Source organism: Lycium ferocissimum, chromosome 4 (assembly GCF_029784015.1).
Source record: "Lycium ferocissimum isolate CSIRO_LF1 chromosome 4, AGI_CSIRO_Lferr_CH_V1, whole genome shotgun sequence".
NCBI classification, from domain to species: domain Eukaryota; kingdom Viridiplantae; phylum Streptophyta; class Magnoliopsida; order Solanales; family Solanaceae; genus Lycium; species Lycium ferocissimum.
Genome location: NC_081345.1, coordinates 39,512,188 through 39,572,203, shown reverse-complemented (window position 1 = coordinate 39,572,203; position 60,016 = coordinate 39,512,188). Strand labels below are relative to the sequence as shown.

General features: G+C 36.0%; 7 protein-coding genes and 1 long non-coding RNA gene across 12 annotated transcripts; 5 read left to right on the top strand and 3 right to left on the bottom strand.

The window, feature by feature from the left end:
- Window positions 1-292: 292 nt before the first annotated feature.
- Window positions 293-5,701, bottom strand: LOC132052850 (uncharacterized). 5 transcript variants are annotated; one of them, XR_009414035.1, is made up of 4 exons: window positions 5,612-5,701; window positions 4,474-4,530; window positions 2,676-2,792; window positions 293-2,443 (listed from the first exon to the last, which is right to left on the bottom strand). It is a non-coding gene; the product is annotated as an uncharacterized LOC132052850 (long non-coding RNA). The 5 variants fall into 5 exon arrangements; XR_009414037.1 differs by having other exon boundaries at window positions 5,625-5,673; XR_009414033.1 differs by lacking the exon at window positions 2,676-2,792.
- Window positions 5,702-20,026: 14,325 nt separating this feature from the next.
- Window positions 20,027-23,539, top strand: LOC132052848 (cytochrome P450 71A9-like). Its single transcript, XM_059444549.1, has 3 exons — window positions 20,027-20,448; window positions 21,076-21,608; window positions 22,816-23,539. Exons 1-3 carry the CDS (start codon window positions 20,085-20,087, stop codon window positions 23,425-23,427), a joined length of 1,509 nt encoding a protein of 502 aa, XP_059300532.1. The 5' UTR covers window positions 20,027-20,084; the 3' UTR covers window positions 23,428-23,539.
- Window positions 23,540-25,153: 1,614 nt separating this feature from the next.
- On the top strand, window positions 25,154-28,375 carry LOC132052849 (glucan endo-1,3-beta-glucosidase-like). The gene is made up of 4 exons (XM_059444550.1): window positions 25,154-25,714; window positions 26,342-26,920; window positions 27,714-27,984; window positions 28,113-28,375. The coding sequence occupies exons 1-4, from the start codon at window positions 25,271-25,273 to the stop codon at window positions 28,139-28,141; spliced, it is 1,323 nt and encodes a 440-aa protein (XP_059300533.1). The 5' UTR covers window positions 25,154-25,270; the 3' UTR covers window positions 28,142-28,375.
- A 6,293-nt stretch (window positions 28,376-34,668) lies between these two features.
- Window positions 34,669-36,971, top strand: LOC132054040 (uncharacterized). The gene is made up of 4 exons (XM_059446119.1): window positions 34,669-34,777; window positions 34,878-35,006; window positions 35,102-36,030; window positions 36,117-36,971. The coding sequence occupies exons 1-4, from the start codon at window positions 34,669-34,671 to the stop codon at window positions 36,969-36,971; spliced, it is 2,022 nt and encodes a 673-aa protein (XP_059302102.1).
- A 4,421-nt stretch (window positions 36,972-41,392) lies between these two features.
- LOC132054039 (uncharacterized) lies at window positions 41,393-41,782 on the bottom strand. The gene has a single exon (XM_059446118.1). It carries the CDS (start codon window positions 41,780-41,782, stop codon window positions 41,393-41,395), a length of 390 nt encoding a protein of 129 aa, XP_059302101.1.
- A 30-nt stretch (window positions 41,783-41,812) lies between these two features.
- Window positions 41,813-43,274, bottom strand: LOC132054038 (uncharacterized). The gene is made up of 2 exons (XM_059446117.1): window positions 42,842-43,274; window positions 41,813-42,771 (listed from the first exon to the last, which is right to left on the bottom strand). The coding sequence occupies exons 1-2, from the start codon at window positions 43,272-43,274 to the stop codon at window positions 41,813-41,815; spliced, it is 1,392 nt and encodes a 463-aa protein (XP_059302100.1).
- A 3,743-nt stretch (window positions 43,275-47,017) lies between these two features.
- Window positions 47,018-50,963, top strand: LOC132052847 (cytochrome P450 71A9-like). Its single transcript, XM_059444548.1, has 3 exons — window positions 47,018-47,457; window positions 48,033-48,562; window positions 50,235-50,963. The coding sequence occupies exons 1-3, from the start codon at window positions 47,094-47,096 to the stop codon at window positions 50,847-50,849; spliced, it is 1,509 nt and encodes a 502-aa protein (XP_059300531.1). The 5' UTR covers window positions 47,018-47,093; the 3' UTR covers window positions 50,850-50,963.
- A 2,441-nt stretch (window positions 50,964-53,404) lies between these two features.
- LOC132052846 (eukaryotic translation initiation factor 3 subunit C-like) lies at window positions 53,405-59,555 on the top strand. Its single transcript, XM_059444547.1, has 3 exons — window positions 53,405-53,458; window positions 54,179-55,984; window positions 58,413-59,555. Exons 1-3 carry the CDS (start codon window positions 53,435-53,437, stop codon window positions 59,343-59,345), a joined length of 2,763 nt encoding a protein of 920 aa, XP_059300530.1. The 5' UTR covers window positions 53,405-53,434; the 3' UTR covers window positions 59,346-59,555.
- The last annotated feature ends 461 nt before the right edge of the window (window positions 59,556-60,016 follow it).

Below are 60,016 nucleotides of genomic sequence, written 5' to 3'. Positions count from 1 at the left end.
TTTAAATTTTTAATGAACTATCACTAAACACAACTGTATGGTGCAGTGCACTCCTCAAAGCTAAAGTTTTCTATATGAATAGAGAAAATAAGATACCCAAATGCCAATCTTTGGGGTATTAGACGATTAAACTGTTAAGAAATACCACATACACAGGGAGACATTCATGTATGTAGCAGGGCATTCTTGGAAACTATTAATTAAAGCAAAATGAAATAGCTTTTACCATCTTCAAAGAAAAAGAAGTTCAACACACTTTATGTTCATTGTTCATGACCATGAGATTCACACCAATACCAACTTCCTCAATCTTCCTCGTTAATCAAATGGAAAATGCTCTTGCATATTACATGTTAGTTGCTGAATATAACGTCTTACAACTCTCCTTAGCCAATACATAAATAATAATGTGATAAGTAAGATTAACCTCTACTTTTCTCTGTTACAGTTCTAGCAACAACAAACTACTATAGTATAACATTATAGCAGTAGACATCAAGATATCAGTGTAATACTCAAATTGCCTTGTATCTAACTGCTAATGTTTGAGTGCTTCTAAGGAAGTTCTAATTTTACAGGCTTGAATCTTGAGACCTTATCATCAAACATTTCTACCAATTTGTTGCTTGGTTGTAACTTGTACGTCACGATGTATTACACTTGCTCTAATTCCTTCATGTAGATTTTTTATCCCTGGCTGCCAAGGCAAATGATTGGAAAGTATCATCTGACGTTCTGTCTATTAATGATAAAGGAAAACCTACCTGTTAACAGTGTCATTGGCTATCATCGTCCTCAGCCGCCAAGATCCCATCTACCTTCCCACCATAAGATGCATTTTCAGGAATGTCAATTTTCAGAAGCCAGTACTAAATTGTATGTCTGAAGTTTGGTACTCACCAAAAATATAGTGAAACAAAGAAACAGTCGAAACATATAACACAGAATCTTTTTTTGAAGCACCTTATGACTTTATTAAAAAACGGAACCTGCAATCTTTTATATTCACTATATAAAGAATATTTGGATGTTGGACCTTCTCGGTTGTTAGCTTCCTTATTCACGAAATGTATCTTTCCTTCTCAGTTGTTATACGCAATATCTATTCCGTTGACATGGAAATTAAGAACAACAAACGTAAATTCTTTGATATCTAAGCTCCATACATATAAAGCAGGGGCAAAGTACGTAAAGGTTGTTTAAGATTAACACAAGACAGTTAAAATGACTCGAACAAAAAAATACCCTGCAACAAAGTTCACCCAACATGATGAGGCTCACTTACAACTTTCGTAGTTCTTTATATTTTTAGAGTCACAGATTTATGTAAGCATATGAATTTTTAGCAAGAAGCTGAAACTAACCGAAAAATAATAGTGATGGATGAGACTTAATGGGGTCTTTTACAAATAAGCTCTCATGGAAATGGAGTTTTTGGGGAAAATGCTCCTTTCTAGAAGCAGAATAGTTAAAATCCAAACATCAAAGATCTTAACTCCTTTATAGAGACCCCCGGACCACTTTTCCAGCCTCAGAAGCGTTGCACTATTTAAATTTCACTTTCTTATATACAACTAAGTAATATTTTGTTGCAGAGCTACTTAAGATACAAGAAACTCAATAATTTAGGAACTTAATCCAGCTTGCAACCCTGAATTACAATTCAAAACAAATTGTCATAGTTCAATGAGCAATTACGGATTGGAGAGTGACCGGTCGAAACAATTTGCATCCTAGTCGGATCAAATCGCTTTCAAGGCAGTGACTCGCCACAACACAGTGTTTGATTAGAAGTTGTTACTCTTTCAGTTTGTTCATTGTAAATATTGTAAGACTTGTCCACAATGTTAATATGTATTTGTGCTGCTTATTAGGGATAGAGAGATGGAATCAAGCTTTATGCAAAACATAATAGAAAAGAGAGAAATGCAAAGACCCTCCATGCACAAACAGACAAAGAAAAGTGAAAAAGGTAAAAGAAGACAGAAAAGGCAATATCTATGAATATAAAAGTTCATATCTGCACAAATCAATCTGTGTATCTTCATTCTAAGGAATTGGGCCAAAATATAAAATCAATACTGAAAAAACCATTACCACACGTACCTTTACTATGTGAGCACATTGACTTTCTCCTGGACACTGGTTTTACCAGCTGCCGCAGATGAAGAAGAAAATCTGAACTGGGAGACAATGAAAATAACACTGCAACCATCTCAAAAATGACCATTACCATCAAAATAAACTTCAAACACCATACAAAAATAAATCAAACACATTTTGTGCATATGTAAGTAATACTTACTTGGGCATACATAAACAGGCCCATCATCATTCTCAAAATACCCAGTTGAAGAACAATACTATTTCGTATCCATTCAGTCAAATATGGTGCTTCTACCATCCAAGCTCTATTTTATCATAGAAATCTGCTACCCAGGCACTGTCACATAGGCAGATGTGGCAAAAGGAAAAGAATAAAACGATGAAACTGAGAAAATTAGAAAGATAGGAAAAAAATCCAACAAATGGTTGCCAGTGGTGTGAAAAAGGCAGTAGGTGAAACACAAACGGACGGACTGGAAGATGAAAATTTAAGAAGAAAATAGCTAGCGATTTATTCAATAAAGTAGAAAGCTTTGGGAAAATCCAAATTAGAGAATTTAGAACTATACCATGATATGTTTCTTTATGGTTAATTGCTCAAGTCACACCCTCAGATTTAGCTCAGAACAGCTATGAAATTGCAAAATTAGAATGTATGAAGAGAACTCAACAATGGGCTGAAGCTTCTGGAAAAGAGAGAAAATGAGAGATCTAAGTCTGGAACGATCTACAGGTCCACTTAATAACACAATGACTAAAATGCCCTCGGATTGAACTTTATTGACACGGGGAGAAATTATGATTTTACCCCTGGTCGAAACCAAGGCTCTTCCTTTTTTATTAGATGGTATTAAATCATTTATGAAATGATACATCTTCCCTTGAACTCGAAATGTGTAAATACCTTTGTACCTTCTTGCTAACTTTTTGTCATAAGTTATTCCAAGAGATGTGAATGCGAAAATGTTATTATATGTTCTTATATAAGTTCGAAAATGTTCAGACTCATCACCTTTTCCTAGATACAAATTTCTTAATTCTGTTGGCACTTCGTGTGAAATGAGATGAACAGCGCCATTGTTACAGCAAAATGCGGGCGTTTCATACTCAAATCTTTTCGTGCCACAAAATTCACACTTGGGAACCGCCTTTAATGTAGCATAATTCACTAATGGCTGAACACTTTCTAAGCTTCTAATTTCTCCAAAATTACAACCTGTATATTCAAGCTACACCTTAACGATATGTTAAACTTATTGAAGACACACATGTTGTCATTCATATTAAAATGTTTAACTAAACTTATTTTTTCTTAGTTTTTATCTTACCTGCTTGTGTAAAAAGCAACGGGTCTCCCGTAGTATATGCATTGGTTGATTCAGTAGTACTCGAGCTGGTAATAGGATGTCTACTTCTCGACTTAGCTTTGTTTGCTCGTACCCGCGCGAGGAGGGCCTCTTTTTTATCAGATTGCATCATTTTGTATAGTTCTCGTCACCTAGCCTTTTTGTCAGCATGTACGTTTTCAGGATTTTGGTTCATTTTAGTATTTGTGCTTGATATTTTCACTACACTTTCTATTCCCTGAAGGTGAGATAAAAATTACATCTTTACTTTGTCTTTCTAATTACTTGTTCCTATCGTAAAAGTGAAACAAAAATGGGGGAAGAAAAAAAAAACAGCAGCCAACCACAGACATGAAAATATAGTGTCTATTTAGTTATTTATGTCTATCGCATCTCATCAAAGTAGAGAATTGAGATAACCAATTTCATGAACTTCTAACATCCATATTCCGACCCCACAAAACATACAAATGCTAACATAGTAGTTGCAAAATAATCAAAATTGCTTAATCATATCAGTGAGCTTCTGATAGAATTCTAACAATTGATGTCGTATTTGATCTTTGCACATCACTATCTAATTTGTGGAAGGAATTATTGCAGTGAACAGAATTAGCAATTTAGTTACTGGGGAAGAACTTCAAGATGGAAAATGAACGGAAGACCCTACAAGGCTATGGAACTGAACAGGGCTGTAGGATGCGAGAAGGTGAAAAGTCGAATTTGCCCTTAACTTTTTGAAACCATCAAAAGGTGAAGTCAATTCACAAAATATGAAATTTGAGTTGTTACCAGAACTCAGTGAATCCCGTTTATGCATATCAAAATTGTGAAATTTGATTTCAATTACAATGCCACGTAGCAAATCACTTGTCTACTAAAATCAATTAGCATAAAGGAATAACAATTAATTCAACATTAAGTGACATGAAAAGCTCAAAAATGAAGCCGAACACGACAACATATATCAAACAATCACAAAGCCGATGAAATAAAGAAGGGAAAAAGAAAGTGAAAGTACCTCTTAAATACTTCTGCATAAGGTGAGTGTTTCTCTTGTTATTTGTTCCAAGATGTCCTGGAAGTAGCAAAATTTTCAATATTAAACCATGCTTTGTACTTATTCAAATTCTCCACTAAATTGTAAATATCATTTAACAGATCATAGTAACATGTTATTTGCACTTTTGAATTGCTTCTAAACAGATCAAGGAGAAGGATACGATAGTAGGGCAGGAAGGTGAATGGCCCCAGCAAAATCAAGTTCCTACTTCAACATCTTTCCTCTTACAACCACATCCATGCTTAAATATGGGGTAATTGTTTTCCTCTATAACAAGATAAACAAAATCTTAGATTTAAAAACTGGTGAAGATTAAGGACCCGTAGAATTATTCACTTTTTTCCAGAATATTTTTTCATTTTTTTCAAAAATTAGTGTTTGGCCATGAAATTAGAATATAACTTGAAATTGTATTTGAAATTTGAAAAGCGAAAACTTATTTTTCAACTTTTCACTTTTTTTCATAACCAAAACAAATATATTTCAACAAAAAATACTAAAATTATAGCCAAACACAACTCCAAGTCCAACTCCAAAATTCCAAAAAAAGTGGAAAAAAATTGGTTTCTATGGCTGAACGCCTATAAATTGGTGTAGAGAAAGTATAAGAAACCATTTTTGTCATATTCTCAAGTTAAATAAGTGAAAGATGATCCAGCAATGATAAATTGCTTTAACGGTTTGATTCTGCCAACAACTTCCTTATTTGTAAAGAATATATGTTGAAGTTTTCAAAGAAGAGTTACTCATATCAGCGGGGTAATCGACACGCAAGCAAAACTCTAAAAATAGAGAAGCCTGCAATCCGGTGATTGAGAAGACCTACAATTTCTCAATTCTGTAACAAAATAACTATGGTACAAAGGAAAAGCATAAGCAGCACATCGAGAAAGAGAAAAGAGAAGTAGACAGAAGTATTATTATAGTTAAAATACAACAAAGGAAACTATGGGCAAGACCCAGCTGAAATAAATAATTGAACAAAGAGAGTAAGAAGAAAACAAAAACCTATCCGAAACAAATGAACTTGTACCAACAAGTTTAAGTGGTGAACAGGGGAAAATTAAAGTAGGAATCTATAGGAAATTGAACTCACCGGATAAGGAAACAAAGCCAGTAGAAAACTGATCGGTTGAAGATTGGTAAAGGGGAGAAGATGGTAGAAGATGGCAGAATGTGATCTATTTTTATTAATTGGGCCCTGGCAAAATTATAATTTTACCCTTGGTCGAAACCAAAGGCTCTTCTAAAATATAGTAATATACTAGCGGTCTACATACTTTGACTAACACTTTAGATTATAGTGCGTATGTGTATATAGTTGTCTTTGAATGGTGATATATATATATATATATATATATTATGTTCAAAGCACAATTAATATAACATTGTAGTTTGTCTTTCCGTATCTAAAATTTTATTATATTAATGGTTACTACGAATACAAAATCGGCAAATTTATTAATATTTTTTAAAAGAGAAGACTTGTTTAAAAAGAAATTATTTTCGTCTCTTTGAGATAAAACAATAGCAATATTTAAGCATCAGTTGATACTTTTAATTTTAATTCGATTAATTTAAAAGTGTAAAATACTTATTATTTTTTATCAAATTTTGATTTGGATAATTCTAATTTAAATTATTAAATTAATTTTACATGTTTAAAACAAAACAAAGTAGAAATTGATTTTCTATTTAAACGAAGAAATACTATTTTTTAATTTTTGGTAAATATTCTCGGTTTTAGCTCATTTTACTTGTCATGTTGTCTTTTGCATGGTTTTTTAAGAAAACGTCGATTAGAATTATGATTTGACTAATTTACCTTATTCATTATTTGATTTCCATTTGATATATATTTTTCTACGACATTAATCTCTTTCACATTTATTGGAGTAAGAATAAAAATAAAAAAGTAATTAAATTCTATCTTATTTTAAAATATAAATATTTTAAGTATATTTATTTTAGTAAACATAACAAATAAATGACATGGCGGAATAGCAAATACAACAGTTTAATAGCTAGATTAGATCTCAGGCTAATATAAAAAAAAATAAAAAATTGTATGGTTTGACTACCTAACCTTTTGAAGAAAAACAATTTCATTTCTGCTCCATTAATGAATTGATACGCACGTGTGAAGATACGAATCCATCATTATTGACTCAATGAGATACTTTGGAAATTACATGAATATTGTTTGATTTTTTAATATGGGGTGCATTTTTTTTGGACATTATTAATTTGCACTATTTTTATGCATATATATATATATATATATATATATATATATATATATATATATATATATATATATATATATATATACACACACACACACTATGTTCAAAATACGATTAATATAACATTGTAGTTTGTCTCAGTATCTAAAACTTTATTATATTAGTGTTTACTACGAATACAAAGTCGCACTTTTTTTTTACTTTATTTTTTTTTAATATGGGGTTAACTTTTTTATATTGCTTGATTTTGTTAATATGGGGTCCACTTTTTTATCGTGAGTTTGGAGATGGTGGGTTCTACTTTTTTACTTTTTTTTTTTATATATATATTGCTTGATGTTGTTTAGTATGGGGTCCACCCTTTATGGGGTGCTTTTTTTTGGACATTATTAGTTTGTACTATTTTTATGCATATAATATATATACGTATATTATTATGTTCAAAACACGATTAATATAACATTGTAGTTTGTGCTTTCATATCTAAAACTTTATTATATTAGTGTTTCTTTACGAATAAAAAAAGTACGCACTTCTTTTTTTAATATTATATTTTTTTTAATATGGGGTTCGATTTTTTTTTAATATTGCTTGATTTCGTTAATATGGGGTCCACTTTATTTTTTTCCATGAGTTTGGAGATGGTGAGTTCCATTTTTTTTTCTTTGCTCGGTGTTATTTAGTATAGGGCCCACCCTTTTTTTTTTAAGGGACAACGGACGATGAAGCATGAGTCTAAACCCGTGCTTTATATAGTTTCTTCCTTTTTTTATTTTCATTTTTTATATTGCTTGGTGTTATTTAGTATGGGGCCCCTTTTAGACATTATTAGTTTGCACTATTTTTATGCGAGATATATATATATATATATAGACTATGTTCAAAATACGATTAATATAACATTGTAGTTTGTCTTCGTATCTAAATCTTTATTATATTAGTGTTTGCTACGAATACGCATCGTGTTTAATATGGGGCCCATATTTTTTTTAACGATGTTTGTTTTTTAAATATGGGATTCACTTTTTTTTTTATTGCTTGATTTTGTTAATATGGGGTCCACTTTTTTTCCTCTGATTTTGGATGTGGTGAGTTCCACTTTTTTTTAATATCGATGTTGTTTAATATGGGGGCAATTTTTTTTTTTTAAGGGCTTGATTAATATGGGGCCCAAAATTTTTTTTTTTTTTTTTGGTTTTTTTTTTTTTTTTGTAGGGGTTGATTAATATGGGGCCCTAAAATTTTTTTTTTTTTTTTTATGGGGGGTCCACAGACGGACGACGAAGGTGCCACTTACTGGCTCTTCTAAAGGATAGAAATAATGAATCAAAACCACTTAATTACTTTCACGTTGTATATTCCAAACTCTCTTGGATTTTACTTCAAGATGTTCAGTCATATTTGCAACTCTCAATTTTATTGCTTAGACAACTTTCCCCTAACGAATTAGTTTTTGCGATTAAGTTAGTCCCAAAATTTATTTTTTCAATATGGTATCAGAGCTAGACTATCTAATTCATTATTTGTAATATTGATCCCCTCGTCTTATATTGCTCACGCTCCAAATGTCAGCGTGCGGGGAGTTAATTTTGGAGTCTCAAATGATGGTATAACAGGTCATTGGTCTTGAGCAATCTTCCCTCATGGGTTTAATTAATGTTTCTTGTTGATCTGCATTGGACATTCTAACATGTGATTATGTTACTCCCTCCGGTCTAAAATAAGTGTTCACTTAGCATTTTGCAAACCACTTAAGAAAATACTACCTAGGAAAAATAGGCATCTTGACTAAACTACCCTTAATTAAATACTACCCATTAATTTAGGTTCATAGATTACTTAAAATTTCAGTTATCTAAAGCAAGGGTAAATTAGATAGAAAATAATTAGTTCCTTCTTGATTTATATAAGTTGACACTAGAATAAAAAGGTTATAGCGAACACTTATTATAAATAGGAGAGAGTAAGCAATAAGCATCAGATTCTATAATAAGAGTGTTTGATTTTGAACAAATTAAATGCCATCGGAAGTCCATATATGTCATATAATTCTTGAACATTGCATTGGCAATTGATGGCTAAACTTTCATTACTTAACTACCCTTTCATCTCATTTTAATTATTTGCTTCAACTCATTTCACACACATTAAGAAAAACATAAATACAAAGGATAGATTATTAAGTTACCCTTCTTTAATAAAAGTAGATTTATTGTTTTCTCTTACTTACCATTCATGCTTTTTAAATACTCATTCTGTCCTATTTTAACTGTCGCTTTAGATTAAAATAATTATCCCAATATAGGTCTCACTTTAGATATTCAAGACCAAAATTGACAATTATTTCCACATGTACCCTTAACATTGAGGAGGTAGTCCTCTTTAATATTGCTCAATTCTAAAAAAAATTTTAATAAATAGGAGTAACTTAGTAAATTATATCTTGTATTTATTGTTTTTCTTAATGCGTGAATAACAACTAAAGCGATTGTTAAAATGTGACGAAGAGACTATTAAACATACAGGTGGAACTAATTACCAACTTTAGTCTTGAATTTTTAAAGTGATGATATTTTTTGAACTAAAGTGACGATTAAAATGGGACAGATCGAGTAATTATTATGATAAATAATATACATAGTTTTTATTCCATGGGATATTACTCCCGCTATCTTAAATTATTTGTCATTTTTCGCTTCTCGAGATTAAATTATGTGAACTTCGATTAATATTTTAAAACATATTTTTATCATGTTGACATAAGAACGAGCTGAAACTTAGTGCTTTTGGTTATCTATATTTTAATTTTAAGATATTAAGTTGATCTAATTCAATTAACATAATAAATTGGTCAAATTTATTCTCAAAAAAGGAAACGCAAAACTAACTTTGAGACCGAATGAATGATTTATTTTTCATTAAATCGAATTAATCATCAAATTCAATCTACTTTCCATGAGTCAAAATAATTTTTTATTTTTCTCCAAAGTTCAATCTGCTTTTTGTTTTTTCCCAAAGTATTAGTAGCACTGAAATTGCAGGAATTAGGACTACGTACCACCTCCCAGATTATTAGTCCCTTTTTGCGTTGCGTTGCGTTGCGTTGCAAAGAATCCAATTTGCAGCACCAGCTTTTGTCCTACTCATCACACAAACAACACTTCATTAAAAATTCAAAATACACTCATTCTGTTTCCCTCTTCTTGAATTTCTCGTTCAATTCTTCTGTAACTCCCTCAAGGTTTTACTAACAGCGGCGTTTGGGTTGCCAAATAAATATTTACGCATTTAACCATCATATATGATCCATGTGCTCTCACTAACTTATCACATACCGTTTGTTTGGATCGTTGATATCTAAGGACATCCAAATTGAAAGGAAAAATATGAGAGAGTGGTTTTGTGTAGTGTTTGAGTAGAGATGATAGCTAAATATGAGAGGATGGTATTGGTACCGTTACTTTTTTGCTTGTGTTTAAATAATCACTTAAATGGCTCTATTTAAACGTGTAAGTGATCAACTACTTTTGTTTTCCTTTCTAGATTTTAATTTTAGTCCTTTTTGAAACTTTTATTTAAGTTGTTATTACATACTTTTAAAATTACGAAGACTGAGGATCGCAGTAGCACTATTACGATTATTACTGGCATATTGAGAAGAGCTAGTATTATAATACCCGCGCGATGCGCGAATGATATTAAAAAATTATCGTATTAAGAAGAATAAACTGACAGCCTCGTTCCTAAACTTGTCCCATTTTTCCATTTAGACACTTTAACTAAATCTTGTTTCTCTTAAACACATCTTGTTTCTCTTAAACACTTTATCTTATTAGAAACAGTGCCTATTAAACCCTTCAAAGTAGCCAACCGCAAAATCTGAAAACGTGAAGTATAGGTGCAGATGACATGGAAAAAAGACATGTCAGCAAAAAATAAAAATAAAAAGAAGAAAGAAAAACATGGGTCTTCGAGATGCAAACCCACAGTGATTTCGTACAAATTTTGGGGTAATTTCAGAAGACCCAACTAACAAATAAATGAATTGCAAGAGGATAGATCAACCTTGAAGAAGAATTAATTATGAGATCCCAATTATCAAAAATAGTTTTTGTTTCCAATTCTCCAATTAAGTTGTTGATCTTCTTATAAAGTTGAATTTTTAGTGTATTTAACTTTAGTTAGTTCTGTTCAAGTTTCAATTTGGTTGGAATGCAAAAATATATTGAAACTGGACCCATGTGGCTTCCCCAATTCAAACTTATTTGTGAATTAAATTTCCTACTTTTGTCTTTTCTTTTTTTCTTTTCTTTTTTATTTTATTTTTATTTCTATATTTCTGAATCTGATATATGCTGAATAAAAATGGTGATGGTGGAGTTGGGTGATGGGCTCCATGCTTGACGGACGATAACCTTTTGGTGGTTTAAAAATAGTGGAGATGGGCAAGGGGATGGCAATGGAGAGATGATAGCAAACTGAAGAGAGAGTGGGGAGATAGGACCAAGGAGAAAAAGAACGAAAAAAATTCTACTGCACTTCACGCTCTCAAACCTACACTCATGGTGACATTTTAGCAGCTTCTGTCTAATTGACATATTTTTAATCAAGTTAAAGTGTTCAATAGGAATAAGGGCTTACAGGTATAAATGGAAAAAAATGAGTTTAAGGTACATATATGTATTCACCTATATAATATATATTTGAGCACCTAATAAAATTTCAGTCATATCATCCCACATAATTTTCTATTAGGTCTTAAAAAATTACGCACCAACAATAACAAAAAAATAGAAGAAAATGACGAACTCTAGCTATAATTATAACAAATCATACACATATATAATAAGACTCTTTCAGTCCTTCTATTGCATAAACCGGATGATTAATCTATAGTTAAAAAAAAAAAAAAAAAAAAAAAAAAGGGTTTATTTGGCATAACCTTTAGTATGGCTAAGTAAGTAACTTAAATTTTGCGTAGTGAAGTGCTTATTATTTTGGAGAAGAAAATAACAATTTTGTATACCTTTATCAATGTAGATATGAAGAACTTAGCCTTAATAACTTTTTAATGTTCTATTATACTAATAATGGATGAAGTAGGTCTTTATATGAATTTCTTATAAAATCTATCATTAATTTGAATAATTATTTTGTGCAGTTAGCAATTTTCAGTTGCATCTCTATCCCCCTCTTAAGTCTTAGTACTACAAGTTGCAGTTTTCAACAATAACATGGCAAATATATATATGAACTCACTATTACTCTATTAGCCATCAAATTGACAAATGTTTCCATACTAATTGGCCCATTTTTCTCTACTATATCAGGATCACACCAATAATCATCATCATTTGCAACTTCATCTTGCTACGAAACAGAGCTCTAGACTTTAAAGCAAGCATGAATTGCAACAATTTGCAATCATTCAAAATCTTGTCGAGCCCTAATCAGCTTAAAATTGAACAGCAGTATTTACCACAATGTGGTATCATAAATAACACCCAACATGGATGCATTAGCATTTCAAAAAAAAAAAAAAAAAAAGCAATATTTCATATTTCATAATCGTCACCATAGTTCCACGGTAAAATCTGTAACCCCATTTTCCAAACCAAGATTGTCCATACGCAACACCATGAAGCAATCTCTAATCCATAATAACTCCCTTCTTTGACACATCATTCACTGAAATTTCGCTGTCAAAATAACAATAATAAGATAAATGATTCTATAGTTGCGGCTAAAAAAAGCATATACACACAATACCGCTTCCTCTTTTAAGAAAGTTGTGATAATTTAACTTTGTTTACTTAGATTCACTACTAAAATAACAGGGAATTTGGACCAAAAATTTCGACCACACGAGGTCGAAAAAGCCTTTATTTCGACCAAACGCGTAGGTCGCTAACACGTAGGTCCAATTTTTTTTTCGACCACACGTGGTCAAAACCAAATTCTACCAAAATTAAGAAAGAAACTGTTTTCGACCACATGTGGTCAAAATTATTATTTTATAATTAAACTATATTTAATTTTTTCGACTACATGTGGTCGAAAACATTATTTATCTTTAAATATTATTTAAATATTTCTACAAAGTGTGGTCGAAATCTGAAAAATTTAAATATAAAAAGATATTTATTTACACAATTTAAAACGACCACATGTGGTCGAAATTGTAAATTCGGACCAGAATTTCAACTACATGTGGTCGAAATCTGACAACAATTACGAAACTTTAAAATAACTTTTCTTATTTTAGGACGACATTTCTCACAAAAAAACTATGAAAATGATTAAGAATAATCACTATGACATTACCAAGTTTTGAAGATTGAAGGATGATCCCAGAGATCCATGAAGTCACTTCCAGCTAGCAAACTTGAAAACTCATTTACGTCGGCCATATAGCCATTGTAATGAATCAAACCATGCAAAACATGAGTACGAATTTCAAGATTCGTTTCCCAATGGCTTTTTCCCAGTTCTCATTTGCCGGTATTAGGAAATGGAACCTTCCTTTCGACACATAATGGTGACCCCATCCTTCAACAACACAAAAACAATTCTTCCTAAATAATAAACGAACATAAATATTATGAAAAAATTCATAACCAATTTGCAGAGAAAAGATTGAGTCTTCATAAATGCTAGCAAATTCTTGAAGGAACATCCGAATGTTGTCTCTAAAGGACCCAGAAAAACCGTCAATGGAGTCTCCAATATATGGAGGGATGGCTGGGCAGAAAGTTGCAGGATTTAGTTTAAAAAGAAGCATACCCATGAATAACTACTTGATTCCTATAATTTCTCCCCATAACTGCGCGAACATCCCCATAATTTGTAAAGCAGTTTTTTTAGTTTTTTTTTTTAATTATTTATTTATTTGCTGATTATTTGTTTAAAAATTTCTTCAAACGTTGTATTTTTTTTTAACCATATATAGTGCAGTTTTCAGTTTGCGTAGTGTTAGTGTGAATTTATATATATATATATATATATATATATATATATATATATATATATATATATATATTTGGCAGTTTTTGGTGAATTTCCGTATGTAGTGCAATTGAAACACACGTTTATTGTGTTTTCAATTTATATAAACTCTAATTCCTAAATTTTAGCAACATTATCTTGAGCACTTGTCCTAAAATAATTTTCACATTTTTTTTATTAATATGTTAACTTTTTGCTCGTTGCATTTTATTTATTTATTTATTAATAATTTTATTAAGTGTTTTATTTATTGTTTTGCTTTTTTAAAATTGAGATTTTTCTGATGATGATACTTGTCATCACATCATGCTTTTGCCTCTCCTATTATATATAGATAGATTAATCAACATACGTTGCCTTCTTTGCTATACTATATTTGCAATACTAAGAAGATTAAGGAGATCAAATATTGTTAGGGTGAATTGAAGTATAATTTTGTTAAGGATTTCATTAATCAAGTTTATATATTATTTTGGTGGGAATACACATATAAGTACGAGTAATTTCTGTGTTTAAAATCATTTATGTCGTTACCAAATCTAAAATACGGAAAGTCAAGAGGAAGAGGCGGACACTTGTCCTGACCGTTAAATCCGTTGTTATAATTATGGTATTTTTTATCGTTTAATTGTTAGGTAGAAATTTTACTAGATTGTGTCGTTTAATTGTCGGGTAGAAACTTTACTAGATTGTGTCGTTTAATTGTCGGATAGAAACTTTAGTAGATTGTGTCGTTTATCGAATAATTTATTTTAACAAAGGTGACAATTGTAATAATATATAAACCATTGATAACACTTTTCTGTTTTTTTAATTATTATGTTTATCCGTTTAAGGGATTTTAAAGATTGCATTATCTCTAAGATTGAAAAGGATAATAAAAGTAGACATTGCATTTTTTAAAAAAAAATTTGGCTATAACGCTATGTTTAGTTTTAGATATATTACAAACTTAAGTTGTTTCAATTTGCAATGTGCGGAAAGAAAATTTAAGGGATAACAAGAAGGGAAAAAGAAATAAAGGACTATCCATTGAAACTATTCAGACCGGATGGCCAATGTTTCTCCAAACCCAAAGTGTAGCTAGCGCGACTTTTTGTCCGTTGCAAAAAAAAAGGACTATTTGTGGTGACTTTAGTCGCCACTAAAGATCTTTTTTTTTTTTTTTTTGGAAGTAAAAACCACTAAAGATCAACTATGTATAGAAAATGTATCATACGTATAAAAAAGTATCATTATTGTATAGGATATGTATCCCTACCGTATATCTATAGATAATGTATCATAGGTTTGTATCATTATTGTGTAATTTGTGTATAATAAATATATCATCAACGTATAATCACTAATCATACATATATTATACATTAGTTATACATTGATTATACACTAATGAAACACATATTATACATATGCCACACATGAGTATAGAAAATGTATCATTGTTGTATAATTTATGAATAAACTATATCATTCTTGTATAGAAAGTGCATCATACGTCTAGACAATGTATCATACATATACAATATATAAAGCTGTATCATTCTTGTATAGAAAGTGTATATAAACTGTATCATTCTTGCATAGAAAGTGTATATATAATTCCAGCATATGTATATAAACTGTATCATTCTTGTATAGAAAGTGTATCATACATATAAAAAATATATCATATATATACGTATAGAAACCGTATCATTATTGTATAGAATATGTATCACTACTGTATATGTATAGAAAATGTATCATACGTATAGAAACTGTATCATTATTGTATAATATGTATATAATAAATGTATAATTAACGTATAATTTATGTATAATAAATGTATAATTAACGTACAGTTTATGTTTAATTAATGTATCCTTACTAATTTTATTAGTTTATAGTTGATATATTTTAGTTTGTTAAGTTTTCGATGATGGTTACTTTAGTATATAAAATATATCATTGTTGTATAAAATATGTATCCCTACTGTATATGTATAGAAAATCTATCATAAGTATTATTATACGATATGGTTTGAGATATTTCTTGAAGGCTCAATCAACGTATAAATATAAACATATTATACATGTTTTGAAATATTTTTTGAAAGTTCAATCACTGTATAAGTATACACATATTATACATGTTTTGAAACATTTGCTGAAGGCTCAATATGAATTTTAACCTTTAGTGGAGACTTTTTTAATTGCCAATTAAAAAAAAAAAAGTTGATACGTAGTGGCGACTAAAGTCGCCACAAATAACTCTTTTTTTGTAGCGAACTTTTAGTGGCGACTAAAGTCATGGCCATAAGAAACTTTTTTATTTTTTTGTTTTTTTTTTATAAAGCGTTTGAAATTTCTTAGACAAAGCACTTGGGAATAATTTGGGCCGGCCGACCAGCTCATGGTATTAGGCTCAAATGTTGGCCGAATGTGGGATTACTTTGGCCTGTTGACCATTGTATGTCTTTTTCCCTAACAAGAGTGTAATTATTTAAAAGAGTTATTGGTGCATCCAAGTAAGATATCTCTTGGATGCAATTTACATTGTGTGTAGTGGTATGAACAAGTGCTGCAATATTTGTTGAAGCCTTACATTCTGTAAATTAATTATTATTCCGTTTGATCCCAAAAGTTTTATATCCAATTTTGAACATAAAATATATTCTCTCCATTTATGTGGCATCTTTTTCTATTTAATTTGTCTCAAAAATGTTATTTTTCTATCATTAGAAACAGTTTCTCTTTTATCCTTAACGAACTGATTTATAGCCAAACAAATGTCTAATATTTATTTTAGACAACAAATTTCAAAAGTCTTTCTTTCTTTCATAAACCTTACGCCGACTCAAACAGTGTCACATAAATTGGAACGAAGGAATTAATAAAGTTCTCAGTCTCTCTAATAATATTCGTTTTTCCTCTTAAATATAATGATGACAACAGTAGATCAAAACCACTTAATTACTTTCACATTATCTCTTTCAAACTCTCTTGGATTTTACGTCAAGATGTTCAGTCATATTTGAAACTCTCAATTTCGTTGCTTGGTCTCCCTATATGGTCTTGGGCAATTCTTCCCTTATGAGCTAGTCTTTGGAATTGAGTTAGACCCAAAATTTATTTCTTTATTATAGTATCGACCTATACCAATTCATTGTTTCTAATATTGATGCCCCTAGTCTTATATTGCTCACGCTTCAAATGCCCAATTAGCATGTTGGGGTTTTGAAGTCCCACATCGATGGAATAAGAGGTCCTTGGTCTTGAGTTATACTCCCCTTGTGAGTTTAATTAGTGCATCTTGTTGATGTCTATTAGAAAATCTAACATGGGATTATGTTAATAAGCATCAAACTATCTGAATCTTGTTTAAATTCTGTAATACAAGTGTTAAACTTTGAAGATAGTAAATGACATCGGAAGTCCATATATTTTTGAAAGAGCGCAATGTAATGTCATATAATTCTTGAACATTGCATTGGCAATCGATGGGTAAACTTTCATTAATTGACTACACCTCTGTCTCATTTTAACTGTTGCTTTATCTCATTTCATGCTCATTAAAAATATAATACATGTCAGAGATAATTTACTAAGTTATTCTTCTTTAATAAAAGTAGATTTATTTTTTTCTCTTAAATACCGTGCAATCCTTCTTTAATTAAAGTAGATTGATTATTTTCTCTTAAATAGCGCGCATTCTTCTTTAATACTCACTCCGTCCCATTTTGATTATAACTTTAGCTTACAAAAATTGTCTCGTTATAAGTGTCACTTTAAAAATTCAAGATCAAAGTTGGCAATTGTTTTCAACTATACCCTTAACATTAAGAAAGTAGTCCTCTTTAATATTGTTTCACTCTAAAAAGAAACGTTTAATAAATAGGGGTAAACTTAGTAAAATAAATCTTTTATTTATTGTTTTTTTTTAATGAGTGAAAAAGAACTAAAGCGATAGTTAAAATGAGACTGAGAAAGTATTAAGGATATAATTGGAAACAGTAACAAACTTTAGTCATGAATTTTTAAAGTGACAACTATTTTGGGACAAATTTTTTGAGCTAAAGTGACAATTAAAATGGACAGATGGAGTAATTATTTTGATAAATAAAATACGTAGTTGTAATTCCATAGGATATTACTCCCTCTATCTCAAATTATCTCTATTGATTTTCAGAACTTCTCGAGATTTAGATTATGTGAATTTTGATCAATATTTTAAGTTGTAATTTTCATCATATTGACATAAAAAGAGCTGCCCCTTGGTGCTTTTTTAATGATTATCTAAATTTTAATTTCGAAATATTGAGTTGATCTAATTCAATTTAACTTCAAATATTAGTAAAATTAATTATGAAAAATGAAAAAGCTAAACTTACGTTGTGACGGAATGAGTGATTTATTTTTCACTAAAATCGAATTACTCAGCAATCAAGAGATCATGGAAATTCAAGCTCCTTTTCCTATAATCCAAATTAAATTCTATTTTTCTCAAGTTCAATTGGCCTTTTTGTTTTTACCCAAAGTATCTGCACTGAGGCCTATTGCTAAATACTTTCAAGTGTAGGCCTATTGCTAGTTTAAGCCAATTAAGCTACAAGTCCTGTTGGGGGAGCGGGGGGGGGGGGGGGGGGGGGTGTTGGGGAGGGCGGTTTACCTCCTACAAATACATTAAGGCCTCATTTGTTTTCATTAAGATTAAGATATCTGAATCAATGACATACGAATGATTAAGATGTTGTCCTAGATCCTAACCTTTGAATGATTAAGATTGTTTGTTTTTTGACATCGAATGTGCATAATGAATTTATTATAAAATAATCAATATATAATTCAAATAAGAAAGTAACTAAATATTAGAAAATAAATACAAATTTAATAAAATAAAAATACTATTTGATAAAAAAATGAAACATTTATATTTGTTAGTAATGATGAAATATTTGTAGTGGTGGTGGGGTTGGGGGTTGGTAGGTGAGGGTTAGGTGGTGGTGGGAGGGTTGTGGTGGGTGGTGGGAGGGTTGTGGGGGGAGGGGTAGGGTTGGGGGTGGATGGTGGGTGCGTAGGTGGGGATGGGTTGGGGTGGTGTTGATGGTGGGTGGGGGGAGTAGGGTTAGGGGGTGGGTGGAAGGTGTGCGAGGGGGTAGGGTTGGGGTGGGTCGAGGGTGTGTAAAGGGTAGGGTTAGGGGTGGATGGATGGGTTGTAGGGTGGGAGCGGGGGTAGGCGTGGGGGTGGGGTGGGTGGTGGGTAGGTGGGGGTGAGAGGGTTGGGGTGGTGTTGGTGGTGAGTGGGGAGGGGGTAGGTGGTGGGGGGTGGGAGGTTTAGAGTGGGTACCTCTTAATGATATTAAGACTTTGTTCGGGATCTTAATGATTAAGACCTATTCGGACAAAATAAGTCTTAGATCTTAATGTAAACAAATGCATTTAATGGCCTAAGATACGAACCAGATTCGGTTCGTACGTCCATTAAGTGCAAACAAATGACGCCTAAGAGGCCTTCACAAATAGATTCAAATATTATCCAAAATGAAAATGTGTAAGCCTTGATTACCTTTGAGAACAAACAACACATTGCTCTTAATTACTATAACCATTTCATTGATTTCAAATTAAATTGTCTTTTTTTTGTGCTATAGTCATTGGTGTGTCACCAGAGTCAAAATGAACACTCACAAATGGTGAAAAAAGAGTTGCGTATCAAAAATCATTACTTTGTTGTACTCATTATCATACCGATCGAGAAAAAAGAACATGCATATGGTTAGGAGAACCACGTTATGGGAACACCCAAGTAGGAAAACTGGAAAAGTATCAAAACATGCATGTGTCCACAACACCATTCACATTTCCTGGAATATTAATTCCACCTGCAGTATTCAACCAGTCTGTAATATAAAACAATATCTTCAACAAATCTCCAGCTTCAGCTTTCCTTGTCCTTTAAGACGGCTAAATTGTTTACTAGGAGTAGTACATTTCTATTTATGGGTCTTTCTATTTTTTAAATATATTTTGAAATTTTTTTATAGAACTTTTTAATTTCAATATTTCACATGACATGTTAAAGATAATAAAATTTAAAGGATATTTTTGTACAAATTCAGTTTCTCAGATCACAAAATTCATAAGTCTCAGCTTTTTAAACTTAGTGCGGCAAAGTTAAACTAAAATATAAAATGAAATAAAGAGAGTATTCAATTTTATCTTCTCTGCAAGCTAGTCCACTTGGCCAGCCGATTCAAAGCTTCTAGCAGTTGGCCGTTGTATCCTCATCTATAATAAGAAAGCTCTCGCTACCTCTCTACAAACCTCAAACAAAAATGAGTTTCCTTGTATTCTTGAAGCTGTTAGCTTGTGTCCTTTTCTTTTTGTTCCTAATATTGTCTTTCACAAAGAGGAAAAACAAAGTAAAAAACCTCCCTCCAAGTCCTAGGAAACTGCCTATATTAGGAAACCTTCACCAAATTGGGAAATTGCCTCATCGTTCACTTCAAAAACTTTCCAATGAATATGGGGATTTCATTTTCTTGCAATTAGGTTCTGTCCCAACTGTTGTTGTTTCCTCTGCTGATGTTGCTAGAGAGATCTTTAGAACACACGATGTTGCTTTCTCTGGCCGTCCTGCCTTATATTCTGCCAGAAAACTTAGCTATAATCTTTCTGACGTGTCTTTCGCACCCTATGGTAAGTTGTTGGAGGAACAGACTTTTATTTACGTATATATCTTCAATAGGACTCACATGCGGTCATTATTCGTTTTTTCTTTTATATGCACAAACGTTTTTTAACAATGAGGGGTCGTTTGGTAGGATGAGATGGAATTATTAGTCCTATGGGATTTGAATTATCTCATATTTGGTTGGTGGGATAACTGCTTTGGTATCCCACCCAATCCCATCTATATGGGATAAAAGATGGGATAAGTTATGTCATGTGGAGGGTGAAATAAGTTATCCCATCTTATTTCATCCAATCCCGTCTACATGAGATGACTTAACCCTCCTATCAAACGACCCCTAAATGGTACTTTTAAATATTCAAGATCTCTGACTGATTTGACAGTGACAGAGCCACCTTGTCTGAAGCGGTGTCATTGAAATTCCTTCACTGAAAAATTATATTGTTTAGATATAATTTTTTTTTATGTATATATAGTAAAATTGAATCTCCTTGAATTCTTCGTGAGGTTATGTTCTTAGTTAAAATTTTGGTTTCGCCATTGTGCTCGGTTATCATGTTACCACATACCATATATTAAACTTAAATTGCTGAAGAATACATACTTTGTTTGCTTAATTATATTTTCATCAGGTGATCACTGGAGAGAGCTTCGGAAAATTTTAGTCTTGGAGTTGCTAAGTACAAAGAGAGTACAAAGTTTCGAGACAATCCGAGACATGGAAGTGAGCCGTTTGGTTCAAGAAGTTGGTTGTACTCTAAACTCGTCCGTTAACATAAGTGCGTTAACACTAACCTTGGCGAATAACGTTGTTTGTCGTGTGGCTTTTGGGAAAATAAGTGACGAAAGAGGAGATGATAATGGGGAGAAAAAGATTTATGAAATTCTTTATGAGACACAAGAATTGTTGGGTGAGTTTAATAGTGCTGATTATTTTCCTAAGATGGCATGGATTAACAAAATTAATGGGCTGGATGAAAGGCTTGAAAAGAATTTTAGAGAATTGGATAAGTTTTATGACAAAGTAATAAAAGATCATGTTAATTCAAGTAGTAGGATTAAACAAAGGGATGATGAAGATCTTGTTGATGTATTGCTTCGAATTCAGAAGGATCCACACCAAGGTGTCCCTCTCCACGATAATCACATCAAAGGCCTTCTTGCTGTAAGTTTGTCCTTTATTTCTCCTTTGTTTTTCTAATTCTAGTTTTTTTTTTCTTTTTCTTTTTTGTGTCTCTTCAATAAGAGTTTTAACTTATATACACGATAATATAAATAAATTTATATCATCAAATTACTGAAAAGATATTTAATGATAACTAGGTTACCTGTGGAAGAATGTGGATATCACAAAAAGGATAATTAAGTCCAATGGCCATTCGGTAATCTAGTATACTAGATTAGGCACAATTATTAGTTTATTACATGGTTTAGCCGTCGGTGATCCCCTATCCTCACTCCCTCGCCCACGCCCAAAACGCACACACTCCAACCCCTAACTCTAAACTTTTCCAGCCGTGACTGCTTCCGCGTTCCATAAACATAGCGCACCAGGTAACTTTTTTCTTCCTTCCCTAATCAATTTTTTTTAACTAATCGAATTCTCTTTTTATACAAGTTAATCATTGTAACTTGGATTTTTGCTCCAGAAGTATTTATTTCTGAAGTTCAATTGCATGTGTCTATCTAAATGTTTTTCTTTCGACGAAAAAGTAGTTTCATTAAAAAGGCATCAAGCAGATGCAAAAGTTACAAAAGAAGTTGAACAATTTATATAAAACTATACAGAACAGATACATTATCTATACATTACAATTTGAGTTGTTTTCATGGGCTACATCGACTGCAAACTAGATGCGTGGGCCGTATATATACATTATTTATACACTGACGATACATTTGCAAACTAGATGTTTGAGACGTATATATGGGTTATTTTCCCATCACAAAAAAGAGTATTACTTATTGAATTGGAAGAATTAATTTTTTCACTTTATAAAAGATAGTCTTCTTGGTGGGTTATCAAGAGCAAGAAAAGGAATTGGGCTCGCGTGCACAAGAGAGTTACGTCAATCCCCCTGCATATAACATAGATGTGAGGCCTGATCCAAATAACTTTTTGAAAAATTATCTTTACATCTATTTATTATTTACTCTATTATTTTATTTCGCCTTAGCTTAATTTGCCAATATAACTAACTCTGTCAAACTAGCAAGTACTATATCAATTTAGAAATAGTATGTTTCATACACCTCAAGTTAAATTCTATTCTCCGTCTTCTATTTTTCTAATAACAACATGTAAAAATACTGTGAGTGTGTTAAAAGTTCTTAAAGGTCTATATAAACTAAGCAACATTATGCATGAGCAGGATATATTCGTAGCTGGAACAGATACATCATCAACAACCATAGAATGGATCATGGCAGAACTCATATTAAATCCAAGAGTCATGAAAAAAGCTCAACAAGAAGTAAGACAAGTTGCCAAGGGAAAACAAAAGGTTGAAGAAGTTGATCTTTACAAACTCGAATACTTGAAATTAGTCATCAAAGAGACTCTTAGACTTCATATGCCAGCCCCATTACTAATGCCTCGAGTAACAATTTCTAGCTGTAAAATAATGAACTACGAACTACCAACAAATACAAGAGTCCTCATTAATGGAACAGCAATTGGGACAGATCCAAAATACTGGGAAAATCCATTAACATTTTTGCCAGAGAGATTCTTGAATAAAGAGATTGATTACAAAGGCCAAAATTTTGAGTTCTTGCCATTTGGGGCAGGTAGAAGAGGGTGTCCAGGAATTAATTTTTCTATACCACTTGTTGAGCTTGCAATTGCTAATCTCATATTTCATTATGATTGGTCACTTCCTAAAGGGATGCTAGCTAAGGATCTTGATATGGAAGAAGCTGTGGGGATTACCATGCACAAGAAAACTCCCCTTTACTTAGTAGCTTCTAATTGTAATTTGTAGTAGTGTGCAAGCAAATGTTTAGCACTAATTCTTTTTGGATTTGACTTATGTACACCACTATGAGGAACCTTTATATTATTTTGAGTAATTTAATATATATTGTAACAACTTATCTGTCTTGTTGGTTCTACTTATTTCGGAGTGTTATTATATTTTAGTAACATAATATTGTAGAAATTATTTTCAATGACTTATGTACGCCACGAATTAGCTTTTGTGATTAAGTTAGTCCCAGCATTCGTGTATTCAATATGGTATTAGAACCAGACATATCTCAATCCTTCATTTCTAATACTGTGTCCCTCGTCTTATATTACTCACGCTCCAAATGTCCAGTCTTGAGCATGCGAGGAGTTAAGTTTGGAGTCCAACATGATGGGATAAGAGGTCTTTGGTCTTGAGCAATCTTCCCCTCATGAGTTTAATTAATGCTTCTTGTTGATCTGCACTAGACAATCTAACATGGGATTAATTAAGTACTGCCCAATTAGTATAGGTTCATTGACTACTTAAAAGCTTCACTTATTTGAATAAGGGTAAATTAGGAAGAAAATAATTAATTCTTTTTTGATTTATATAGGTGGACACTTATTATAAATCGAAGAGACTATTTAATAAGCATCGGTTTATCTAAATCTTCGAGTGTTTTATTTTGCACAACTTAAATGACATCAAAAGTCCATATATTTTTTTAAAGAGCTCAATGTAGTGTCGTATAATTCTTGAACACTGCATTGCAATTGATGACTAAACTTTCACTAATTAACTACTCTACGGTCACATTTTAATCGTCAGCTTTAGCTCATTTCAGGCATATTAAGAAAATCATAAAAACAAATGATAGTTTACTAAGTTACCCTTCTTTAATAAAAGTAGATTGATTGTCTCTTAAATACCATGCATTCTTTTTTAATCCTCAGTCCGTCCTATTTTAACTGTCGTTTTTGGCTTAAATTATTTTCATCTATACCCTTAACATTAAGGAAGTAGTCATCTTTAATATTGCTCAATTCTCAAAAAAACATTTAATAAATAAAGGCAACTTAGTAAAATAAATCTTGTATTTATTGTTTTTTTATTAATTAGTGAAAAATAGCTAAAGCGACAGTTAAAATGGGACGAAGAGAGTATTAAGGATATAATTGGAAACAATAACCAACTTTAGTCTTGAATTTTTAAAGTGGCAATTTTTTGAACTAAAGCAACGGTTAAAACGGGACACATGGAGTAATTATTTTGACAAATAATATACGTAGATTTTATCATAGGAAATTACTCCTTCTATCTCAAATTATAAGTCGCTTTTTGTTTCTCGAGATTTAAATTATATGAATTTTGATCAACGTTTTAAGACGTATTTTTCATTATATTGACATGAGAGAGTTGCAATTTAGTGCTCTTATAATATCTAAATTTTAATTTTGAAATATTAAGATAAGCTAACTCTATTAAATTAACTTCGAAGAATAATTCTCAAAAAATGAAAAGCTAAACCTACGTTTCATTAAAATCGAATTAATCGGCAATCAAGAGATCACAGAAATTCAAGCCGATTTCCTATAATCCAAATTAAAAATTAGTACTTTTTCCAATAGTTCAATTGGCCGTTTTGTTTTTTTCACCAAGTACTAGCACTCAAATTGCCGAAATTACTAGGACTACATAACATCCCACGTTTTCTGCCCTTTTAGTACACCACGTTCCTTAGAATCCAATTTGAAGTACCAGCCTTTGTCTTACTCAGCACACAACTCTTCTTACCAATAACACTTCATTACAATTTACAAAATCCTCTCAATTCCCTTTCCCTCGTCTTGAATTTTTCTTTCTATTCAAGGTTTCCATGGCCATTCTTTTTTACTTTATGTTCCTCCTTTTCTGTAACGCCACCTTGGGTGACTATCACATCGGAATAAATTACGGAACCGTAGCCAACAACCTCCCACCACCCACCCAAGTCGCCACTTTCATTAAAGACCAAACCACCATTAACAAAATCAAGATCTTTGACGCAAACCCAGAAATTATCCGCGCTTTTGCTGATACCCGCGTTTGGGTTACCGTTACGGTACCTAATGGCGACATTTTATCAGTTTCTAAACCCGAGGGTGCACAATTATGGGTCGAAGAAAACGTTGTTCCGTATTATCCACACACCACAATACATCGCATTTGCATTGGAAATGAAGTTATGGCTACTGGTGATAAAAATCTCATCGCTCATTTAGTCCCTGCTATGAGAGCGATTCACAAAGCTCTGTTAATAGCCGGAATCAGTGATATTCAGGTAGGGGTGGCAAATGGGCTGTTTGACATCAATTTGAGCGGGTTATTGACCCGGCCAAAAGTTATTTGGGCTGAAATGGGTTTAAAAAATTCAACCCACCCAATTCTTGCTAGGTTTTAATTACTTTATTTATTCTTTTATAATTCTTTAATATCTAGTAAAAGGCGATAATATTTCTTATGAATCAATTTGGGCTAACTATCATCCCAAATTTTGATAGACTGAAATAGATTGGGCTGAAATGGGCTAATAAATGAGCGGGTCACGGATTAGGGGTGTGATGGTCGAGAATTAGGATACATGGTTAATAAGTAGTTGAGCGTTTTTCTTTTTCATTCTTAGTGTATTAATATTATTCTTGTATTTTCGTATTCTTAGATTTCTATTACTACTTATCATTTCTTTAGCCTCGATTGTTATATTCTTAATTTTTTAGACTATTATCTTCTTGTTGTCTATGCTTCTTACTGCTTTCCTTTTTCACCTTTCTTAAGCCAAGGGTCAGCCTCTTTGCCTTCTAAAGATAGAAGTAAAGTTTGCTACACTAAAAGGACTCACCAGTGAGATTACATTGGGTTGTTTATTGTTGTTATGATTTTATGGGCTAATTTTGTCATCTCTGTGCAGGTGTCAACACCACATTCATTGGGAATCTTAACCCGCTCAGAACCACCCAGTTCGGGTCGGTTTAGACGAGTTTACGACCGGGTAATATTTGCCCCGATGCTGGAATTCCACCGTGAAACTAAATCACCTTTCATGATTTGTCCATACCCGTTTTTCGGGTTTAATGATAAAACTCTAGATTATGCTCTATTTAAACCCAATAATGGGGTTTATGACAAAGTTACTGGAATGAATTATACAAACATGTTTGATGCACAACTTGATGCTGTGTATTCAGCTATGAAGTTTTTGGGTTATGATGACGTGGATATTGTTGTAGCGGAAACGGGTTGGCCTTCTTCGGGTGACCCGAATCAACCCGGTGTTAGTTTGGAGAATGCTGTTTCGTATAATGTGAATCTTGTGAAGCATGTGAATTCTGGGGTGGGAACTCCATTGATGCCAAACAGGACCTTTGAGACTTATGTTTTCTCATTGTTTAATGAGGACCTTAAGCCTGGCACTTCGGAGCGTAACTTCGGGTTGTTCCGACCCGACTTCACACCCGTTTACGATGTGGGCATTCTGCGTAACGCACAGGTAATTTTTTGCATTGTACGAAATGGCGAAAATATGCTATTAGTATATGCCTCAATATATTTTTTGTTGCTAGTGTTAATTAAGGGTATAATTGTCTTAACAATAATGATTATTGATCCGAGAAATCTCCCGCGCTTTTTTTCATAGTTTGATTTTCCGATTCTTGAATAGCATAAACTCACTAGCATTGATTTGTGTTCTACCCCATGGGCGGATCCCTATTCAAAGGCTACGTATAAATTATAAGTATTAAGCTTTATTTTACCTTATACTAGTAACATTAAGTGTAATCATAAAATATGCTCCTCCTGTTTCTATTTATTTGTCTTAATTAATATTTGGACAGTCAAATAATGTTTTCTTTGATGATAATTTTTCCAAATACTTTCTAAATATTTTGAATTGTTAACTAGTGTGACTTGTAGAATTTTCTATGCTTGGAGTTTAAGAAATAAAGAGAGACTTTTGAATCTTTTGATCCTAAATTAAATATGTGTATAACTAAAATATCATTTGAATCTTGTGATTATAAACTTGTCATATAGGATGTTTGAATTGTCAACTTACTAAATATAGAAAGAGAACCTAAAATGAGATTGAGGTAGTAAGTTTTATTTTTTTTAAAATTGAAGATTCTATGTATGAATTCATACAAAACATTAGTTAGTTTGAGCTACCGTATCAGACTGTATCAAACAAATTGTAGTAAAGGGAGTATATGTATTTCATGCATTTAAATGTATGGTGGATGTTGCGTCACTTTGTATTCATTGACTTAAAATTCTGAATTCAGGCTTCTCCGCCTGCTATGGCACCAGAAGTAGGGAAGAAATGGTGTGTGCCAAAGGCTGATGCTAGTGATGCTGCTTTGCAGTCGAACATAGACTTTGTGTGCAGCTCTGGAATAGATTGTCAACCTATACAAGATGGTGGCCCCTGCTACGAACCCAATACTATCAGAGCTCATGCAGCTTACGCCATGAATGCTTATTATCAAGCAAACGGTCGTAAAATGTTTGATTGTAACTTCATTAATACCGGTGTTGTCACCAACTATGATCCTAGTAAGTTCGTCTAGCCAAAATTGTTAGCCTCATGGTTACGACTATTCAGTTGAATTATCTATATTGCCTGTTAACTATTGAGAAGTAATAGGTATAACTTGTGTGAAAATTTTTGCACATGAATGCAGGTTACGAAGAGTGTACGTATGCTGCTTAAAGGAGTAACTGAGGACCCAGTGAGTCGCTGTCTCTTTCTTTCGAGTATTGGATCTCGTGGTTAGATAATAGAGTATACATTTTGGCAGAGTCCAGTGGGTTGTGATGCTGTAACTTATTGTGATTTTCAAGTTTGAAGAGTTCAATGTTAATTTTGCATATGGATGATATCTATATTTTATATGCAATGCAAGCTTTTTTGGACTTAGTGATTCTTAACTTGCAAATCAAGCCTCCACCGTCTTTTACTTGTTTCAATAATCGTGCAATACTTTTCCATGAATCAAGTCTATGCAATACAATATATTATACGTGTGTGCTCAACTTGGCTATTCACGAGGGACCATATCCACAGCTCCACTTGAAATTGATAAGATCAGAAATTAGTTATTGATTCATCTACGTTAAAGTTAAACAAGCACACCTCCTCCCCTACTCCCACAAACCAAAATGTATGCGTTGTCAAATGCAAGCTCATTGCTTCTAGGTGGTTGGCATACTTTGACATTTCTAGAACTAAACTGTCACATTAACATATAACAAACTTCATGCAAAACTAGTCATTATATATTATCTTTGTTTCTGCTAAATAATTTCTCCCTCCGCCCCATTCTAATTGTCGCTTTAGCTCAATAAAATTGTCCCAAAATAATTGTCACTTTAAGAATTCAAGACTAAAGTTAATTGTTGTTTCCAACTATATTGTATGTATACCCTTAATATTAAAGAATAATGAATGGTATTTAAAAGGAAACAATCAATCTACTTTTATTGAATAAGGACAATTTAATAAACTATCCCTTTAATTTAGTATTTTCGGGCGTGAAAGGATAGTTAAATGGGACGGAGGGAGTAGCTAATTAATTGTAGTGTTAGAGATATTTCTCAGCATTCCAATAGCTTCTGCATTAAATCTATCAAAGTAATTTTCCCATCTCCCAAGTCAATGATCCTCCAGAAGGTACATTAGTATATGAAAAATCAACCTCTCAAAAGTCCATATGGAATCTTTAGAACACACTATTACAGTAATTAGGAGTCATAGAGCCCGTTTGGATAGGCTTATGACTTTTAACTTATAAGCTAAAAGTCATACGTTAAAAATTCTAGGTTATGACTTTTGGTTTATTTTTGTCATTTTAGCTTAAAAATAAATGCTTAAAAGCATTTTTTTAGTTCTATCCAAATAATACAAAATTGCTTAAAAGCTATTTTGGCTTAAAAACACCTAAAATAAGTCAATCTAAGTTCTTAAATTTATAAGTATTGGGAATTGATAAAAGCCTAATTCACATCGGGATAAATTGTACAATTCAACATATATAGTGAAGATACAAGCTATACATATCTGCCGAGAACCATAATTTGCTGTTATGTTTGTCCAACATGGTGACAGAGACACCGATGATTAAGAGTGTGGAATCAGCGGATTGGACTGACTTATGATGGGTCAAAAATCAAAATGGACTAAGTTGATAAATGAACGATCATTAAATCAGTCCAAACTTGCACAGGCCGGGAGAATCATATTTTCGGGCTAATTTTAACCTTTCATACCTATATGTGATCCACTATCTTTGTCTTTACTTTCTTTATTTTATTTTCTTGAAAAGCAAGTATATCTTCCCTTGAACCTGCATGGGGGCTCATGCCAGACTCAGTTGGGTATTACATAAAGAGGCCTTCACAAAAGATTCAAAATTATTACAAAATGAAGTTGTGTATGCCAGACTCGAGATCAAAATAAAGAGCAATAAATGGGGGGAAAAGAAGAAGTTGCGTATCAAAAATCATTTCGATATAAAACGAACACGCATATGGGTCGGAGAACTGGAGAAGTATGTTATGGGAACAGTAGTACGTATAGGAGCAGTAACAAAACAAGTGTTCACATGAAACACCATTCACATATCTTGAATTTTTAATTGTATATATATGTGGTGTTCAACCAGTTTGAAATATAAAATAATATCTAAGCTTTGTCCTTTAAGACGGCTAAAGGACATATATATATATATATATATATATATATATATATATATATATCTTAGTTGCGGGGAACTAGAGAAAAATGCTAAAATCAGCGCCCAAACTCAAAATTTCAAAAAAAAAAAAAAACATAATTTTTATCAAATAAGTATAATTTGTCTCACATTTTTCTACTACATAATTTTTTTAATTTTTCATCCCGTGTCCGGTATCTGTATTGGAGCCCTATTATATTTGGATTTGGGCGTAGAACCCTATCTGGGGGGGGGGGGGGGGGGGAGCACTCCCTACTAAGAAATTTTCTCCATACACAAGGCTCGAACCCCGAAAACCTCTAGAAAGGAGGGCTAGATCCATCCACTGTACCACATCCTTTGGTGATTACTACATATTTAATTTAGTGTAATTGCATGTTAACCATATCTTCTTGAAAAGTTTTAATATTTATTAAATTTTATTCGTCATATAATTGAATATTTTCTTTAAAAAAAATATTTATGTGGAAGTAAGTTTGGTAGGAAATTTAGCAAATACTAAAAGGACGCAAGTGATTCGACATTCTATAAACTAACATGATAAAGTATGATAATTACAAGACCGTAAATTAGAAAATATTTACATATTTCTATGAATTTGTGAGCATGCGATTTTTATTTATAGATAGAAATAGATTTCTTTTGATATTTATTAATTTTTCACTCATTATTTTATGTGTCAAACGCTATTCCAATGTGATCTTTAACCTTAGTTTTAGATGAAATTCAATAAATAACCTAAATTCGTAAAAAAGAACTGTAGGAATATCTCAATAAGTGGAAAGAAGAGATTCTTAAAAAAACTGTGCAATAAACCAATTATAAAAATCCATGTGAAGTGGTATTAAAAAAATGAAAAATGAAAATATGCAAGGAAAAGTCAATTGGAGAAGCCGCATGTAAGCATCTTATTATAGTTGTGAGGATTTAGTTTTAGATGAAATTCAATAAATAACCTAAATCCGTAAAAAAGAACCGGAGGAATATCTCAATAAGTGGAAAAATAGATTCTTAAAAAATTGTTCATCGAACCACTATAAAATCCATATGGAGTGGTGCTGGAAAAAAAAAATGAAGGAGAGCTAAAAGTGAAAAATGAAAATATGCTAAGGAAAAATCAATTGGAGAAGCCACATGTAAGCATCTTATTAGAGTTGTGAGGATGCGAGGACTACAAAGTATGTATGATTGATTTCAATTATTTAAATATTTTATAATAATTAGGGGTAATATGGTTAAATTATCATTTTATTTGTTGCTCCTTAAGGGATGTGTCAATTCAAACATGGACAAGTAAAAATGGACAGAGGGAATATCAATGTAACATGGTTCCTTGGTTATACAAAAACTAGTGAATTTGACCGCGCTTTCTCGGTTATTTTTTGAAAAAATATCAGTGGATTTATGCAGTAGTTTTTCAGTTAAATTTAATCTGGAAGAAAGAAGAAGAAGCATGAGAACTATTAATCTCATCTATAAAAATCATCTCTATTGATATGATGCTAACAATAATTTAGGCAAGAAAAACATAAAGTTTGTTGCCTACATCCTCTTTTGTATAAGCAAGTTTTTAAAATTCTGAAAAACTATGTTGATTGACAATAATGATATCGCGTCCATATTTCTAAAATTCTATCAAATGTGTTTAGAAGAGATTTGGTGACATTTTTCAGAAGCTCTAACCCAAATTTCCCAGAATAGAATGGGAAAAATAAAAGAAAACATTTAAAAAAAAATTACTCATAGCCTCCACCTATTTACCGAACACTCATTAATTTTCTTTCTATCATTTAATAGTCATTTATAATTAAATATATATTTATTTCTATAGGTAAGAAATAGTTAGTTTCAATTTTATATTTCTATTATTGTTTTCTTAGTTTTATCCATATTTTAGGAGAATATAATTTACAAAGAAAATTATTTAAATCTACTAATTTTAGAATGCCATTGTTTGCTTAATTTTAGATACTTTAGAATCATATAGTTTTGATATTATAGTAAATATATTTGTTTATTATTTCTGAAAGAGAACTTTCGTTTTCTTTTATAATTCTATAAACATTTGAGTAAATAATATTTTGGTGTGCGCTTAGTATTTATTTTATTTTCTTACTTTTGTTAGAGGGTAAATTTTCTATACACATATGGTTATAAGGAGTAATTTTTGTATTTCAATCCTCTATTATAGGGTTAGTTTTATTCTTTATTTTCTTTTTCTTTCCTCTCACCGTACATGATTCTTGATTTCCTTTTCCCTCTTCTCTTCTTGTTTATTTCTTCCTTTTATTTGATCTTTAAATTTGGTATCCCTTCTGAAATAATCAATTTTTTTCTCTTTCCTTCCTGCTAATTTGTCGTTAGATCTAAAAAATACATTTCTTTATTCAAATAGACTCTTTTACCTTTTCAACACTCCCTTCATATAAATAAATTTTTGCTTCTACTAATTTTAGCCAATAATCCCTCTTTTATTTCAATTTTATAAGAACCACAAAAGAGGTTTAAGTTACATAATATTGGTACGGCAAATATTGTTACATAACTATACAATTATCAAATTTTATCAGAAGATGACTGATAATTACATACTTTAGATCCTTCTTTTTAATTTTAGAACCACAAAATTTTAGATCCTTCTTTTTTAATTTTAGAACCACAAAATAGGTTTGAGTTATATAATATAAATATTGTTACATAAGTATACAATTAACAAATTTTATCAGAAGATGCATGATAATTGAATTTGTAAGTGGGTATAGGATATGTGCTTTGTTCTTGACGTATGTTAGATAAAGGAAATAGAGATTGGAAGGCTCTCCAATGAAGCAGCCAAAGATGTAGACACTTGTGAGCAATGTATTATATGATTAATAATAATTCTTGAAAGAAAACGGCCTTGGCCGAATAAATGAAAGGGAGAGTAAGTATATGAGATTCTTTTCTTACAAATGTTCTTGAAATGTAAAGGAGCCAACCCCTCAAAGGAGGGGGGTGTCTCCTCTTTATAGTGCTGCCTTATGGGCTTCATACAATGTGGCCGAATAAAATAATAATAACAAGGACGGCTACGAACGGATTTGGTGGGATTTGGTGACGGCGCCGTCGACACACGCATGGTTGATAGGCGACCGTGACGGACGCTGCGACGCGCGGCTCACGTACAACGGCTGTACCGGACCAACGACCACCCGGACCAACGGTTATACCGGTCCAACGATCATACGGGCCGACGGCCACACGGGACCGAATGGCACCCTTGCTCAGCTCTGGTATAAGCGCTCCTCCGGTTCAGCTCCGGTACAAGCGCTCCTCCGGTTCGGCTCCGGTACAAGCGCTCCTCCGGTTCGGCTCGAATGTCATCAGGTACGTTCCCATCTTCCTTGCCCCGGACCTCACTTCATTGGTTTACGTTACGTCCGGTTTTCCCCGTATACAGATAGCCCCTCACTTCTCGTCATGCCGATCCATCGGGATAACGGGAAGTGAATAACCTTAGAAACCGGTGACTCGGCCAGCTCGTTCTTATCTTTAAATTTTGGCGGGAATGACCACGTAACGCCTCTGCCAACCGCCTTTTGCACGCCTGCCACGTCGCCTCTCATTAATGATGGGGACACGCGGCGCTATGCGATTGGTCACCCTCGGTAACCGTTCCTCTTTCTCGCCTATATAAGGCCCATCACCCATTCATTTGCCATTTTTCACGCTCTTCTTCTCTTCAGCTTCCCCTTCTCTCTATATTCCTTTACATTCCCATAAATTGCTAACAGTTGCATTCGACTTGTTGTTTGAATCACCGACTCGAAATTAGTGCAAAGAGCTGCTTTTGCCATTTGCTTTGGTTCGGGCGCTGCTGTTTCGTTGTTTCTGAGACACAAGTTTCTCCACTTCCTTTTTCACTTTCCAACCCTTCCCCTTTCGTATTTTCGATATGTCTGAGTCTACTTCCCACGAAGTTCCACCGATGTCATCACCGGGATCCGGTCCGGCATCCCCGGCTAAAATAGAGCTCGCAGTTTCGGATATTATTCCGGCCAAATTCAATTTTAACAAAGACCTCGAGGTCGACAAGCCGTCCACGGTCTCGGACAGGGGATACGATGTGAGGCGATATCCCTCATCGATTACCGAGGAAAAACTCGACGTAGTCCGGGCCGAATGCGGATGGGATACCCGCCCGGTAAGGGTTTTTGCACCGGGCCCGGATGAATCGGTCACTGATCACCGAGAAGGGTTCTTGTTCGTATATACTTACCCTTTTACCCTCAAAATCGATCCTCCGATTGATCCGGTCATCCTCGACATGTGCCGGACCTACGGCGTGACTTTAGCGCAGATCGGTCCGATCGTTTGGAGGGTCGTCGCGTGTCTCCGGTTTTTAGCCAACAATGCCGAGAAGGAATTTACGCTGGGCCATTTGATACGCCTGTACTCCCCGAGGGTCTTCCGGGGTGGCGTAATAAAACTTGTCAAGCGCAGCCGGAATCCGTTCTTCTCGAAGATGGACGAAGACCGGGACAGGGGCTGGTTAGAGCGATATGTCCGGGTGAAAACCGAGGACATCATCCCCGCTGGCTACACGCCCTTTCCGGAGAAGTGGAACGATAAGCGTAAGTTCGAGTCTTTGAGCAATCGTTTTCATGCATTTAGTCGTTTTCTATTCATTCTTTGATTTCGTCGACTCATCGCCTTCCCTTTTCCCTTACTCAGCCAACGGATATGTACCTCCCGTCATCCGCGATCTGAGCGAATGGGTTACTGCGCTCCTCCGTCAGTACCCCTATGAGAACCGGACATGGGCCCACCTGTCTCGTGGTCGGTGGGCAGCGCAGAACCACGGTAACGCGTTTATCCTCGTTTAGTGTTTTATCGCATTCTTCACTACCCGTGGCCTCTTCGAATTTACCATCTCTGCCATTATTTTCGCCTTTCAGGTTTGCCCAAGGGCTCGGTGGCCTCGAGGCCGGAACCGGGAACCGCCCATCCTACGTCGTCATCCGGGTTTGACACGGCGGGTTCTTCCCGTATCCTCGATGATGCTGCAAAAAGAAAGAGGTCCTCCGATAGGGTGACGACTCCAAAAAGGAAGAAGGCACGCAGCGTTGCCCGGTCTTCGAGGGAGGAGAGCGAGCCCGACATCGTCATTCGGAGGGTCAGTTCGGTCCCCTCCGTGGCCCCGATACCGGAGGAGACGGCCTCTGTCCAGCCCCTTCCTTCTATCAGCGAAGGCCCGCTGGTCCCTGCTCCCCAATCAGGTGCGGAAGAAATACTTTCACCGGTCCCTCTTCGGTCGATTGACTTTGTCGACATTTCAGGTGAAACTTCTTCTGAGGATACTCCTCTGCAAAGGAAAAGATCCGGGGAAGCGGTTACTGTCGAGGCCAGTGAAAGCGTAGCAGGAGAACCGGATACCGAGGCCCCCGTAGGTGCCCGTCCATCTTCCGAGCCCGCCGTGACTACGGAGCCCCTGGCCTTCGCCGAAAACATCGAGGCCGCTCCAAGTTCGTCCACCCCAGCTCAACGTGTTGATGATTTCGAGGAGATGTTCTTGGGGACTCCTCCGGCTTCTTGTGAAGCAGCGGGCTTTGGTCACCTTCCTATTCCCCGGGTCACTAGGCCGGCCAACCGAGCATCGGAATCTGGTGCCAGGGACAGTTTGGTGAATGTTTTCCCGGCCCCAAGCGTGGAACCTCGGAGGACCCGGTCAGCGGTAGTCACTGTCCCCGAGGACTTTAGCTTCTTATCACGCCCAGTGGGTGTTGCGAGCTATTTGCGTCCCCTTGTCTCGGATTCGGACAAGCGCAAAATGACCGGGGTCACTTGGCAGTGCCTTATGAACGAGGGTATGCACGCGGGCAACCGGGTAAGATCCTTAACCACCCTTGTACATTCCATTCTCAGAACGCCATCCCTTCCTTGCCTAAATCCTTTGGTTTGTCTTATCTGCAGAGTGTGGTGCTGGTCAACGAGGCCTTCATCCGTGCTCAACACGAGATAGACGACCTCCGGGGCCAACTCGATGCCCAGGGCCGGGAGACGGAGAAATATCAGCACCTTCTCCAGCAGAAGGAGGGAGAGTTGAGCCGGGTGGCCGTGCTAGCTAATCTTCGCCCCGAGCTCGATGCGGTTAAGGAGGAGAACCGTCGTTTGGCGAGCGACCTGGCCGCCATGACCGATTATAACCGGAGTCTCGAGGCCGACAAGATCGCCCTTAGCCGGGATAAAACCCAATTCTCTACGCGGTTGGACGAACTCGAGGCCACGGTTTCCCAACTTCGGGGAGAGCTGGACTCGGTGAAAGCTGATGCTACGGGCTTGTCCGAGAGGAACCGGCAGCTCGAGTCTGAGGCTGCCTTGTTCAACGAGCGCAGCAGAATTTTGGAGGAAAGAGCCGAGGAGCGGGCCCGGATATGTGAAGGTATTAGAACCGAACTTGAGGGGGCGAATAAAGCCAATGACAGCCTTAAGGCCAAGTTGGATGCGGCCAACCATGTGAAAGATGACCTCGAAAGAAACCGGGCTCATCTAGAAGCCAAACTAGCCAAGGCTGAAGCCGATTTGGAGGAAGCATGGAAAAGTGTGGAGGCGGCCGAGGCTCACACCGCTATTGTCGCCGAGTATGAGAAGTGGAAATCTCGGCGCCTCACCCTCGAGCAAGTTGAGCACGGCCTCGAGAACCTTCCGGCCCTGATACTAGAGGCCAAAGGAATGGAGGAGAAGGCCAACCGCGCTCTCGGGTCCGAGTCAGATGACTCCGAGCGGACTGAATCCGAACATTCATCCTCCTCTAGCCATGCCGGATAGTGTAGAGCCATTATTTTGGCATCTATCTTTTTATTTTTCATTTTCGTAGAACTTTCATTTTTCTTTTTCTCAATGTAAAGAACATCAGTTGCATATAAATGAAAAGTGTATCTTTCCAGCTTCTTCGTTTGAATGTTTGTCATTGTCTTTACTGCGATTGTTGGTCCGTTTTCACGGTAAGGTGACTCGAGGTCACCGATTCATCGTGTTTGTTCGGTTTTTTACCCGGCTCTTCGAGAGTTCGGTCGTCTCCGAATTTCGAGGGCCGTTTTACTAGAGTCGACATTTTACTTCGGCTTTGTTTTAGGGCCGGTGTCTTTTCAGCCTTGGCTAGTAAAGTGGTAGCCCCCGTTTGGGGGTCTTATCGAGTATTTGGCCGGTTGCCTTTGCTATTTTGTAGAGTACAATTTAACAGGAAGTTGCTAACTTTGACAGCTTTTGACAACTTTACTTTTGTAACACGTTTGTACATACGAGAGTTTTGACTCTTTCTTCTTTTGCCGTAGCAAGTAAAAATGGGACACGATTCATTATGATCGTTTGGTCCTTACATCGGAGGCTATGGCCGGTGGCCGGGCCTTATTTTGCCATAGCAAATTTTGGATGGGACACGATTCGTTATGATCGTTTGGTCCTTACATTGGAGGCTATGGCCGGTGGCCGGGCCTTATTTTGCCGTAGCAAATTTTGGATGGGACACGATTCGTTATGATCGTTTGGTCCTTACATTGGAGGCTATGGCCGGTGGCCGGGCCTTATTTTGCCGTAGCAAATTTCGGATCTTCCTGTCCACTTTAATCGGTGTCGTCTTCGGTGTGGGCACGGTACTCCCCCAGCACTGATCCGAGCCTTGAGGCCGGGTGAGTGCTGTTATTTTCCTCCGGGTGAGTGCTCGTTTTGCCCTTCATACTTGTTCAGTAACACGTTGTACTTGTTGCCTCGTTAAAAACCTTGTCGGAAAACCCTTTTTGGGACAAAACCGTTCTAAGGAAAAGAGTGCAACACGTGTTTTCAGGCCTAGATTCTATTTTCCATCCGTTCTCGACTTCCTGCAAAAATGAGAAAGGTTAATGAGAGAATTCGGCCCATACCTTTAGCAGTAGTATTTCTTTAGATGCGCCACGTTCCAGTTGTTGCGTAGCCGTTGCCCGTCCATTGATTCTAACTGGTACGATCCTTTGCCCGTTATACCGGTCACCTTGTACGGGCCTTCCCAATTCGGACCCAGCTTCCCTCGTTGGGGTTTTTGGTGTGCAAGGTGACCTTTCGAAGCACTAAGTCCCCCACTTGGAAATGCCGGAAGCTGGATCTCCGGTTGTAGTATCTTTCCATTCTTTGTTTTTGGGCCGCTATGCGAATAGACGCGCATTCGCGTAGCTCATCCGCGAGGTCAAGTTTCACCGCCATGGCTTCCTCGTTCGACTCCCCGGTGGAGTACCTGAAACGGAGAGTCGGTTCTCCGATTTCTACGGGGATAAGAGCCTCGGCCCCGTAAACCAACGAGAACGGAGTTTCTCCGGTGCTCGACTTGGACGTGGTCCTGTAAGCCCACAGCACCTCCGGTAATATGTCTCTCCAACGGTGCTTCGACGCTTCAAGCCTCTTCCTTAGACTTTGGATTATTGTTTTGTTCGTGGATTCCGCCTGTCCGTTGGCGCATGGGTGATACGGGGTTGATACGATTTTCCTGATCTTCAATCCTTCGAGGAAACCGTTGACCTTGCTGCCCACGAACTGAGGGCCGTTATCACAAGTTATCTCGGCAGGGATGCCGAAACGGCAGATGATGTGATCCCATATGAAGTCGATCACTTCCTTCTCTCTTATCTTTTCGAAGGCCTGTGCTTCAACCCATTTAGAAAAATAGTCAGTCATAAAAAGAATAAAACGGGCCTTACCTGGCGCTTGGGGTAGCGGGCCCACGATGTCCATTCCCCACTTCATGAAAGGCCAGGGTGAGACCACCGAGTGCAGTAACTCCCCGGGCTGGTGAATCATCGGGGCGTGTTTCTGGCACCCGTCGCACTTTCGGACGAAATTCTTAGAGTCTTCATCCATCCTATTCCAATAATAACCGGCCCTGATGATTTTGCGGACCAGAGCTTCGGCACCGGAGTGGTTGCCACAGGTTCCCTCGTGGACCTCTCTCAATACATACTCCGTTTCGCCGGGGCCCAAACATTTAGCCAGTGGGCCGAGAAAAGATCGTCGATACAACAGACCATCCACCAAACAAAATCGGCGCCTTCGTTCTTAACGACCGCGATTCCTTTGGGTCGTCGGGAGCTTGCCGTCACGCAAGTAGTCGATGTACCTGTTGCGCCAATCCCACGTTAGTCCCATTGTGTTTATCTCGGCATGTCCGTTTTCTATGGCCGTGTTTGACAGGTGCACTGTGGTGCCGGAGTCGATCTCCTCCCCATCGACCGAGGACCCTAAGTTTGCCAGGGCGTCGGCCTCGTTGTTCTGTTCCCTCGGTATGTGCTGTACGGTCCACTCTCTAAATCGGTGAAGTATCACTTGGACTTTCTCGAGGTATCTCTGCATCCGTTCATCCTTGACCTCGAAAACACCGTTGACCTGGTTTGCGACCAAGAGCGAGTCGCATCGAGCTTCGATGCATTCGGCTCCCGTGCTCGGGCGGCTCCAAACACGCAATCACGGCCTCATACTCGGCTTCGTTGTTAGTCAATTTAGCGGTTCTAATTGAGCGCCGAATGATATCCCCGGCCGGACTTTTGAGGACGATTCCCGGCCCGAACCTTTAAGGTTCGAGGCCCCGTCCGTATGTAGAGTCCAAATGCCGTGGTATTCCCGAGGTCGGCGGGGAGTTCCTTCTCGACCTCGGGGACCAAAGCGGGGCAAAGTCGGCTACGAAGTCGGCCAAGACTTGGGATTTGATGGCCGTTCGGGGTTTATATTCGATGTCGTATCCGCTAATTTCTACGGCCCATTTTGTTAACCTACGGACGACTCGGTTTATGCATGATATTTTTCAAAGGGTAAGTGGTCACAACACGTATAGGGTGGCATTGAAAATAAGGTTTGAGTTTTTATGGAGGCGCTTACCAATGCTAACGCCAATTTTTCCAAATGAGGATACCGGGTTTCTGCATCCCCCAAAGTTCTACTCACATAATAGACAGGGAATTGCGTACCTGATTCCTCCCGGACCAAAACGCCACTTACCGCTACTCCGGATACAGCTAGGTAGAGGAAAAGCGGCTCGTCGGCCTTCGGTGTGTGCAGTAACGGGGGGCTGGTCAAATACCTTTTCAGCTCTCGTAGAGCCTCTTGACACTCCGGCGTCCAAATGAAGTCGTTCTTTTTTCTGAGCAAAGAGAAAAAACGGTGGCATTTGTCGGAGGACCTCGATATGAAGCGACTCAGTGCATTATTCTCCCGGTGAGCCTTTGTACCCCTTTTATGCTGTTCACGACCTCGATATCCTCGATGGCTTTGATTTTGTCCGGGTTGATTTCGATCCCCCGGTTCGAGACCATGAAGCCCAAAAATTTGCCGGACCTCACTCCGAAGGCGCACTTCTCCGGGTTAAGCTTCATGTTGTATCTGCGGAGCACATCGAAGGTTTCCTGCAAATGCTTTAAATGGTCCTCTGTTTCCAGGGACTTAACGACCATATCATCAATATAAACTTCCATTGTTTTTCCTATATGTTCTTCGAACATCTCGTTAACTAGGCGTTGGTAAGTTGCACCGGCATTTTTTAATCCGAAAGGCATGACGTTATAACAGTAAGTCCCATATCGGGTTATGAAGGATGTTTTCTCTTGATCCTCCGGGTGCATCCGGATTTGGTTATACCCGGAGTAAGCGTCGAGGAAACTTAACATTTCATGTCCGGCCGTAGCATCGATCATTCTATCGATGTGCGGCAACGGGAATGAATCCTTCGGGCACGCCTTGTTTAAATCTTTATAATCGACACACATCCGAAATTTATTACCTTTTTTGGGTACCACCACCACATTAGCGAGCCAATCCGGATATTTTACCTCCCGGATGGAACCAATAGTTAAAAGCTTTGTTACCTCGTCTTTGATGAAGGCATGCTTTGACTCCGACATGGGCCTCCTTTTTTGCTTCACCGGGGAAAGCTTACCGTCCAGGCTGAGCTTGTGTGAAGCTACTTCTGGTGATATACCTGTCATATCTACATGCGACCATGCAAAGCAATCGGCGTTAGCTCGAAGAAATTCAATTAATTTGTGCCTGAGCTCCGGGGTAAGCCCCGTGCCCAGGTATACCTTTCTGTCTGGTAAGAACTCGAACAGAATGATCTGCTCCAGCTCTTCTATGGTAGACTTGGTTGCGTCCGAGTCATCTGGCGTGACAAAAGATCGGGGCGTCCCGAAGTCATCCTCTCCGTACTCCGGATCAGCCCCGATATTCTTTGATTGCTATTGGGGGGCTTCCTCCCCGGTTGCGCCCTTTTTCCTCCGAGCCGGTTCCTCAGGCCGGGGTGCTGATTCTTCTACAGCGAACATCTCCTTTGCTGCGGGTTGCTCACCGCGGACGGTTTTCACTTCCCCTAAGGTGGGGAATTTCAGCATTTGATGCAATGTTGAAGGCACCGCCCTCATGCTATGTATCCAAGGTCTGCCCAATAACGCATTGTACTTCATGTCCCCTTCGATCACGTAGAACAGGGTTTGTTGAATGGTGGCCTCGATGCTCACGGGCAGTGAGATCTCCCCTTTTGTGGTTTCGCTCGCCATGTTGAACCCGCTGAGTACCGGGTTCTTTGAGTACGATTCGATCGAGCGATCTGCTGTTCGACCACTCTCCATCGAATTATGTTGGTGAGCTACCCGGATCAATCAAGATACGTTTAACCATAGTTTTAAAGATAAGTACGAAATTACCAATGCGTCATTGTGTGGTTGAATGACGCCTGCGTCCGCGTCGTCGAAGGAGATGGAAGCTCCGGATAAATGATCTCGGGTACGCTTTTCCCGAACGATGGAAATCTTAGTCCGCTTCATTACCGGACACCTAGGGACGTCAATCCCCCCGACTATCATATTGATCACATGCTGGTGTTCGACCGGTTCGACCCTTCGATGAACTTCTCTCTCCTTGTAATGGCTTTTGGCTCGTTCACTCAATAAATCTCGGAGGTGGCCGTTTTTCAACAATCGGGCTACCTCTTCTCTCAACTGGCGGCAATCCTCAGTTTTGTGACCGTGGGTTGCGTGATACTCACAAACCACGCTCGGGTCCCGTTGCCCCGGATCCGTCCTTAGTGGCTTTGGCCACCGAACATCCGAAACACGACCGACCGCCGAGACAAGATCCGAGGTACTGACGTTGAAGTTGTACTCCGAAATCCTTGGAGGACCTTTATTGTTGGTTGAACTCCCGGTATCGCCCCTGAACGAGGGCCCCCGGCTGTTTAGCGGGCGCGTGTCCATTCTGCTACCTCGACCGGAGAGGTGGCTCGGGCCTTCCCTTGATTTTTCCGTTTTGAAACTTGATCGCTCCGGGTGCGAGTATGGCCGAAACCTTTCTTTAGCCGATTCGGACTTTGCTTCGTAACCCCTCCTCGGTTTCTCGAAGCTTCTGCTCATCTTTGACTTTACCGGAGAGAGCTCGAGCTGGTCATCCTCTACCCGAATCTTCGACTCATATCGATTGTGGACATCGGCCCATGTTACGGCCTCGTATTCTAGCAAGTTTTCCTTCATTTGGCCGAGGCAACCGAGCTTAGCATATTGAGCCCCTTCGTGAAAGCTTTGTGCGGCCCATTCTTCGGCACCGGGGTAATTCCATCCGTTCCCTGCGGAACCGGAGACAAACTCCTTAGTAACTCATCGTCCCTTTGTGTGTCCGGAAGATGTCGGCCTTACGGGCTGCGCCCTTGATGGCACCGGCATGCGCCTTCACGAAGGCGTCAGCCAGCATTTCGAACGAAGTGATCGAGTGTTCGGGTAGATGGTCATACCACGTCAGCGCTCCCTTTGACAGAGTTTCCCCAAACTTTTTTAGCAGTACCGATTCAATTTCGTCTTCTTCCATATCATTGCCCTTTATGGCGCAGGCATATGAGGTCACGTGCTCGTGTGGGTCGGTGGTGCCGTCGTATTTCTGGATGTCGGGCATTCTGAACCTCTTTGGGATTAGTTTCGGGGCCGCACTTGGTGGAAAAGGCCTTTGGATGTACCTTTTAGAATTCGGCCCCTTCAGCAAAGGCGGAGCCCCCGGTATCTGATCCACCCGAGAGTTATACGTCTCAACCTTCTTCTCGGTCGAATCCACCCGTTTTGCCAAAGTCTCAAGCATTTTTAGGACCTCGGTGGAAGAACCGGCCCCGAACCGTTGCTCTCGACCACCCGCTGTTCGTTTCTTCCGCTTTCCACTATACCCTTGGCCTTTTCCGGCCCAACTTCCCCTTGTCCGCCTTGTAACCGGGCAATCGCCATTCCTTGCTCGGCAATTGCTGTCCTTTGTTCCTGCAACATCTCGAAAATCAGACGCAAATTAATGCCGTCATTCGGTGCCTCCGGTTCCTTCCGGCCTTGGGTCCGAGACAATGTAACGGAGTTATGAGTTCTTAGGGGATCAGTGGCCGGAAGGGCAGCATTTTCCTGATCCACGGTGTTTTGCCGATCGAGCCCCTCCCTCGAGTCAACGGGGTTCGGGTCGGCAGGGTTCGGCAGCCCCCGTTGTTCGCTGCCCTCATTTTCTGCTACAATTTCGGTGTTGTTAATGTGACCGGATTGCCCGACGTCAGCCATAGATTTGTTTTTGACGAGACGAAAGAAGGGTTACGGTTTAAATGAGTTTGATAAGAGTCAAGGCTAAGAACTATTATCCTAGCCCCACGGTGGGCGCCAAACTGTTTACCCCGAAATTGGATAATCAATTGAATTTGTAAGTGGGTATAGGATATGTGCTTTGTTCTTGACGTATGTTAGATAAAGGAAATAGAGATTGGAAGGCTCTCCAATGAAGCAGCCAAAGATGTAGACACTTGTGAGCAATGTATTATATGATTAATAATAATTCTTGAAAGAAAACGGCCTTGGCCGAATAAATGAAAGGGAGAGTAAGTATATGAGATTCTTTTCTTACAAATGTTCTTGAAATGTAAAGGAGCCAACCCCCTCAAAGGAGGGGGGTGTCTCCTATTTATAGTGTTGCCTCCATGGGCTTCATACAATGTGAGCCGAATAAAATAATAATAACAAGGACGGCTACGAACGGATTTGGTGGGATTTGACCGACGGCGCGCGTCGACACACGCATGGTTGATAGGCGGCCGTGACGGGGACGCTGCGACGCGCGGCTCACGTACGGCGGGCATGCCGGACCAACGACCACCCGGACCAACGGTTATACCGGTCCAACGATCATACGGGCCGACGGCCACACGGGACCGAATGGCACCCTTGGGACCCGGCTCGAATGTCATCGGGTACGTTCCCGTCTTCTAAGCGCTCCTCCGGTTCGGCTCAACAAAGGAGAAAGAAAACGATCATAAAGTCATAACATCCTCACGGTTCGGCTCGAATGTCATCATTGTAAAATAAGAAAAATTTAAAGCCACAATGAACAATAATAATTGAATTCCCATCTTCCTTGCCATGCGATCACAAAACTTGAGGGAAAAAAGAGGCGTGACTTTTCAGATTTTTGAGAAACAGTTAAAGGAAAATAATGTGTTATTAATGTAGCACATAAATGGATGAATAAGAAAGGGAAAACTGAAAAGAAAAATAACAAAAAAAAATCCAAAAAAAGGAGAAAAAAGATAAATGTCAATGGAGGCGGAGAGATCTGCATAGGATTGTCTATCTTTGAAATTTTTATATTATATATAGATTCACTTATCTAAATAAGGGTAAATTAGAAAAGGATAAATTTGAAGGAAAAAAAAATACCTTATTGATTATATAAAAATACATAATATGGACCGGAGGAATAACTCAATAAGCAGCAAGAAGAGATTCTTAAAAAAGTTGTGCAACAAACCAAATTATAAAAATTCATGTGGAGCGGTATTAAAAAATTGAAGGAGAGCAACAAATGAAAAATAAAGATATACAAGGAAAAGTCAATTGAAAAAGCCACATGTAAGTACCTCATTGAAGTTGTGAGGATGTGAGACTACAAAACTTCACTATTCTCTTATATATATATATATATATATATATATATATATATATATATATATATATATATATATATATATATATACTGGCACGGGCCCAACAATTTTTTGCATATTAATAATATGCTATTTGTTACACCTTCCGTTCAATTCATTTGGTATTATTATTTTATTAGTCCGTTTTTAAAAAAATTATATACTTTTATATTTTGTAACAATCAACTTTAAATAGTGTAACGCTTGCGTAGTCACTTTACAAAGAATGAACCAATCAGTTGAATCCAATATTACATATTTTTTTATACTCCTAATATAATTTGTTGCCTTACCTTAATTTTGATGGCGGTAATTCATGTTTTGACATATTCCAGCAGTTACTGAACGAGTCTTTGTTACATCCAATAAATTAGTAAGCTTTGGTTTAGGCATATTCATCGTTCCAAAAATATCGATTAGTTTGATAAGATTTTCCCTCTTATTTTTTTGTTTCGATTTTTTCCCTTTTATCTTTTTGCGAAAGAATTAAAATCTTTTTACTTGCACAGACCAAATGGGTAATCTGATAAGTAGAGGATATCATCAAATTACATAAAACTATAACTTAACAATCATGATGTTGTATTCAAAAACATTAATTCTCTCTAAATATCTTATAATTATTCAAATTGCTATTCTCCTTAAGACTTCCTTTGGTTACCAAATATGCATGTTTTAAAAGTGAAAATTGTTTGTTCAGCATTCAAAAATCAAAAAGTAAAAAGGATTTTAGAAAAAATAAAAGAGAGCCAGGCATAATAGAGAAAATTCAGATTTAGAGATAGAGAGCAGAGACTTGGGACGGTTATATCTTTATGTGACGTCTAAAATGAGTCTTTCTAATTCTTGCATGAGATTAGTTGTTCGTTATAACATACTACAACACATTTCTGACTTTTTTTGTATTGGATATTAATATAAAATCAATTAATGCATGATATGTGTTTGCACTTCTTTCACTAAAATTATATTTAAGTTATTATATATTTTCATCTTATTAATTTACTTAATCATGATAATTAATGTAACTATTGGCGTAGCTAAGTTTTTACAGTCCTATTGTTCTTTAATGCAATAGTTTATTTGTTTTATTAACACGTAGTATGTATATAATTTTTGTATTTCACATTTATCCTCTATTAATTAATTCTTTTAACGCTGAATAAAAATAAATCAGTAAGTACAAGTATCAATAAAATTCTAATCAATATTCCAGAAACAGGTTTTATTGAGCCAATGGAATAAAATAAACTTTAGCCAAAAGAGAACTTAAATCAATGTATAACCACCTGTTTTAAACTTTAATGATTAGATGTTAGAAATGTAAAAATATAGAATATTGGCCTGGATTTTTGGTGTGCTACCAAACAATTTTGTCTTAGTCAAGCCACGTGGCTAGCTATGTCTATACATAAGTTCAGAGGCTGTCAAAAGTTTGCACTGAGCAAGTTCAGGAAAAGCATGCATTAGCTTAGAGGAAAATATCTAAAATACTATTCATATTGACTATGAAATTACAATGTCACCCTTGATCGTTCACCTCTCTACTCTTCTGTATAATAGAAATATATATATATATTCTTTTTAAATACGGAATATCTCACTCTTTACATAGTATTTATCTAATTTCAATGTTTTGATATGTTTAATATATCACAAGATTTAAATGATATATCGGTATATTACGTAAATTTCATTCAGACTATAAACTTCGTAAGTCTTCTTTATTTTATTATATATGTTTTGTGTCCAATCAATATAAAACATATAAAATAAAACAGAGGGACCGGTAAATTCTATCTTCTCAGCAAGTGGGTCCACTTGGCCAGCCAATTCAGAGTTTCAACACTAAATACTTGCCAAATTGGCTGTTATTTTTTCAAACTGGCTGTTGTTTTCTCATCTATAATAAGAAAGTTCGATACCTCTCCTCTACCAACCGCAAATGAAAAATGAGTTTCCTTGTGTTCTTGAAGTTGTTAGCTTTTCTCCTTCTCTTTTTGTTCCTAATACTGTCTTTCACAAAGAGGAAAAACAAAGCAAAAAAGCTCCCTCCAAGTCCAAGAAAACTGCCTATTTTAGGAAACCTTCATCAAGTTGGAAAATTGCCTCATCGTTCACTTCAAGAACTTTCCAATAAATATGGGGATTTTATGTTCTTGCAATTAGGTTCTATCCCAACTGTTGTTGTCTCCTCGGCTGACACTGCTAGAGAGATCTTTAGAACACACGATATTGCTTTCTCTGGCCGTCCTGCCTTATATTCTGCCAGAAAACTTACCTATAATTTTTGTGGCGTGTCTTTTGCACCCTATGGTAAGCTGTAGGAGAGAATTAAACATATTTTTATTTACTTAATTATATATTTTTAGTATATCTAGTCACATGCGGTCATTATTCATTTTTTTCTTTCATATGGACAAATTAACAATGAATTGGGGTAATTATTATTACGGAGCCACCTTATCCAAAGGAGTGTCAATTGATATTCCTCCGCTGAAAAATTATATTGTTTAGATGCAATTTTTTTTATGTATATATTATAAATTGAATCCCCTTAAATTTTTCGTGTGATTACTTTTTTTAAGTTTTGACTACCCTTAATCAGAGGTAGATCGGAGATTTAAATTCGATAGGTCCAACCTTTAAGGTTCTTATTATTGAATCAATGAATTTTTAAAGTTATGGATTCATATCTATTATTTACTACTATTGTAGTGAATTTTTATAGATAAATTTATGTTCCGCATCAAAAGTATTGGGTTCAGATGAGCGAAAATCCTGACTTCATCATTGATCTCTGATATCACGTTGGATTGTGTACCACCTGATATTAAACATAAAATTGTTAAGAGTATACATTTTTATTTACTTAATGACATATTTAACAGGTGATTACTGGAAAGAGTCTCGCAAAACTCTAGTCTTGGAGTTGCTAAGTGCAAAGAGAGTACAAAGTTTCGAGGCAATTCGAGATGAGGAAGTGAACCATTTGGTTCAAGAAGTTGGTAATTCTTTGAGCTCATCGGTTAACTTAAGTGCGTTGGCACTAACCTTAGCAAATAACGTTGTTCGTCGTGTGGCTTTTGGGAAAGTAAGTGATGAAAGAGATGATAATGGGGAGAAAAAGTTTTATGAAATTCTTTATGAGACACAAGAGTTGTTGGGTGAGTTTAATGTTGCCGATTATTTTCCTAAGATGGCATGGATTAACAAAATTAATGGGCTAGATAAAAGATTGGAAAAGAATTTTAGGGAATTGGATAAGTATTATGGCAAAGTAATAGAAGATCATGTAAATTCAAGCCGTTGGATTAAACAAAGGGATGATGAAGATCTTGTTGATGTGTTGCTTCGAATTCAGAAGGATTCAAACCAAGATGTCCCTCTCCCCGATAACCACATCAAGGGCCTTCTTGCTGTAAGTTTGCCCTTTATTTCTACTTTTGGCCTTTCTATTTCTTTTTCTTTTTTGCTTCTTTAATAAGAATTTAACTTATATACAAAATTGCATAATTTTATTTTATGTTACCAGATCACTCAAAAAATATTTAAAGATAACCTTCGATAAAAAGTGAAATTTATAATTTTAAAAATAAAATAAAATACCTGACAACTGTTGAAAAAAACTAGTGGGTAGCGTAGTATTTCAAATGAAAGCATTACTCATTGATTAGGAAGAGCTCATTTTTTAATTTTATAAACAATTATCCTTCTAATTGACTAGTAAAGAGCAAGAAAAGGAATTGACCTCACACACGAGATAGTGGGTTGGATTGTCCCTTAAACACGAGACCATCAGTCACATTTTTAATGTTTTTTTTTTTTTTTTTTTACACGTGCTTATTCAGTTTCCTACTTTGTTTTACCTTACTTTGAATGATCAAAACTAGCCAGTAGAACATTAACTTTGTCAAACTAGCCAATACAATATTAATTCGATCAAAACTAATCAGTACTATATTAATTTGTCAAACTAACCAGTACAAAACTTAATGTTTTCAGAACTAGCCGGTTGAACATTAGGCTATATATAGGGAAATCTACATGGTGTGGCAAACATTAGAAGTTATTTACATTTAGTAGCTATATTTTGTTTTAATTACATCTCATAGCTAAATTTTGTATATCAATTACACAATGTAACTAATGCATTTTATATCTTCTTACAAACATATCATTCTTTTCCATAAATCATATATATCTCTCTTCTCCCTCAGCCTCTTTCTCCTTTAGCAACCTAGTTCTTTCATTTTTTTAAATACTACTTCAATGGAGTCACTTTCCCGTCCTTTACAGAAGAAAACTCTTTAGTCAATGCTGCTTGCTAAGTATAAATACCACTACACATTGATTTCTATTTAAGGTTGCCTAGATCCAATATGCAAGCCTCGAGGTCTCTTGGCGTGATTGAATCTCAATAATAAAGCTTGTAGTGCTTGCTAAGTGTCGGACTCGTCTTTATCGATCGGTATGAGTGCGAGCAAATTTCTTCCCGGATGTCGAAAAAATGATTCAGAAGGGGTTTTAGACTCCAAAATGTTTTTCATTTAAGAAATCCAAAAAAAAAAAAAAATGATTTTGCCTCTGATTTTTAAATACAATAAAGTGAATACAATGTAAAAGTAGCTATAGATGAATACAATGAGTTGAATACGTTTGACATGAATACGGTGAGTTGAATACATATGACTTGAATACGATTAAAAGAATTTTTGAAATTTTTTTATTTATTCGTATTCATGAATAATTAAGTAGTTTTATGAATACAACGAACGAGCCATTTTTTGAATACAACATAAAAACTATAGCTACGCAATGTAAATATTGAAACTGTAGTTATGGCAAACTTTAAACCCCCAAAGTGTAGTCATTTATGTAAAATTCCCCTATATATACGTGGTATTTTGTAAGAACAAAATACAAATTTTCTAATCCTTCAATTTCTTCTGTTGGTTTTTTCTCTTTTAAATTATGTTATTTCTGCTTTCAGTCTACACTAAAAATTAAAGAGCTTGTGAATCTTGAAGGATGCCTAAATTCTTAGTCATTGTTTTATCTTTATGAACCGAACATTAATTTATGCACGACAGGATATATTTATAGCTGGAACTGATACATCAGCAGCAACCATAGAATGGGCGATGACAGAACTCATATTAAATCCAAGAGTCATGAAAAAAGTTCAACATGAAGTAAGACAAGTTGCCAACGGTAAAAACAAGATCCAAGAAAGTAATCTTTGCAAACTCGAATACTTAAAATTAGTCATCAAGGAAACTCTTAGACTTCATCCACCAGCCCCATTATTAGTCCCTCGAGTAACAATTTCTAGTTGCAAAATATTGGAATACGAAGTCCCAACAAATACAAGAGTTCTCATCAATGGGAAAGCAATTGGGACTGATCCAAAATACTGGGAAAATCCATTGATATTTTTGCCAGAGAGATTCTTGAATAAGGAGATTGATTACAAAGGCCAAAATTTTGAGTTTCTACCATTTGGGGCTGGAAGAAGAGGATGTCCAGGAATTAATTTTTCAATACCACTTGTTGAGCTGGCAATTGCTAATCTATTGTTTCACTATGATTGGTCACTTCCTGAAGGGATGCTAGCTAAGGATCTGGATATGGAAGAATCTGTTGGGATTACGATGCACAAGAAAACTCCCCTTTGCTTAGTAGCTTCTCATTATGACTTGCAGTAGGTGTGCAAGCAAATGTTTAGCACTAGCTCTTTCTAATTTTGTCTTATATATTGATAATGTAATTTTTTCATATTATTGTGAGTCATTTAATATATTGCGAAAAATTATTTGCTTTATTGCGGGTTCTTAATTTTACTTTTTTGAATAGTCGCTTGTAATTATTTTTTAGATGACCTTATTGTCTTATTGTAATATCTTATATATATATATTGATAATGTAAATACTTTTGCAATAATTAGCTAGACTCTTTAACTACTAAATCAACTCTAGAAGGTGAATTTGCTTAACCTAAGTCATATTTTAAAAATGTGGCACAAAAAGATTTATATTATAGATGTACTATTTTTAAGTTAAGAAGTTGGGGTGAGGTCAGACGAGATTGTGGTGCTAAAATGCAAATAGTTTAGATATTTAGGCTCGTTATTTCGAGAGAATGAAATGATAGATGAAATGTTACTCATAGGATTAATTAAAGGAGAAGTGCTACCGGATTATTACATGATAGAAGGATGCCTACCAAAGTAAAAGTGTATGTTTTATAGAACAAATATAAGACCGACAAAGTTATACGATAATAAGTGTTAGGCTGCTAAAGTCCAACTTATCCACAAGATGAGAGTTACAGAAATGCGGATGTTAAGATGGATGTGTGGTCATACCATATTAAATAAGATTAAGAATGACCATATTAGCTAGAAGGTGCAAATAGCATGCATTGAGGATAAAATGCGAGAAGGTTGCTTGAGATAGTTCAAACATGTTTTGCATCAAACTACAGGTGCATTAGAGTGAAATACAATAAGTGAATGTATTGAAAAAGGAGGAGGTGGAACTAAAATCACATGAAAGAAAGCTGTCTCAAAAGACTTATAAATGCTCTATATCAATGAAGACTTAGCTAAAGTTGGAGATAATGAAAGGTGAAGATCCATATACATAGTAGCTACTAGTCGAAACTAAATTTTAGATTTGTTAGAAAACTTTTATGGGCAAAAAACGTATATGTACATAGTAAGAGGGTATATTTACAGAACATTGAGACTTTTCAGTTTACAAAATATATCAATAGTTTTCTTACAAAATCTATACTAATCAGGTAAATTAAAAAGCAGTGAATAAAACACAAAGAAACAAATGAGGCGTCAATCATGGAAATAACAGAAGGAAACTGATCTTTCCTTATTTTATCCACTTTTCTCTCCCCACTTAAAATTAAAAGATATTGTTCCCCGATTCTCTCCACCTTGATCTTTCCTTATTTTATCCACTTTTCTCTCCCCATTCAAATTAACAGATCTTGTTCCCTAATTTTCTCCACCTTTTGCTCAGAAAGTCCATTCTAATTGGTAATTCTCGGTTGTATAAAATTTGTATAAAAATGATATTAAAATTGTATTCTTCAAATATGTACAACAATATGCATCTTAAAACAAATTTCATAGAACTAATTATATAATATATAACTTTAAAATACAATTTTCATACAACTCAACATACAAGTATAATACAACTTTAATGTAATTTTGCTCCATCTTCAAACATGGAGAATATATATATATATATATATATATATATATATATATATATACACACACTAATAATAATAATAAATTTTGTAATTGATACAAACCAAATTCCATACGCATTTCATAAACATTTTAAGACTAATTTATATCTAATTTATTCGCATTTCATACACAATGTGACCACATATATCTCAAAAATTATATATATCATATTAATACAAATTTCATCCCTATATTAGTTTTTAACATTTAAGAATTACAGCATATATAATTTTTACAGATTTCATATGCACGGTGATCATATATATCTCAAAACGATATAGACCCACTTTTATATATATTTAATACGCATGTCAGTAATCAAAAGCTTTCTATTATTAATTTATACATAATCTATCAACATTTGTAGAGGAAGAGAGAGAGAGAGATCGTTTTGAAAAGAAGAAGAATCTGATTGGTAAGTATCCTAAAATTAAGCCCACATTTAAAAATCAGATTCTATTCCTAAATAAAGCCCAAAATCGTGGGTATTCCATTAAGCCCAAATCTGATATATTTTGTAATTTTGTTGGTATGTTCTGTAAATAAGGAAAAATATTCTTCTATTTTGTAATATAAAATCTTAAGTAGTATTATTAGGTCATTTTCCCAACTTTTATTATATTATTTATAAGTTTGTATTGATGTTTCCTAACTTGTTTAGGATTGAGATTCCAAGGAGTTAAAAGGAATAATCCAATACTCCGCAAAACATATTTGGGCCTATTACTAGGTGGCCCAAGCTTTATAATCTACACTACCTGTTCGACTTATTTCCAGCCCAATTCAACAAAAATAAGGCTCCTTTTCAAAACTCAAACTCCAGATTCTCCAAATTAGGGTTTCAACCTCACTCTAGCATTCTGTAAAGGTTCCATCTCTTTCTTCTTTGTTCCCTTTATGATTCAATTATTTGTATATTTAATGATTTTGCTTTTTCATTGTAGATTTATTTAATACATTATTCTTATTTTTGATTTGGATTTGTGGAATGCAGTTAGAACTTATTGGTGAATAAGATGGCTTCACGATTTTGGACTCAGGTAATTAATTTGTCTTTTCAAAATTTTCTTGGAAAACTCTTATTTTTATTTGTTTCCTTTTTTTTTGTTTTAAGAATGGAAGAGTTCAGTTTATTGACCATTCTTTTAGATTTTGTAGTGATAATGTTTCTTCTGAATTGGGTCTTCCGGAAACAGCCTCCCTATCTCGGAAGATAGGGGCAAGGTCTGCGTGTATTTTACCCTCCCCAGACCCCACATTGTGAGATTTCACTGGGTATGTTGTTGTTGTTGTAATGTTTCTTCTGAATTAGCTAAATTTCTTCTAAAAGAAATTATTATGAAAAGCAATCTTGTATCATGGGAATATAGGGTTTGTTTGGTATGTGGAACATGTTTCAAATCATTCTATTTGATGAAAAAATATTTTCTCATTCTTTGGTTACATTTAACTATTATAAAGGGTTAGAAATACTTTTCACCTAAATTGGGAGAATGATTCTTCTCTCTAAAACAGAACATCACTTTGTTCGATTGCAATATGCCATTTGCTTTTATTTTTAAAACTGAGAATGATTACGGGAAAAACTTTTTTTTTTTGTGGATAACTTTCGTCCTCTGTACCAACTCATCTTATATAATTGAAATAAATCACATTCTTCTGAAAGGACTTCTTAGTGAGCCTTGGAATTGGAGTACTTAACATGCATGAGTTTATTTCTTGTATGTGTTAATCTTTATCTTAGACATGGTCTTTAACAGGGCGGTGACAGTGACACTGAGGAGGAGGAGGAGAGTGATTATGAGCAGGAGGATGAGGGACCAGCTGAGACCACCACAACAGCGGCTGGATCGAGATATCTGGCAGCGGGTGATAGTGACAGCGACGAGTCAGACGGGCAGAAGCGTGTTGTCCGGTCAGCCAAAGACAAGCGCTTTGATGAATTGTCAGCTACAGTTGATCAGATGAAGAATGCGATGAAGATCAATGACTGGGTCAGTCTGCAAGAGAGCTTTGACAAGATCAATAAGCAGCTGGAGAAGGTCATGCGCATCACAGAGTCAGCTAGAGCTCCAAATCTGTACATCAAAGCTCTAGTGATGCTGGAGGACTTCTTGACTCAGGCTTTGGCCAATAAGGAGGCAAAGAAGAAGATGAGCAGTAGCAATGCGAAAGCCTTGAACTCAATGAAACAAAAGCTTAAAAAAAATAATAAGCAGTATGAAGAGTTGATCAACAAATATAGGGAGAATCCTCCTGTAAGTGAGGATGAAGGCGGGGACGATGAAGAGTCAGAAGAGGAAGAGGATGAGGATGAAGAGGAATTTGAGGAGGATCCTACAAAGATCGCAGCTGGATCCGATGAGGAAGAGGATGGAGATGAAGATGCTGATGAGACATCAGGAACTGGTACTGGGTGGGAGAAGATGCTGAGCAAGAAAGACAAACTAATGGATAAACAGTTCAAGGACCCAAGTCAGATCACATGGGATACAGTCAACAAGAAGTTCAAGGAAATTGTTGCTTCTAGGGGTAGGAAGGGGACTGGAAGAATGGAATTGGTCGAGCAGCTCACCTTCTTGACCAAGGTGGCCAAGACCCCAGCTCAGAAACTTGAAATTCTTTTCAGTGTTGTCTCTGCCCAGTTTGATGTTAATCCAAGTCTTAGTGGGCACATGCCTGTAAATGTATGGAAAAAGTGCGTGCAGAATATGCTTAACATACTTGACATGTTAACCCAATACCCTAATATTGTAGTTGATGACATGGTGGAGCCCGACGAGAATGAAACCCAGAAAGGATCAGACTACGAAGGGACAATAAGGATCTGGGGGAACTTGGTAGCCTTTGTTGAAAGGATAGATGTTGAATTCTTTAAGAGCTTGCAGGTTATTGATCCACACACTCGTGAATATGTCGAGAGGCTGAGGGATGAGCCATTGTTCTTGGTTCTAGCTCAAAATGTCCAAGATTATTTAGTGCGTGTAGGAGACTACAGGGCTTCTGCAAAAGTGGCTCTTAAACAGGTTGAGTTCATTTATTATAAACCGCAAGAGGTGTATGATGCTATGAGGAAGTTAGCTGAACTAGCAGAAGGAGAAACGGAGGGAGAGACTGCTGAAGAGAACAAGGTAGTTGAGGAGAGTAAAGGTCCAGTAGCATTTGTTCCGACTCCTGAGCTTGTGCCTAGGAAACCTGCCTTTGAAGAGAGCAGCAGGTCATTGATGGACGTCCTTGTTTCGCTCATTTATAAACATGGGGATGAGCGGACCAAGGCACGTGCAATGCTTTGTGACATATATAATCATGCTCTCTTGGATGAGTTTTCAGTATCCCGTGACTTGTTGTTAATGAGTCACTTGCAGGATAATATCCAGCACATGGACATTTCAACTCAGATACTTTTTAACAGAGCCATGGCTCAGCTTGGTCTCTGTGCATTCAGAGTGGGACTCGTTGCAGAAGCCCAGGGTTGCCTTTCTGAACTGTATTCTGCTGGCAGGGTGAAGGAATTACTTGCACAAGGTGTCTCCCAAAGCAGATATCATGAGAAGACCCCGGAACAGGTACTTCTTTTTGCTGCTTGGGAGTATCTATGTCATGTATTTGCTCCTTTAAGCGAGAAATTTCTTTTATTTTGCGTCTCATATGTTGTTTTATTGTTCTTGGAAATTCATGCTTTATCGTACTTCAGAATTGCAAATTCAATCTTCTTTACTGTCACGTTCTCCAGATGTGGTGTCAAGTACAATAATGGAAAAAATAATAATAACAGTGGGATCATGGGTATTATGGTTGAATAGGCATTTTATGTGCATTTTCTTATGTCTTAGTGTCTTACTACTAGTAGGAGCCCAAGTGTTTTGCTCTTTCTTGCTAGGTAAGGATGTGGGAGGTTGTCTGCGTGTCCTACCAGTGTTGTATTGTTTTTCCTTAATGAATATCCATGCCTGTAATGCTATGTTAAGGCACAATCCCTGTCTTTGGACTCCTGCCTATAATGCTATGTTAAGACACAAAAAAAAAGTTACTGCCCTTAAAATTTTGACTATGTTTATTTGCTTTGAATTTGAGATATCAAATTGGAATTCAGAGGAAGAGATTCTAACAGATTCTTAAGCCTTCACTGTGAAGATGATAGTGACTAGGAGTGTATTCAACCTTGTAAGCAGTCAAATGTGATAATTATAAAAAAGATGATAATGTGTGTTATAGCTTGCAAAATCTGTACCTTATATTTGAATACCTTTGGATTGAAGTATTTGTGATCTTGTTTTGTTTTACAATGAGAGAGAAGGTACTGCTCTAAATTAATCCTGCATTCATATTTTGAGGTTGTTGGATTTGATATTCTATCATCATTGTAGTATATGGATGGTTAAAACCTGGCATAGTGTCTCTATAAAATAATAATTCAATGAACTTGATACTAGTAAGGCTGCCTGGGAAAAAGTGGAACTAAATAAAGCTTAATGCAAATTGGGAGAAGTTAAAGTTATTGATGGAGGGTCCATAGATATCAGGAAGCATGGACCTTGTTGTGAGAAGGCGTTGCTCCTAAATTAGTACAAATAGATTCCTTCGCAATGCCAAGTGGCTTGTTTTCAATACGCCACTTGACTTAATAATAAGTCAAACTACCCGCCTTCTAATTTATAATAGATTCGAATTTTTATACAAGGTATATGAATATCCTGTCATATAAATATTATTCCTCATATGGTAATATTTGGACTGGAAATATTCTATTTTCTTAGTAAAACAAAGCTGTAATATGCAATTATAATTATTAATATTTTTTTCAAAATTAGTACACATAGAATCCAACAGATAGATTCCCTAATAGTGTCAAGTGACTTGTTCTCAATGGGCCACTTGGCTTAATGATAGGGAAAAGGACATGGTGTGGCTGTCAGCAAAAAGAAATGGCCCAACTTTAAGCTATTGACCAGAAATATACCTTAGGCCCAAAAAAAAAAAAAGACAAGTTATCGCCCATTTATCACAAAGAATAGTGATGCATTATTCTTTGTGATAAATGGGCTACAACTTGAGTTTATTTTGGGCCTAAGGTATATTTCGGGTCAACTGCTTAAAGTTGGGCCTTTTCTTTTTTGCTGGCAGCCGCACCATGTCCTTTCAGCCAAACTACCCACATTTTAATATATAATTGATTCGAATTTTCATACAAGGAATAAAATTATATGAATATTCTTTGTCATATAATATTATTCCTTGTATGGTAATATTTGAACTGCAAATATTCTAATTTCTTAGTATCACAACTGTAATATGCAGTTCTAAGTAAATTAGAATATTTATCATTAAAATATTACCATATAAATAATATTATATGACAAAAAATATTCATATAAGAAATTTGAATCATACTATATGTTAAAAGATGGGTAGTTTGGCTTATTATTAAGCCAAGTGGCGTGTTGCCAACAACCCGCTTGACCCTACTAGGGAATCTATTTGTACTAATTTTGGGAAAAAATATTTGTCGACATTCTTTAATAATTAGAATTGCATATTACTGTTGTGTGTTACTAAGAAATTAGAATATTTGTAGTTCAAATATTACCATATAAGGAGTAATATTATATGAATATTCTTTGTCGTATAATATTATTCCTTATATGAAAATTTGAAGCTATTACTATATATTAAAAGGTGGTTAGTTAGGCTTATTATTAAGCCAAGTGGCGCATTGGAGAATAAGCCACTAGGCACTATTAGGGAATCTATTTGTGCTAATTTTTAATAAAATCATTAAGAAATTATTCCATCGACTATGTATAAAGTGAATTGTGAAGCTTGGAATACGACAAATCGAATAGGGCTTTGCAAAGGGGTTAAGCCGTATTCTTGCTAACTCTTAACTGCAGTATAAATAAGCCAAATAGTCATCTGTCTTACTAACTTATTTATCTTGGTATTTTTCCTACTGTTGTCTTGTCTTAGCATTAAATCTACACTGATCCTTGGCAGGAAAGGATGGAACGGAGACGTCAGATGCCATATCATATGCATATAAATCTTGAGCTTCTTGAGGCTGTCCATCTGATATGTGCCATGCTACTAGAGGTACCAAACATGGCAGCCCATAGTCATGACACAAAGCGTAGGGTCATAAGCAAGAATTTCCGGAGATTGCTTGAAATTAGTGAGAGGCAAACTTTCACCGGCCCACCTGAAAATGTGAGGGACCACGTAATGGCAGCAACAAGAGCCCTCAGGCAGGGTGATTTCCTGAAGTCCTTTGATGTTATCAAGTCCCTTGATATGTGGAGGCTTCTTAAGAACAAAGATAGTGTTCTTGAGATGCTTAGAGCCAAAATCAAAGAAGAAGCATTGAGGACCTACCTTTTTACATATTCTTCTTCTTACAATTCTCTGAGTTTAGATCAGCTTGCAGGGATGTTTAACCTTTCAGATTCACAAGTTCATAGCACTGTGAGCAAAATGATGCTCAGTGAGGAGCTTCATGCAAGCTGGGATCAACCAACTCGCTGTGTGGTCTTCCATGATGTTGAGCATACAAGATTGCAGGGTTTGGCATTCCAGTTGACAGAAAAGCTCTCGATTCTATCAGAAACTAATGAAAGAGCTATGGAATCCAGGATCGGTGGGGGTTCATTGGAGGGTCTTCCACTAAAGCGCAGGGACGGCCAGGATTATGCTGCTGGTGGGGCTGGTAAGTGGCAGGAGTTCTCCTTCCAACAAGGCAGGCAAGGAAGCAGTGGTGGCCGAACAGGTTATAATGCCGGTGGTAGATTTGCCTCAGGGCAAGCATCAAGGGACCGGACCGGTCAGGCCCGAACTCATGGTGGTCAAGGTTCACGATATCAGACAAACACAGCTAGGGGAAGCCATATGGACGGATCTCGCATGGTGAGTCTTAACAGGGGTATCCGTGCTTAGGAAAGTGCTGGACAATTTTTTTGCACCGAGAGAAGAACCTCAGCGTTTTGAACATTCCAAATAATCATTTTTCAGATCCTTATTGTAGCAGTGTAGAATTTTGCTAGTTTGTATCCAAACTATCGGACACAATATTTGGTTGCTTTATTGGCTGAGCACGCTATAATATGCTACTCCCTCGCCAAAGTAGCTATTATCATTTTCTCGTTCGATTGACTTCAGATTCATTATTTATTTTTGAACAAAAGTTGTTAATGTCATTTGTAGTTTCAGACATGGATATATTTGTATCATAGTCCATGGTTCGCCACATTTATTTAAGTTAGCTGTTAGTATTAGAAAAAAGATTATAATTAGATAAATCTTAGCTTGAAAAAAGAAACCATGTTATCTTAAACAATCCCAAATTAATCCATTTCTTCTAATTTCGAAATAGAGCGTATTAATGTGAAGATAATTTGGGTGGGTTTGAATCGAACTCGTTTTCTATGTTTTTAAGAGAACATAATTCATCAAAAGGGGAAAGGACTGCTCTCAAAGGGGCCACAAACCGCCCGAATCACTGTAGTACGCTCTCTTTTTACTCAATGGATAGTGCCTATTCTTTTCCTATCAACAAAATAAGAGATGGCGGAGGAAAAAAAAAAAGGTATTTAATGAAGAGGCTTTGC

What these genes read in the sequence shown, in the direction of transcription:
- LOC132052848 (XM_059444549.1), top strand. Translation starts at nt 20,085, where the DNA reads ATGAGTTTCCTTGTATTCTTGAAGCTGTTAGCTTGTGTCCTTTTCTTT. An exon ending in CGTGTCTTTCGCACCCTATG is followed by an intron (nt 20,449 to 21,075) that starts GTAAGTTGTTGG and finishes TATTTTCATCAG; the next exon opens with GTGATCACTGGAGAGAGCTT. An exon ending in ACATCAAAGGCCTTCTTGCT is followed by an intron (nt 21,609 to 22,815) that starts GTAAGTTTGTCC and finishes ATGCATGAGCAG; the next exon opens with GATATATTCGTAGCTGGAAC.
- LOC132052849 (XM_059444550.1), top strand. Translation starts at nt 25,271, where the DNA reads ATGGCCATTCTTTTTTACTTTATGTTCCTCCTTTTCTGTAACGCCACC. An exon ending in GCATTCTGCGTAACGCACAG is followed by an intron (nt 26,921 to 27,713) that starts GTAATTTTTTGC and finishes TTCTGAATTCAG; the next exon opens with GCTTCTCCGCCTGCTATGGC. An exon ending in TGTCACCAACTATGATCCTA is followed by an intron (nt 27,985 to 28,112) that starts GTAAGTTCGTCT and finishes ACATGAATGCAG; the next exon opens with GTTACGAAGAGTGTACGTAT.
- LOC132054040 (XM_059446119.1), top strand. Translation starts at nt 34,669, where the DNA reads ATGGACGAAGACCGGGACAGGGGCTGGTTAGAGCGATATGTCCGGGTG. An exon ending in GGAGAAGTGGAACGATAAGC is followed by an intron (nt 34,778 to 34,877) that starts GTAAGTTCGAGT and finishes TCCCTTACTCAG; the next exon opens with CCAACGGATATGTACCTCCC. An exon ending in GTGGGCAGCGCAGAACCACG is followed by an intron (nt 35,007 to 35,101) that starts GTAACGCGTTTA and finishes TTCGCCTTTCAG; the next exon opens with GTTTGCCCAAGGGCTCGGTG.
- LOC132054039 (XM_059446118.1), bottom strand. Translation starts at nt 41,782, where the DNA reads ATGGAGAGTGGTCGAACAGCAGATCGCTCGATCGAATCGTACTCAAAG.
- LOC132054038 (XM_059446117.1), bottom strand. Translation starts at nt 43,274, where the DNA reads ATGCTTGAGACTTTGGCAAAACGGGTGGATTCGACCGAGAAGAAGGTT. An exon ending in TGCCATCAAGGGCGCAGCCC is followed by an intron (nt 42,772 to 42,841) that starts GTAAGGCCGACA and finishes CCGGTTCCGCAG; the next exon opens with GGAACGGATGGAATTACCCC.
- LOC132052847 (XM_059444548.1), top strand. Translation starts at nt 47,094, where the DNA reads ATGAGTTTCCTTGTGTTCTTGAAGTTGTTAGCTTTTCTCCTTCTCTTT. An exon ending in CGTGTCTTTTGCACCCTATG is followed by an intron (nt 47,458 to 48,032) that starts GTAAGCTGTAGG and finishes CATATTTAACAG; the next exon opens with GTGATTACTGGAAAGAGTCT. An exon ending in ACATCAAGGGCCTTCTTGCT is followed by an intron (nt 48,563 to 50,234) that starts GTAAGTTTGCCC and finishes TATGCACGACAG; the next exon opens with GATATATTTATAGCTGGAAC.
- LOC132052846 (XM_059444547.1), top strand. Translation starts at nt 53,435, where the DNA reads ATGGCTTCACGATTTTGGACTCAG. An exon ending in CTTCACGATTTTGGACTCAG is followed by an intron (nt 53,459 to 54,178) that starts GTAATTAATTTG and finishes GGTCTTTAACAG; the next exon opens with GGCGGTGACAGTGACACTGA. An exon ending in ATGAGAAGACCCCGGAACAG is followed by an intron (nt 55,985 to 58,412) that starts GTACTTCTTTTT and finishes GATCCTTGGCAG; the next exon opens with GAAAGGATGGAACGGAGACG.